The following is a 72,089-nucleotide window of genomic DNA, read 5'->3' as shown; positions in this document are numbered from 1 at the left end:
GTCCTCATGTTGCTTCTGCTTCCGTGTGGTGCTCCGTTGAACTTGAAGTACTTGATGGTGTGGCTTCGTGTATGACGTTCTTCTTGATCCAGGTTGCTAATGGGTAGCTCGCGGTAGGTTAGATTGGGCTAGGGGTCGATGGCTCGGTGGTCGATGCCCTCGTAGAGATCGGGCTAGTTAGGAAGTTGGAAACGGTTCCGGGGGTGTGTCGCGTGGAAAACGCTGTGCACAGTGGGTAACTCAGGTGGTAACTCGAGCTGGTAGCCGTCTACTCTTCGTCTCAAAGTGATCTTGTAGGGGGCCGGTAAATCTTGGTGTGAGCTTCCTTTTGACATGGAAATACTTAGTCCCTCCGAGAGGAGTGGTTTGTAGATACGCACGGTCTTTAACGAGGAAGTTCACTTCTTGACGATGGCGGTTGATATAGTTCTTCCTTCTTGACATGGCGGTCTTCAGATGTTCCCTAACCAGCTGAACGGTTCTTTCTTCCGTCTTCGGGTAGGCAAGTATATCACCGAATAACGATGACAACCAGCTTGTTCGAGTATTCCGTGAAGAGTTGCCCACAGGGTACACAGGGTATAGGTTGGGGTATCGGTGGTGGTCACGGTTGAGTATTGGTCAGGGTCTTCTCGACCTGGGCCCGAGCCCATGGCCATGATCTGACCATGTTATGGCTTGGTAGGGCTTGAGGGTTTCAAGGATTCTAGTATGTGGGTGAACGTTTAACATCTTATCCTTAAGCACAGTTTCTGAGATGCCAATTGTCCTATATCCTCATGGCTTCCGCGAGGAGGTCTAACAGAATCATACATGTCAACCATCCCCAAACTCATATCTATGCAAAACTCCATGGGCAGAATATACACGCTTCCAAGCTTGAATGAATCATTACAATCCAAGTGCTCGGCCTATCCTTCCAAGGTCCAAAATAGTGCATCTCTATCCTAAGGAAACACGTCGTATGCCACTCCAAGATCTTGTTTCCTTCCTATGAGTCAACCCCAACAGCCCATTAAGATCCATCAATCACTACACAATCCATTAATTCTGCCAACCCAAAGTTTATGGTGTTCCGCATGATCTTCTAATGTCCTATAATCCCCGAATACTTGAAAGGGCTATCTCTACTATAGTAAGTCCACCAATTCTCATTATCGTGATCTGATAAACTCCAATCTCATGCTTATATAGACCTCTAAATCAACTCCGGCAATTCCAATCTCCTAGTTTATTGTCCGCCAAGAAACATGGTATCATGACCCAGATCATCAGTCTAAATCCAATTTACTCCGAACCATGTAGACTTACTCAGCATCTTGATTCCACTAGGATCACCCATTTAATCCAAATCTCATGTCCTATGAGAATTCATACACATTTCCCCCAAGTCATTTTCGTAATGTCAGCAACATCCTATTGATATCATCAGATCAAGTCAAAATCGTATTCCTCCAAGAATCTCAGCTTGTGATCCTAATTGTCCTACAAAGTTCCATAATGCAATGCAAGCACATGTTCCTGTCGTTGATAATTCTAGGACCCAAGTATCCGGGGAATAATATAAGTGTGTACATGCAACCACTGATAGATGAGTTGAAAGAAGCTTGGGTGAACGGGATACGGACATACGACGCTGCTAGCAAAAAGAACTTCACAATGCATGTTTGGTACCAGTACTCACTTCATGACTTACCGGCGTATTCACTTTTCATGGGGTGGTCTGTGCATGGGAGGTTCCCATGCCCAAGGTGCAAGGCAAACATGAAGTGTCGTTTGTTGCAGCATGGTCACAAGTATTCTTGCTTCGATTTTCATAGACAAAATTTGCGTCCTGACCATCCATTCAGACAAGACAAGAAGAACTTCATGAAAGGTGAAGTCGTTGAACACTCGGCACCACCTGAGATGACGGGTGAACAAATTCGTGATCAACTAAATGCTCTCCAGCCTGATCCCAAATGTCCAGGGTATTTCTTGGGATATAACAAAGAACAGGCGTGGACTCATAAGCCATGCTTATGGGATCTCCCCTACTTCCACCAGCTCGAGCTTCCACATAATATTGATGTAATGCACACTGAAAATAATATCACCGAGGCCATTTTTGGCACATTGTTCAACATTGCTGAGAAGACGAAGGATAATACTAATGCTAGACTTGATGTAATGAAGCTATGTGATAGACCCGAACAAAACTTGCGACAACCCGAGGGCAAGAAAAACTGGAGGACGCCAAAGGCGAGGTTTGTTCTTACTAGGGAACAAAAGGAGGAGATACTCATGTGGTTCAAAACTTTGTTGTTCCCTGATGGGTATGCAGCGAACCTTATGAGGGCAGTGAATCTTGATAAATTGAAGCTCAACGGGATGAAGAGTCATGATTGGCACATATGGCTTGAGCAGTTAATGCCGGTGATGATTCGAGGCTATATCTCTGAGGATGATTGGGAAGTATTGGCAGAGCTTAGATATTTCTTTCGTGTTCTTTGTGCTAAAGAAGTATCTCCTACTGTGATAGATGAGATGGAAGAACGGGCCCCCGAGTTGCTCTGCAAGCTAGAGAAGATCTTTCCACCAGGATTCTTTAATCCGATGGAACATATGATTTTACACCTCCCTTCCGAGGCAAGAATGGGTGGCCCTGTGCAGAATCGTTGGTGCTATGGACTTGAGAGAATGCAGAAGACTCTTCGAGCTAAATGTAGAAATAAATGTAGAATTGAAGCCTCCATAGCCGAGGCATTCTTGGCGGAGGAGATTACAAACTTCACGACATCACACTATGCGGCCAATATTCCAAGCTTGCATAATGCAAAGTCTCGATACAATACTGGCGACCCTAAACATGAATCCAAGCTCAGCCTCTTCAAAGGGCAACTCGGACCTGTGGGTGCTTCTGGTTCAAAGAATTTGGATCCGAAAGAGTGGAAATCGCTTACGTTGTATATCCTCATCAACCTTCAAGAAGTGCGGCCGTACATTGAGTAAGTGTTGGTACATTATGTAAAATTTACTCACATGTTTCTCTCTTAACTCCGCTCATTTCTCATTGGGCAGTGAATTCATTGCCCAATTCTCGAATGGAGGGGTCGAGCATGATTCACTCGAAGAGTATGAGCTTCTTGCTGGTGAACGAGACGGCAATTAGGGTTTCATTTCTTGGTTCAGAGAAAAGGTAAGGTATACTTCTTGGAACACTTGAAGTTGGTATTACGTGCGACTAATACACCTATCCTTCCCTCTTAAACTTGTAGGGTACGCCAATATTGGACAAAGAGTTGAAACAAGTTGCTAATGGGTTTGACTATAAGGTCGGTAGATTTGATAAATACGACATCAATGGGTATCGCTTCCGCACACATGGGAACAAGGAACGTCGGGACGTTCTAAAGTCAAGAAACACGGGAGTGTCGGCTATTTGCAATGGAAGACTTGATGAAATATACGAACTGCATTACTTTGGGGCAAATCCTCCGAAAGTCGTTGTCTTCAAATGCCATTGGTTTGATCCGGAGAAGGTTAGGCAGAGGGATGATATTGGGCAAGTCGAAATTTGACAAGACAGCAAATTAGAATGTGAAGATGCCTATATTGTGGCTCAATAGGCAACACAAGTTTTTTATCTCAAGTACGCATGCCAAAAGAAGTACCTTAAGGGTTGGGATGTCGTGTACGATGTGCCGCCACATGGTAAACATCCTCCCCCCAGTGAAGAGGATTATCAACCTCACATCGACCCTGACACATATGATGGAGAATTCTTCCAAGAAGAACATGGGCCTAGAGTCCGTCTCAACATCCATCCACGCATGGAAGTACACATTGACAGTGAAGAAGAAGAAGTCGAAGAGGAAGAAGAAGAGGTTACGAACGTGGAAGACCTCTCAATGCTTGAACGGTTACGTCTAGGAATTGCCGATGAAGGTGACGATGACAGTCAACATGAGGACAACATCCTTGATGACACGTACGATAGTGATGAGGAGGCTAGAACTGACCTTGAAGAAGAGACGGATTGTGATCCAGATGATCCCGACTATTTTTAGTCGTAGTGTTGAACTGTAATGTTGATTTTGTACTAGTTGCTTTACCAAGAGCCAGATGATCTCAAACATGTTGTAATGTTGAATTTGTAATATTTTTGAACTTATGCTTATCTATTTGAAGTATAATGTAGTTTTTGTACTATAATTGCCTGGTAACTCTCATTGCGTATGTTTTTTGGACTTATGCTTATTTATTTGAACTATAATGTATTTGTACTACAATTGCATTGGTAATTCTCATTGCGACAATTGTTTGAACTTATGCTTATTTATTTAAACTATAATCTTGTATTTGTACTAATTGCTTTACTTTTTGTCATAGCAGGTGAGTGAAGCATGGTGGGCCCGCAAAGGAAAATGCCCGGGCTCCCCCTAGCGAGATCTTTGCTTAGCACTTTTATCGCCGATCCTTCGCCTTCCTCTCATCCTCAGGCTCATTGAGGAAGAGGAAAAGGACGGGGAAGAGGTGCACGTGGAGCAAATGCTAAGAGAAATCCGGTTCGGCCGGTGGAGGACGAGCCGGTGTCTCACTCCCCCGTCTCTGAGAGGGTGGAGGACGAGCCGATGTCTCACTCCCCCGTCTCTGAGAGGGTGGAGGACGAGCCGGTGTCTCACTCCCCCGTGTCTGAGAGGGTGGAGGAAGAGCGGTTGTCGTCGGAGGCCTCTGAAGAGGATGTCCCGACCTCTGACAAGGAGGCCTCGACCTCTGACAAGGAGCATGCTGGTTTCATCCAAGTTGAGGAGGGTCGGTCCATGTACCTACGTGGTTCCTCAAGGCTCCTGGAACGAGGGCTTCCTGTGGAGCAGAGGCCATGTATTCCTCCATGTGGAGAAACGTAACTAACTTTGGCTTCCCATTTTCTACCTTCAATGTATGCAACAATTGCTAATAACTTTGGCTTCTCATTATGTAGTGGTTGGATGAAAGCTGGAGCTAGCAGGGGAAAGTACCGACACGTGAACGGCGTCCTTGGGAACCTCATTAAGGAGCATTACCCTGGCATGGTTACTTTTCCTGGGGAGGGCAAAGTTCCGGAGCCAGCACGTACGTGGGACCACTAGAAAGCCTATGAGGATCTTGGTGTAGCCAACAACATCAAGTTTCACAACAAAGCCGAGCAGGTCTTTGCCGAACTTTGGGTAATCATTAAGTTTCCTTCACACACTGCATCTCTACTACTATAGTACATCAATTTTTGAACATGGACTACCCTCCACCGTCTTGTAGTAGCAAAACTGCTAGCCGTTGATATGCTGCACTCGAGAATTAAATATTCCACCCATGAGAAAACTTAGATTTAGATTTTACTTTATTTTTCTTAACAGAATGCTAGCAGACTATAATACTACAGTAGCAAAACTATCTAGAAAACTTAGATTTAATATTCCTGTGGCCACAAAGGCGAGGAGGCGCCCACCATGGACGGGCGGACAGCCTAGTTTATTTATAAATGTGTGTGTATACCACATGAGGAGCTGAGAGGGAGCAACGAGGCTGACAGTTCTCTGCTCTTTTTTCTTTTGTTTCTCCTGTCCAGTGATCCTCCTCCGCCTTCTCAACAGAAATTTTACTTCTTGGGCAGCCATTGCTCTGTTTGATCGAATCTTTGGAAGGCTCTGTTTGGTTCTTGGGGTGCTCTGCTCTCTCAAATTTATGCCCCCTCCCTCCTCCCCTTTCCCCCATCTCCCCTGGTTTTACTGGCTTCTGAGGAGTGGCCTGCGTTTTGATCTCTTCCCGGCAGGGTTAGATGGGACCTAACGTGTCCCATCTATCTTCTTGCTCCATTAGGAGCAGGAGCAACAGAGGCAATATTTTTGCCTGTTTTCAGGGATGCATCGTGCATTATCTTGTGATGTGATCCTGCAGATCGGCTTTGCACAAGGAAAAGATTCTCAATAGTGAAATTTATTAGAGTATGATGGTCTTTTTAACCTTTTGATTTCTGGGATGGAGCCATAGCAACGTCTGCAGTGTGAATCACATGAGAGAGAAAGAGAGAGAGAGGCAGGGAGGGAGGGATTTGTGTGGGAAAATGGGGCTTATCTGCAAATTGTCTCTGTCCAGTTGGCTCACAGCTTTTGTGGCTTCCCTGCTTTCCTTTCAAAGCACAAAAATACCCTGAAAGTTCAGACTTAAAGGTTTAGATTTATGCACAAAAATACCTTTCAAAGCACTATAAATAAACTAGCAGATTTTACTTTATTTAGATTTTATAAGAAACCTCAGACTTAAAGGTTTGAAAATTACTGCACCAAACTAATTTTCTCTATATTTGCAGGATTTCTATAGATGCGAGGATGGAAAGTTGGAGGAGGCACGAGCGGTTGTCAACGGACATTGCCCGAAGCTTGTGCATAATTTGATGCATGAGGCGCGCCCTTTAGCTGTCCGCAAATATATGGCAACTCAAGGCTATAAGAGTCTTGATAAGAAAGTCGGTAGGAGACTCCGTCTTGAGAAGGACAAGTACATGCAGGTAAAGCATATTCATGCTTGTTATTTCCTCAACAGGCTGGCACTCAATTTATTTTTGACATACATGAGATGCAATTGATCAATTAGGTTACTCCGAGATGGTGCGTCGATAAGGGGGAGTGTTGGGAGTGGATCGTGGACTATTGGTGTTCCAAAGAGTATAGGGCGAAAAACAAAGATTATAGAAATCGGCGAGCCGGAATGCTGGATCCACCACATCATCAAGGCAACTTGAACGTTATGGAGTTAGGTGAACGTTGGGTATATCTTACTTCCCATATAGATTTGTTCTTCATAAGCTTTTTCTTGTCATACATGTTGCCAATCCTTGTGATGAAATCTTAATCATGTTGCTTTGGTTGCAGGCGTCTCACCATAATGCTCCACTGCCCAACCTTTTCATCTCGTATGCTTTGGCCCATAAGGCACCATACAGAACAGCCACGCCTTATGATGAGAATGACACAGCATCTGCGTACTCCAGCAAGACCGCATATGATCGGATGGAGAAATTTAAGGGGTGGCAAAAGAGTTGAAAGGGCCTGAGTATGATGTGAAAACAGAGCCTCTTGACCACGCGTTGGTCATGATCTCTGGAGAAGGCAGGAAACATGGCAAGGAAGCAATTGCAGGAGGCATGTTCCCTAGTTCCTCCCGTAGCTCTCTCCCTGAATACAAAGCTCGGTTAGGTATCTCAAAATCTTCTACATGTAAATGCTCAACTCCAGCTATGGTTGAGATGGAGGTATTGTATACAAGTCCTTCTATATATGTTTGTTTCTTACTTACTGTTGGATTGAAGATGTGATTGCCATGCCATATTTTGCAGGCCCGAATGGCGGAGGAGAGGCGAGTGGCGGCAGAGGAGAGGGCGGAGGAGAGGCGGCTGGCTGATGAGAGGACGCAGCAAGCGGTGCAGCAGGCGGTGCAGCAGGAGGTGTTGGCACAAACTAGTCAATGCTTTGCAATGTTTGCGGTTCTTTCCTTAATTGCCAGACATACATGAACTCTTCTACTACCAGTACTTAATCTTCACTCAAACATAATTTGCAGGCTTATTGTACCCAGAATGGTATGCCCGTTATGCAGATGCCTCATCAATCAGGCCATGGATCTAATACTGGTGGATCTTCACATGCACGAGGCCCAAGCGACAACAACCTTGGTGGTTCTCCGAATGTTTGAGATAGAGTATGGTTGGTGGTTCTTTTGTCTATTTGGCATATTGATGATTTCAAGCACGTTATTTCTTCTTGTGCCAAAACGTGACAGACACCATTCAATCTTGTAGGTTGCCACCTGGATGCTCTTTGGACTACGACATGGACATGAAGGCATTTGTTGTTGTGCCAAATCTTACGTAGTGATGCCATCTTTGTACATTGTGTATTATATGTATGGGACTATATATATGCTGTGGAACTATATGCTATGGAACTTTGTTTTTGGACTATATGCTATGGAACTTTGTCCTGGGACTATATGCTATGGAACTTTGTTCATTGTTGCTTATATTTGCTATGGAACTGTGCTGGCCTGTTATGGTTCTGTGCTGTGAGGATTTTGGTATGGATCGAGGCAATTACTATATTGTGTATTAAACTGTTTAATTTATGATTATCAAACAAATAAGCTTTGCCGTCTAGGGACAGACGGCAAACCTGCCACATGTCGCTAGCCTGTGTTGCTGCTTTATTTTTGCCGTCTGGCCAACATGTCGGTTGACGGCAAAGAGGTGCCTATTTGCCGTCTGGGCCAGTCCCTACCAGACGGCAAAGTATGCATCTTTGCCCACTGGGCCACGAACACCAGACGGCAAAGTCTAGCCATTTTGCCCACTGGGCCAGAAACAACAGACGGCAAAGTATGCCTCTTTCCCGTCTGCTTGCAGTGACAGTTGACGGCAAAGTTAATAGACTTTTGCCGTCTGGCTGTACCGCCGATAGACGGCAAAACATTTGACGCCGTCCGTCAGTCCGGCCGTTCCGTCTGTTGCAATATTTTGCCGTCTGACTTTACCCGCTGACGACAAAAGGTATAGACTGACGGCAAAGTCTTTGCCGTCAACCAGAAAAAATAGCAGACGGCAAAGTATTCTTTGCCGATTTACCTTTGCCGTCTACTTCCTGACGGCAAACTCTTTGCCGTCTGGATTTACGTCTTTGCCGTCTGTTATCCACAGACGGCAAACTAGCAGTTTCCTGTAGTGTAACAAGGCATAGTAGAGGTCCAACATGTCGGTTACGTTGATGACAACATCGACACCAAGAGCGGGGGATGAAGAGGACCGTTTTCCTACTCACTATAGTTAGGCGGACCAAATGGCGAGGTTCTCATCCACCGGTGGTTGCCGATACAACAACGGTGAGGACATGATTGCTCTATTGGCGATGTATATCATGATCCTGCATATCTTACAACTTGATGGTCATAGGACCAGGTTGCATCATCCTAGGGTTCAAAGGTGTCACCATCTTCCGAGTCTTGGTTTCCTCGATCATCGAGAAGGCATTTTCCATCTTGTCGTGGTGTCGCCAAGCTTGTGTTCAGAAGGTGTGGGCGAATGTCTGGCAAGACGTCTTCTTCTTGGTTACCCATGAGGATTACAGAGAATCCAGTGGTCAGGGTCTTAAAGGTACTAGCGACCATTTGCAAAAGTTTTGAAGGGGAAGAGATCAACAAGGAAATTATACCTTAGTTTTCGAAAACCTGAGAAGAGAAGAGAAGTATAGATAGTTTTGAAAACTGGTAATAGTTTTGGAAATAGTTTTATCCCTAACTAACGACCATGCTACAGTTAGGATGGCTCTGATACCAGCTCTGTGGGGACCCCGACTCGTAAGTCATGATCACGGAATGCATGTGTACAGTGATCCCAGAGATCAATGCTCACTGAACACACAGAAGTTGTATAACAAGAGTCTTACATCCATACATATCATCTTACATAAATTATGACCATTATGTCAAGTCTTGAGTATAACTTCGCAGCGGAAATCTTCGTCGATAACTTGGACCCATGCCATCTGCCTTAACCCTACAGGCATTCTGACTCGGAAGTGTCCTAGTTCGCACGATCGTCAACAAGAACTCTTCCTCGTATTCTTGTTCTTTCATGCCTGGCCAATAAAATAACCAGTGGCAAGCCAATGAGTACTTTGAATGTACTCGCAAGCAACCCAAGAGTGATAATAGAATAAATATGCACGGCCCTACTTCTAAATTGGCAGTTTTGCAGAAAGCTAGTTTTTCTCATGCAAGTATGATCAACATTTTATCAAGGATATGAATGCGTCTGCAACAAGTATCAGGAGGTTCCAGACATCAACATCGGGATAGAGTTGTGAACAACTCATACTCAAGCTCATCGTGACTTCCTCACGAATCACGTCAACAGATTTACCAAACCGTGTTGTTTGTCAGAAACATATGGACATTGTCTAAGCAGCACCACCCAACTGTCCTTGACTGTGGACACGACTATTCGAATAGTGTTACACTCTGCAGAGGTTGCACACTTTACCCACAAGATCCGGGGAACTTCCGTTTCATCCACGACCCGCGGTACCTCAAGTACCCGAGGTAAGCACCCGATCACTATCTTTCCCTAGACAACACTAACATAGAGTCCACTCGATTGGTAGCAGCCCCGTGCCCAACAATTCACATCTCAAAATTTGTGGAGCCACGCTCAAATATTCATCACATACCACAAGCACGGGGTACCAACGGTGTGTCCGGTGCCCTGTAAAAACAGTCATGGCCGCCCTACCTGGCATGACCCCGTCCCGAGAGAGCGCAACAACGACTCTCCCGTCACTAGTAATGCGGGCTCCAAGCTAGTATCGGCCTAGGTAATAAATACTGCCCTTTCCCATATAAGGGTAGAGTGGTCACGCATGTTTGGTTGGGACGGTCGACAAATCTTAAATCTAATCCGTCTCTGTAAACAACACTTTTATCAAGCCTCGGTACACTACTTCTCCTCCAAGTAGTGACCTCGTTCATCATCATCTCCCAGAGGCATCAGTGGCACCCACTGGGGCTGTTTGCAAGTATGTCAAACCACACTTGTTTCTTTCCATGCATAACCCTGACCCACTTTGCGTAGCCATTTACTATAGCATATTTCTATAACCAACAAACACAACTCTAAACAAGGGTAGAGTCATGAACAATGCAAGTATCAATGGAGTATGCAACGGAGGCAAGCCTAGCAAGGTTGCCATTCAAGGTATATCATGCACTCAGTGAAGCAACGAAAATGCTATTAAGATGTAAAATGGTTCCTCATGGTCAAAGGGCTACTTGCCTGGTTCATCAGAGTCTTCAAATCTTCTAGTCCATCTCCGAGTATTTCGTCTACTTCGTCAACTAACGTCGGAAACAATCATAGTAAGCAACACAACTAGGCAGGAAGTAAAAGTTCTCTAAAAATATCAATTTGACTTTCTAGGACATATCTGGTTATATGAAAAATAACTAGACTGGTTTCATTGGAATTGGGTCAGTGGATATTTCTAGACATTTTGATATGATGGAATCAAGGGGTTTATGGATTTGCAAGAAGTGTACAAAAATATTTTTTTTTAAAATGAGCAAAGGCACCCATTTAATAAACCATGATTTTAGAAGCATCTAGGAGTTGGTTTCACTCGATTTGGAGTTCAAATGATTTTCCTATGAATTTGCAAAGTAGACAAATATGAAGAAATGGCTCATTATTTTGTGTGGTACAGAAAGTATTAAGAAAAATGTTCATAAGCTAAGTAATGAACTTAGAAGCATCTAGGACTTTGAATCATGGCATTTGGATCAAATCTGAGCCCTCTATGATTTTCTAAAGTTTATGACAGAAATGGAAAAGTAAGATTTCATAAACATTTATGAAGGAAATGTTTCTGAAAAAATGTGCAATTTGCACCCTGTGATAGATAATGAATTTACGAACTAGTAGAAATTTGAATGATCAAATTTGGTGGTAATATGAGTATTTGGGAGATTTTACAAGTTTCTGGAAAAAGAAAAGACAAAGGAAGGGCGGGGGTTTATACCTATACTGCGCATTGGGTGCGGCATAGCACCGCAGCGCGCTGGGCCGGCCCAGTGGCTCGGCCACGCGGATGACAGGGCGACGTCGAAGGCGTATTACCGGTGGTGTGCCTTCGAGCGAGGGAAGCGAATCCGACCGAAACCGTCTCCACTTAAATGGACGGGCCTGCCCGCTGGGTCGCGGACGTGCAGGGCCCAGCGCCAGGCCGTCTTCATCCTCCAGCGCGCGCTCGGGCAGCGGGGAGTAGCGGCTCCCGCGGCGATTGCCGGGAATACAGAGCGCCCCCGGCGACGTTCTGGCCACTGGCGTCACCAGCGCAGAGAGGCGCATCCAGCCATTGGTCACACGCATGCCGGGGAGGACCTGGTCAAGGAGAGCACCGTCCGTGGCGGACGTGGCCGACGGCGATGGTGTGCACGGCGCTCCGGCCGTCGGGAGGAGTAACCTGAGTGCGGGGGAGCTCCGCGGGGGCAGTAGAGTTGCAAAGTAACCCATAGGTTGGGAGGAAGGGGCCCGGACGGCGAGAATTTAGGCGGTGGTCGGCGGCTCGGCTCCGGACATGGACGAGGTTGGAGGACGCGAGGAGGGGAGTGGGTTAGTCCAGGGGATGTACGGGAGGGAGAGAGAGCCAAAGGAGTAGAGAGGGGGCTCGGGGGCGGCCTTAAGTAGCCGACCCGTGGCTCACCGTGGACGCGGTGCACGGGTGGCCGCGGCAACGACTCGGGCAGCCAAGAGAGAGGGCAAGGGGTTGTCTGTGGTGTTCGTGGGGGTGGAGTGGGTCGCTAGAGAGAGAGGAGAGGCGGCAGGGCTCTGGTGCTCGCGCGTGCGAGGCCATGCATTAGCCGAGCCGGGCGGCGTCGGGCACGCGCAGCTGGGTGAGAAGAGGAGGGGAGAGAAGGTCCCTGACACGGCTGTCGTGTTGCGGACGTTGAGGACCTCGACTGGCGCGAGGGGGAGGCTCGAGGTGGTCGGGGGACGCGGCATCAACGGTCGGGAGCGCGATGACGTGCTCCAGAGCGCATCTTTGGCCGGCGTCCGCGGCTTTTCGCGTGCACCAGCGTGTCCACTTGTGTCTGCAGCTGCATGGGGGAGTAAACAATGGGAAAGTGGCATTGGATGCCCTGGGAAGCCACTGGAGGAGCGGTGGGGTTGAGAGAGAGAGGGAAAACTGTTGTCTAGGGAAGAAAAATGGAGCTCTGCCCCCCTTAATCATTTCTCCTTGGGCAGCAAAGCATGCAGGAGGTAGAGGAGGAGCAGGTGAGGCCGTGGGAAAAAGTTCAGCTCATGGAGATTAGTGGAAATGGCCAAAACTTGCATTTTAAGTTTCTGCCAGAAGGTGTTTGATGTAGGTTTGGGCAAGCAAATGGACTTCCCTTGTCATGAGGCTTGACAGGGTGAAATGACACATATAATTACGGCCTTCCACCAATTTAGAGCTTATTTGGGCAAAGTTGCCAATGCAACTTTTGTAAACCCTATAAATTAGCATAAATGAACTTGTGTAGATGTAGTTGAGAAATTTACTTTCTCTTGATGCACCACTTGGTGTAGTGGCCTCATTTGGTCATGTGATCATGCTCACAAAAGTTGGGGGTCAAGGAAAGAAAGTTGGTAGTACAAAGTTGTTCAAATTTGATTGTTTTCAGAGAGGGTTTTGGGGCACTTTGATCAAGATAACATTCTCTCCAACTTGTGCCATTTGGTATAGATGAATAATTAGATCATTTGAGCATGTGCACCAAGTTTTAGAACATTTGGGCATGTTTGGCAATGTATAGTTGCTCAAACTTCAAAATGGACAGAAATGGTTTTGAGGGGATTTCATGGGGTTATACTATTCTCCATGACATGAGACTTGGCAAGATCATGAAATATGTCATATGTGACATGCTAGAATTTTCTTGGAATTTTTGGGCAATATTTCCTTTTTAATATTTCCAAAGCTTGAAATATCCTGAAAGGGTTTTTGAGGGATTTGACCAATAATTTGAACATGACCATGTGTTGATATATGGAAAATATATGTCCACTGAGTTTCCCTGATTTTTCTCAAATATGTTTGAAGCTCTAAAATAATTTTAACATACTAAAGACCATTTCTGGCCTTGAGAAAAAGCCTTTAAATAAAATAGGAAAATAACTTTTAAAATTATATTTTTGTGGTTTCTAGGTGTCCTATATCTAATAGGAGTCAAATATATTTTTGGAAAGATTTTTACTGCCCTTAATTAAGTACTTGTAGTGCAAATATCAATTCAGGGGTTTTTGGAAAACTAATTTCCAAAAAATACTATTTGGCAAAATTATTTTTGTAGAAATTATTTTTTTATGTTCTATACACATGGCAGGATCATTGGGCAAGGATTTGGATCAAGGAGAAGGAGTATAAGAGTTGGAGAATTTATTTGATTTTTAGAGCACTTGCAAACAGCAGTAAAAAATTCAATCAAAGCAAAAACAAAACACTCAAAAGTTTTTGTCAAACCACATTTTATCATGATTTATTAGCTTAAGTGTTGTGGCATGAAAATCTGGGTGTAACACTGAGGCATAGGAAATGAACTTTCATTCTCTTTCTATTTTCTGTCGTGGTCGGGTTTTGAGTCTTTACTCAACTTCACACCTTTCAACACAGGCAAGAACTCCTTCTTTGACTGTTCCATTTTGAACTACTTCAAAATCTTGTTAGGTATGTACTCATTGAAAAAACTTTATCAAGCGTCTTGTTCTATCTCTATAGATCTTGATTCTCATTATATAAGCAGCTTCATCGAGGTCTTTCTGTGAAAAAATCTTATTCAATTATCCTTTTATGCTATCCAGAAATTCTATATCATTTCAAATCTACAATATTTCATCCACATATAATATTAGAAATGCTATAGAGCTCCCACTCACTTTCTTGTAAATACAGGCTTCTCCAAAAGTTTGTATAAAACCAGATGCTTTGATCACACTATCAAAACGTTTATTCCTACTCCGAGATGCTTGCACCAGTCCATAAATGGATCGCTGGAGCATGCACACTTTGTTAGCATCCTTTGGATCAACAAAACCTTCTGGTTGCATCATATACAACTCTTCTTCCAGAAATCCATTCATGAATGCAGTTTGGACATCCATTTGCCAAATTTCATAATCATAAAATGCGGCAATTGCTAACATGATTCAGATGGACTTAAGCATCGCTACGGGTGAGAAGGTCTCATCATAGTCAACTCCTTGAACTTGTTGAAAACCTTTCGCAAAAAGTCAAGCTTTGTAGACAGTAATGTTACCGTCGGTGTCAATCTTCTTCTGCAAGATCCATTTATTCTCTATGGCTTGCCGATCATCGGGCAAGTCAACCAAAGTCCACAGTTTGTTCTCATACATGGATCCCATCTCAGATTTCATGGCCTCAAGCGATTTCGCGGAATCTGGGCTCATGATCGCTTCCTCATAGTTCGTAGGTTCGTCAAGGTCAAGTAACATGACTTCCAGAACAGGATTACGTACCACTCTGGTGCGGATCTTACTCTGGTTGACCTACGAGGTTTGGTAGTAACTTGATCAGAAGTTTCGTGATCATCATCATTAGCTTCCTCACTAATTAGTGTAGGAATCACTGGAACTGATTTATGTGATGAACTACTTTCCAATAAGGGAGCAGGTATAGTTACCTCATCAAGTTCTAGTTTCCTCCCACTCACTTCTTTCCAATAAGAGAGAAACTCCTTCTCTAGAAAGGATCCATTCTTAGCAACTAATATCTTGCCTTCGGATCTGTGATAGAAGGTGTACCCAACAGTCTCCTTTGGGTATCCTATGAAGACACATTTCTCCGATTTGGGTTCGAGCTTATCAAGTTGAAGATTTTTCACATAAGCATCACATTTCCAAACTTTAAGAAACGACAACTTGGGTTTCATGCCAAAGCACAGTTTATATGGTGTCGTCTCAACGGATTTAGATGGTGCCCTATTAATCATGAATGCAGCTGTCTCTAATGCATAACCTTAAAACAATAGTGGTAAATCGGTAAGAGACATCATAGATTGCACCATATCCAATAAAGTACAATTATGATGTTCGAACACACCATTACGCTATGGTGTTCCAGGTGGCGTGAGTTGTGTAACTATTCCACATTGTTTCAAATAAAGGCCAAACTCGTAACTCAAATATTCGCCTGCGCGATCAGATCGTAGAAACTTTATTTTCTTGTTATGATGATTCTCAACTTCACTCTGAAATTCTTTGAACTTTTCAAATGTTTCAGACTTGTGTTTCATTAAGTAAATATACTTATATCTGCTCAAATCATCTGTGAAGGTTAGAAAATAATGATACCCACCGCGAGCCTCAACACTCCTCGGACCACATACATCAGCATGCATTATTTCCAATAAGTCAGTTGCTCGCTCCATTGTTCCGGAGAACGGAGTCTTAGTCATCTTGCCCATGAGGCATGGTTCGCAAGCATCAAGTGATTCCAAAAGCACATGAGCATGGAGTTTCTTCATGCGCTTTACACCAATATGACCTAAACGACAGTGCCACAAATAAGTTGCACTATCATTATCAATTTTGCATCTTTTGGCATCAATATTATGAATATGTGTATCACTATGATCGAGATTTTATTCATGTATGGCCACAGAAGGTTTTATTCATGTAAACAGAATAACAATTATTCTTTGACTTAAATGAATAACCGTATTGCAATAAACATGATCCAATCATATTATGCTCAAGTCAAACACCAAATAACATTTATTTTAGGTTCAACACTAATCCCGAAGCTAAAGGGAGTGTGCGATGGTGATCTTATCAATCTTGGCATCACTTCCAACACACATCGTCACCTTGCCCTCAACTAGTCTTTGTTCATTTTGTAACTCCTGTTTCGAGTTACTAATCATAGCAACTGAACCAGTATCAAATACCCAGGGTCTAATATGAACACTAGTGAAGTACACATCAATAACATATATATCATATATCATTTTGTTTACTTTTGCCATCCTTCTTATCTGCCAAGTATTTGGGCCAGTTCTGCTTCTAGTGACCATTTTCTTTGCAGTAGAAGCACTTAGTTTCAGGCTTGGGTCTAGCTTTCGGCTTCTTCATGGGAGTGACAACTTGCTTGCCATTCTTCTTGAAATTCCCTTTCTTTCCCTTTCCCTTTTACTTGAAACTAGTAGTCTTGTCAACCATCAACATTTTATGCATTTCTTGATTTCTACCTTCGTTGATTTCAGCATCACGAAGAGCTCGGGAATCGTTTTCGTCATCCCTTGCATATTATAGTTCATCACGAAGTTCCAGTAACTTGGTGATAGTGACTAGAGAACTTTGTCAATCACTATCTTATCTGGAAGATTAACTCCCACTTGATTCAAGCAATTGTAGTACCCAGACAATCTGAGCACATGCTCACTGGTTGAGCTATTCTCCTCCATCTTGTAGGCAAAGTACTTGTCGGAGGTCTCATACCTCTCGACACGGGCATGAGTCTGAAATACTAATTTCAACTCTTGGAACATCATATATGCTCCATGGCGTTCAAAACGTAAAGCATGGTGCACTAAACTATCAAGTAGTCATCATATCGAGCTTGCCAAATGTTCATAACGTCTGTATCTGCTCCTGCAATAGGTCTGTCACTTAGCGATGCATTGTAACATCCCAAATTTTCAATTTGGAATGTTATACATAGGTCATCATATGCATATCATATTTTATTTGCATTTTGGATTTTGATCCTAGTAATTCTAAGCAACTCAAGGACCCACGGAGAGAGTTGGGGATTTCAATTATTTTCATATTTGAGTTTTCTCTCAAATATTGAAAAGGGGATCAATTTGGTTTTAATTATTTTCCCTCCGAAAATATTTCCAATATAAAAATAAATGAGAGGAGATAATATGACTTCTCCAAAATAAAAGAAATATTGGAGGAAAAATGTAAAAAATCAAATAAATAAATTTTATTGGATTTATTGCTATTTTATTTGAATTAGAAAAATATGCATTTTTTTAAAATTGCATTTTTAGGCCAAGAAAATGTTCACTTTGTTCTAAATAATTTATTTAGACAGTGAAAATTGTTTTTGGCACTTTTTGAATTTTTATATATATTTAAGGTTTTTTCCTTTTCGGCGGAATTTTTTTTAAAGAAGTTCCTAGACCGAACTGGGTCGAAGCCCAGCCGGCCCAGCCGCCGTCACCGCTTCCCCGCACCAGCATCATGCCCGAGCCGGACTCCGGCCGGAGTCCGGGACGCCCTCGCCGCCGCGGCTTGCCCCCTAGGCCAAGTCGGACCCCCCTCCGCTTTAAATGCCGCCCCTCCTCTCCTCGACCCGCCCCGCTGCCTCTACACTGCCACCGAGCCGCCGTCGCCGCCGGAGGCTGCTGCCCTCGCTGCCCCGCCTCACCGGCAGCTGCCGTCGTCGTTTTTTCGGTTTTAGGTAAAAACCGCCGGTTTTTCTTAAAACCCTAGATCGTTTTTTTAGATCGCCTCGTATTTTCTCGGTTTAGTTCCGTTTGCGAACATTTGTTCGTTCGTTCGTTTTAATGAGAGAATCCGCTCGTTCGTCTCTGTTAGCGGACATTCGTCCGATAGATTTTTCCTTTTCCATTATTTTCGGCCAGGGACCTATCCACGATTATTTTTATCAGAGATTAGCCCGTATCTTCATACGCTCGCAACTTTTTAACCGTTCATCCAAATCCAGTGAAACCAACGCCAAAATCTTCATCTCGAGACCCTCTTTCTGTTTAATCAACTTTAAAAAGGTTTTGACAATTTAAAATTTGGTTTCAAGCAGATTTAAATTCGAAGTTCATTTGACCGTAGTGTCAGTTTCGTAGCTCCGATTTGACCGATTCTTTTTGCAAATCGAATCTCTTCAGTTGAACTTTCAGATTGGATCTTCTTATTTGAGTCTTACCCTTGCATCTATGCTTGAGTGCTTATGTATGCTATTGTTTGTTTGCGATAGAATTTCCGGAGTGCGAAGCGCGCTACTACGAGTCTCTAGGGTTTGCGGATCGTCAGCAAGGGAAGTAACACATTGATCATACCCCTTTATTACCCAGTTTTTATACATTAGTTACAACCCTCAAACACTGCATGATTAGGTTGTGATTAACATGTGGGTTTTGGGAAGTAGTTGATGAGGTAGAACCTATTGCCCTTTTATTATCAAACCCTTGGGAGTTACTCCTACGTTATGCTTATATTGCCATGCGATGCTCGTAGACGTGGATTGGGTTTGAGTGTATCCATGACAGAGGTGAGATGTTAATCAATGGTTAACTTAATGTGGCTACTTAAATACACATCTGGGTGGATTGGTTGCGGGCACCTGGAGAATCCAGTGTTGTCCTAGGATATCCCGGAGTACCCGTGTGATCATCCTATGGTTCGACACCCAGGCTCAAAGGGATCATAAGATTATTAATGCTAGAAACGTCCGTGTGCAGCCACAAGCTATATTGGGCTCTAGCATAGTTGAGTATGTTGCATGACCTCTTTCAGTGGTAGGCTCGCAGATGTAGGGGATGTAGGTTGGTACTATCTACCTAGAGTAAAGAGTTAATGCTTCTCAAAGACTGTGTCTCGGTCATCCGTTTCTCAAATACCATGTAGTGCGAGAAATCCAACAGAGGAGATCGAGTCTTGTGGGGAAAAGTGCACAAACCTCTGCAGAGTGTACAAACTAATCATGGTTAGCCGTGTCCCCCGGTTATGGACATCTTGAGTATCTGGTTCTTGGATTATCATGTTGATCTCATCACTTTAATTAATTTGTTGGGTTATTAATACTGCTTAATTGGGATTGAGTTGGAGGAATCTTCTCAATGTTTAACAACTACCATGATAGTTAAACAAAATATATTCCTTTGTTATAGGGAAAATTGGCTTTTCGCAAAACATTATAACCATAGAGCCTCCACTAGCCATATATGCATGTAGTGATAGCATTTACTCTGTTCATTGTTCTACTGTGTTACATTTCCAGCATATTGCATGTGCCGACCCGTTTCGGGCTACAACATATCATGTTGCAGACTTTTCAGACGAAGAGTAAGGTGTGCTAGGTCGTTGTCGTGCACTCAGCTATGCCATTGGAGTTATGGACTCACCTTATCTTCCAAGCCTTCCGCTGTTATCTTTTTAGATGGCCTTTAAACCATATTTATTGTAATAAGTTCTCTTTTGAGATATTCGATGTAATAATTGTGTGATTGAACTCTGTTATAAATCCTTCAAGTACTGTGTGTGTCAGCATTACCGATCCAGGGATGACACTTATGCACAGAGATTTGACCGTCTGAGGTCGGATCGCTACAAGATGGTATCAGAGCACACGCTGATTGTAGGACACGACCACTAAGATGAGTCATAGGTCTCTCTTCTCTACTCATTTCTGACTCCTCTCCAATTTCTACTCAATAGGATGGCGGACTCAAGGAACAAGTTTGCACAACCGGACGAAGACACACCCTTTGGACGACACTTGAAGGAAGTCACTAGGTACCTGAACATCGGAATACCAAGCTTCACCGGGACCTACACTGCCACTTTACCAGAAGAGGAGCGTTGGATGATTCGAGTTCAAGTTCCAGGAAGGACATTCACGCCAGTCACTGAGCCCATAGAGTTTTCCTTTGACGCACCAACCTGGAGTCTAGGAAAGAGCATGGCAGCCCACATCGCCATGGGACGCATCGGCGAAGTTTATCACAAAGAGCTTAAGGACACTAGCTACCAGATATGTGGGCACCGAGATGAGAAATGGGAGATGATCAGCACCAGGAGGGACAGGTCCATTGCAGCTTTCATCCAGGAGTTAAACCAGCACATTCGTCTCCAGGAGAACTAGATGTGCGCAAGCATGATAGAACTGAAGAAGGTGATGACCAGGAACATGGAGCTTGAAGAGGAACTCAAGTCTACACGCGACGGATACGAGGAGGAAATTGCAATACTAGTGGAGAAGAATGACGACCTGACAAGGAAGCTAGGAGTATTCATGGGAGACCCCGCGCCAGGAGGAGATGATGACCATCCCGATGACATCCGTTTGGAAGACTACATCATCATCGACGACACCGACTCCGACCCCGACAGTAGTGATGATGATTATGAAGACGAAGCTGGAGCGGATATCATGGAGTCTTCCATCGATCAAAATTTCTAGTAGACCACCATATTATCAGTAGTATTCCCCCATGTATATAGTAGTAGTCTGAGCACTGTAACGATAGTTAGATCGATTGTATGCCCTTGCTTGAATTGATTTGGTGTGATATGAATGTGTTTGTCTCATGTGCATATGGGTAGTGCTTTCTCACTATACCTCATCCTATTCTAATCTCTCCCCTCTAAACCCATCAGATGCCTCCGAGAAGTGACCCCGGATTCGTCTTCCCACCGGAGCTCACACAGTTGATCCAACAGCAGAATGCCTTGATGCAGCTACTAGTCCAGAACCAAGGCAACAACAACAAAGACAACAATAACAACCCAGCGCCACCACCTCCAGTTGAGAACTTAGCCCGTTTTCTGAGGTTGCAACCGCCGGTATTTTCCAGTAGCACCGAGCCAATAGTTGCTGATGACTGGCTACGCAGGATTGGAAGGGAGTTGACCACCGCAGGTTGCACATATGCTGAGAAGGTGCGTTTTGCCGCACATCAATTGGATGGACCCGCAGCCTCATGGTGGGAAAATTACACAACCACTTTCCCTATAGCCAATGTCACTTGGGAGCAGTTTCAGCAAGCATTCCGCACTGCCCATGTCTCAACTAGAGCTATGAGCATGAAGAAGCATGAGTTTCGCAACTTACGCCAGGGAACCGTACTATGGCGCAGTACGTGGATGAGTTTAGCAAGTTATCCCGCTATGCCCTAGATGATGTGGCCACAGATGCCACGAAGCAGGAGAAGTTTATGGAAGGGCTGAATGATGAGATGAGTATGTAGTTAATGGTGGCAACATTTAACAACTACCAGGAGTTGGTAGATAAGGCTCTTATGATTGAAGGGAAGCAGCAGCAGATTGAGAGCCGCAAAAGGAAGTATGGACAAGGGAAGTACAATTGAGGAGCTCAGCAGAAGCCTCGTTTTACCCTGAACTCGGGAGGATATACTCATAACCATGGAAACGGGAACGGAGCATGCAACCATCAGAACCGCTCTAACCCAGCCACGCCCGCCAAGAAGGATCTAAGTCACATTTCAAGTGCGGGAAGACTGGACATTACGCCACCGAGTGTTCTAAAGCAAAGAATGGTAAAGACAATGGAAACGCTGGGAAGAAGCCCAACCCTTTCAACGGGGACAAGTGAACTATGTTAACGTGGAGGAGGTTGAAGAGCAGCCAGATGCAGTTATCGGTAAGTTTTTGGTTAAGTCATTTACCGCTCTCGTTCTTTTTGATACTTGTGCATCGCATTCATACATTTCAAGGGGATTTGTGGACAAGTTTAAGTTACCCACCTTAGCCCTTAGGTCACCCATGCTAGTGAGCTCACCAGGAGCAGAGTATACGGCCAGCCGATGGTGCGATCGGATACCCTTAACCATTGGTAGCCATGTTTTCCCCCCAGACCTAATTATTTTGGAGTCACAAGGATTGGATGTGATACTAGGAATGGATTGGCTGTCGATGTATGGAGGAAACATCGATTGCGCCAGTAAGTCAATTTTGCTCACTACTCCGGAGGGAAAAAGGATCAAGTATGTGTCTAGGCATGCGCCGAGGAGGACCCAAGTAAATTCCCTCTCATGAGTTGTTCAGGAGGAAGTGCCTGTAGTGAAGGATTACCCGGATGTGTTTCCAAAGGAGCTACCAGGCATGCCACCGGATCGAGACATTGAGTTTTTGATAGAGCTGTTGCCAGGCACCGGACCGATATCGAAGAGACCATACCGGATGCCCGGAAATGATCTGGAGGAGATTAAGAAGCAGATTAAGGAGTTATTGGAGAAAGGTTACGTTCGGCGAAGTTCATCACCGTGGGGAGCCCCAGTGCTCTTGGTTGAGAAGAAGGATGGATCCTTGAGAATGGTTGTTGATTATCGTGCATTGAACAAAGTGACGATCAAGAACAAGTACCCACTGCCGATGATCAATGATTTGTTTAATCAATTGCAAGGAGCTAAAGTATTTTCCAAGATCGATCTGCGATCAGGATACCACCAGTTGAAGATTCGAGAACAGGATATACCTAAGACAGCTTTCACCACAAGGTACAGGTTATATGAGTATACGGTTATGTCATTTGGATTAACTAATGCCCCAACCTACTTCATGAGTATGATGAATAAGGTGTTCATGGAGTTCTTGGATAAGTTTGTTGTGGTGTTATTGATGATATTTTGGTATACTCGAACAATGAAGAGGAACACAAGGAGCATTTGCGTTTAGTTCTCGAGAAGCTCAGGGAACATCAGTTGTATGCCAAGTTCAGCAAATATGAGTTTTGGTTGAAGGAAGTAGGATTTCTTGGACATGTTATATTAGGAGAAGGTATAGCCGTGGATCCTACCAAGGTTAAGTCAATTACTGATTGGCTATCACCCACCTCAGTTGGGGAGATCCGCAGTTTTCTTGGACTCGTGGGATATTATCGAAGATTCATTGAGAATTTTTCCAAGATTGCGAAGCCTATGATGGAGTTGTTGAAGAAGGACACCAAGTTCAAATGGACAGATGAATGTGAGGCAAGTTTTTAGGAGTTGAAGAAACGTTTGGTTACAGCCCCAGTGCTGATTCTGCCGGATATACGCAAAGATTTCCAAGTGTATTGCAACACTTCCCGCTTAGGACTTGGAGGTGTACTTATGCAGGACGGTAGAGTTGTTTCATATGCCTCACATCAGCTTCGACCGCATGAGTTGAATTATGCCACGCATGATTTGGAGTTAGCAACTGTAGTGCATGTGCTCAAGACCTGGAGACATTTTCTTATTGGAAATCGTTGTGATGTGTACACGGATCATAAGAGTTTGAAGTACATTTTCACATAGAAGGAGCTAAATCTCAGGCAGAGGAAATGGTTTGAGCTAATAAAGGATTATGATATGAAGTTGCACTATCATCCAGGCAAGGCCAATGTCGTCGCAGACGCTTTGAGCCGGAAGATTTATGCCAATACCCTCATAAGCGGAGGATTACCAAAGGAGTTGGCCAAAGATCTCAGGGAGCTTCGTTTGGAGATAGTCCCCAGAGGTTAGGTGCAGCATTGGGAGTTCAGTCAACATTATTGGGAAAGATTCGAGAAGCTTAGAAGGATGATAAGAAACTTGCTGAGATAAAGGAGAGGATGAGTAAAGGAAAAGCCAAAGGTTTTCGTGAAGATGAGCACGACACCTTGTGGTTTGAGGACCGTGTTTATGTACCCAATAATGCAGAGATCAGGAAGTTGATACTTCAGGAAGCTCATGACTCGCCATACTCGATACACCCCGGAAACACCAAGATCTATTTGGATTTGAAGGAGCGTTTCTGGTGGACTGGTATGAAGAAGGATATTTGTCACAGCCCCAGATCAGCCCTTGTCTGACTTTGCTTGTTCCTCTTGCATCATGTTTAAATTTTGCTTAAACTTGAAATAGGGGTGATCAATCCCTAGCACCCAAAAGAACTCAACTAGGTTCAACTTAAAAACATTTTCAATGAACCCAAATGCCCTTTAGAAAAGTTCATGATTTTTGATAAAGGTAAAAACCTCTGCCAAAAATGATAAACATATTTCTAGGTCATTTTTGGATTTTTGAATTAACTCATATTGTATTTGAATTGGGGCATTTAAATCCTATAAATATTTTAAATGCTCTAATAATTCTCAAACTAGTTGAGGGCTGTTGGAAATATTTTCAAAAGTGCCCACAATTTTTATCAGGATTTTACAAAATGAGTTAGTATTTTTACTAATTCAAAACAGATCAAAATAAATAGAAATCAGAAACAATTAAAGAAAAGAGAGAGAAAGGAGTATTACCTGGCGCTTACCTGGACTGGGCCGGCCCACCTGGCCCATGCCAGTCACCACCTACCTTTGCCAGTAGGCAGAGGAGGGGGACAGCGCACCGCCGCCGAGCACGCGCCCGCGCCACCTCCTGCTTCCCCGGCCCCTCCTGGCGATGCCACGACGACGCCCCGAAGCTCCTCGCTCCTCTCCCTCACTCTCTGCTCTCTCCCTCGCCCTCTGCTCCCTCTCCCGAGCACACCCGAGCGGAGCTCGTCGATGCCGCTCGCCGTAGCCATGGCCACCGGCCACCCCTCGCCCCGCCGATGAGTCCACGAGCTCCGCCTCGACGCCTTGGAGCTCCCCCTCAATGCGAGCATCGTCGGACGCCCTGTCACCTCGCCATCGACCCATCGTCTCCGCGCACGGCCGTGCATCGCCGCCGCCAAATTCCGACGCCGTCCGTGCCTCCCCGAGCTCGCCGAGAACCTCTTCGTGACCGCGGTGAGCCCCCGGTCATTTCCCCCTAACCCTGTCCCCGTTTGGTTGCCGTAGCACCATTCCCCACGAGCACCGAAGCTCGCCGCCGCCATTGCCAACGAGCTCCGTGCTCCTGAGCTCGGCCGCTCGCCCGAGCATCACCAGTGTGCTCGCCGCGCTCCTGTGAACCTGAAGCACCCACGGGTTCGCTCTGCCGTGCCCCGTAGCGCCATCTCCGCCGTTGCCCGAGCTCCGGCCGCCGCCCAAGTGGTCGCCACCGTAGTTCCCGACCTCCCCTCGCCCAGCCGCCTGCTCCGTTGGATGCGGTGCACGTCCAGCAGCCCGTAGGGCCAAACCCCGAGCCCAATGGTCGCCGGAGGGCGTTTCCCGAGCCCCTCCGCCGCGTCTGTCGCCGCCGGCGCGTTTGACCTTTTGACCAGGGGTTTGACTTCCCCTAGGTCACTGACATGTGGGCCCAGGCCTTAACTAATCTAGATTAGGTTTAGTTTAATTCTAATTAACTCTGCTAGTTAACCTTGTCACTGACGTGTGGACCCCACTGTCAGGTTTGACTTGGCCAGCCCTTTGACCTGCTGACGTCATGCTTACACATTGCTGGCGCAGTAAATAGTTTCTGTATTTAAAATAATTCAGGAATTCCAGAAAATAGTATAAACTTCTAAAATTCATAGAAAATCAACCGTAGCTCATAATGAAATATTTTATATATGAAAAATTATCAGAAAAATCCAATCTATCCATTTATGCTACTTTCATGCATGAAAAACCAACCTATACCTGCTGTATAACTGAAAACATTCAAATGGCATTTTAAATGCTCAAACTAGAGTTTGCATTTGAACCTTCGGTTCAAATGGGCTCCCTTGCACTTGTTGCTAGCTACATTAGCTCAATTCACAGCATATTGCCATGTCACATTCATGCATCATATTGTTGCATTGCATTGATTGTGTTTCCTCTCTGTTGCCGGTGTTGTCCCCTCTCGGTAGACGTTGTTCCGGCGTTGTGATCGTTGACACTAATGAAGACTCAATGCTATCTTCAGAAGTGCCAGGCAAGCATAACCCCCTTGTTCATTCCGATACAATCCCACTCTCTCGCTCCTGCTCTCTTTACTACATTAGGACAACAACGATTCAACTATTACTTGTTGCGGTAGTTGAACCCCTTATCCTCTGCATGACCTGTCATTGCCACAGTAAATAGATGAAACCCACTAGCATGAGTAGGAGTTGTTTGAGCCCTGATGTGCCTACTCATTCATGCTTGTTTGTCATGCCTGCTACTGCTTAGAGTTGAGTTGGGTCTGATTCATCGGGGATGAGTTGGAATGGTGATGAATATGTCCTACTGTGTGCGAGCTAAGTGTGTGAACATGTTTTGGTAAAGGTAGCGGTGAGAGGCCATGTAGGAGTACATGGTGGGTTGTCTCATTGCAGCCGTCCTCAGGAACTGAGTTCTGTGTTTGTGATCCATGATACAGTTACTACCACGCATTGGGCCCGAAACCAATGGACCCTCTTGGCTTCTTAATCACCCTTGTCCTCTGTCCAGGAGTTGCAAGTAGTTTCTGGTGTTTGTAGTATGCTGGAGGCCGTGGGCAGCGCTGACCGGAGGGGTGGGCTGTGATGCGGTAGGCACGTGGCCGGGCATGCCGGGCGCCCGTTTGGTGTCTCGGAACCCTGCACACATCGTTCGGGGCCGTATGTGGAAACCTCGGCCGGACTCCCTGCGGATGGAACCTGAATAGGCGATAAACCTAGACTAGAGACTTGAGTGTTTAGGTAGGCTGTGGCCGACTCCCTCGCCAGGCTTCCGCTTGAAGGTTGCCGAGGTACACGACGTGTACATGGTGGTAAGTGGTGAGAGCGTGTGTGACGAAGTACACCCCTGCAGGGTTAACATCATCTATTCGAATAGCCGTGTCCGCGGAAATGGACTTCTGGGTTGCCTATAACAGTTCATAGACAAGTGAAAGTGGATACTCTAAAATGCGCAAGATAAGCGTGAGTGCTATGGATGGCGTTCCCGTAGGGAGACGGGAGCGGATCCATAGTGGAGTATTGATATGATGAATATGTGGACTCGTGTGCGCCACCTCAAAAGAGTTACTTGCAGTCGTAGTTTAGGATAGCCACCGAGTCAAAGCTGGCTTGCTGCAGTTAAACTCCACCACCCCTTTTGTTGATACCGATGCATATGTAGATAGTTCTGATGTAAGTCTTGCTGGGTACATTTGTACTCACGTTTGCCTATTTTATGTTTTGCAGAGAGACATCAGTCTCGCTAGTAGTTCCGTGTGGACTTCGACGTTTAGCTTGATACCTCAGCTACGATCTTGTGCCCTCGGCAGGATCTAGTAAATAGTCAGGCTTCTCAGCCTTTTTCATTTGTAGATGTCTGTACTCAGACATGTTGAGCTTCCGCATGTGCTTTGACTTGTATGCTCTGAATGTTGGGTCATGAGACCCATGTTTGTAATATCTGGCTCTTCGGGGCCTAATGAATAAATACTCTGAGTCGTAGAGTCTTGTTGTGATGCCATGTTGTATCTGCACATATCGAGCATATTGTGTGTATGATTGAAATGCTTGGTATGTGTGGGATCCGACAATCTAGTTGTCTATCCTTAGCAGCCTCTCTTATGGGGAAATGTAGTCTAGTGCCTCCTTGAGCCATAGTAGTCCGCTACAGCCCGGTTCACCGGAGTCCTGCTAGCCCAGCACTACTGCTCTGGACACTTGACTGGCCGGCATGTGTTTCATATCGTTCCTGTGTCTGTCCCTTAGGGGAAATGTCACGCAGTGACATCCGGAGTCCTGCCTAGCCTGCTACAGCCCGGGTTCCCGGAGTCCTGTTAGCCCAGTGCTACAGCCCGGATTCGCACGCTGCTGACCGACACGTTCGATGTTGATTCATGTATGCCTGTCCCCATACGTTAGTGCCGCTTTGGGTTCACGACTAGCCATGTCGGCCCGGGTTCTCTGTCATATGGATGCTAGCGACATTATCATATACGTGAGCCAAAAGGTGCAAACGGTCCCGGGCCATGGTAAGGCGACACCCGTGGGAATACCGTGCGTGAGGCCGCAAAGTGATATGAGGTGTTACAGGCTAGATCGGTGTGACTTAGAATTGGGGTCCCGACAATATTGCCGAGTATGTAGCCTTATGTGATGTATGTCAGAGAGTGAAGGCAGAACATCAGAAGCCAGCAGGATTACTGCAGCCTATGCCGATACCTGAATGGAAGTGGGATAAGCTTGGCATGGATTTCATCACCGGATTGCCCTGGACCCGATCGGGATATGATTCTATCTGGGTAGTAGTGGATTGTTTGACAAAAGTGGCTCACTTTATGTAACGCCCATGATGCGTCTATGTCTCCCACGTGTGGAGGCACGACTTAGAGGCATAACCGCATTATAGGTATTGTCGCAAGCAGGGTCATCTTCACACAATCCCATGTAATGAACAAGAATGGGATAACGAGAGTTGGCTTACAATCGCCAGTTCACACAATACATAAATTAATCCATACATCATCCAAAATCCACACATAGACCGACTACGGCCAAATCCAAATGAAAATAAGATAACCCCAAATGCTAGATCCCCGATCGTCCCAACTGGGCTCCACTACTGATCATCAGGAAACGAAACATAGTAACGACCACGTTCCTCGTCGAACTCCCACTTGAGCTCGGTTGCGACATCTACACTGGTATCCTCGGCACCTGCAACTGTTTTGGTAGAATCTGTGAGTCATGAGGACACAACAATCTCACACCTACGAGATCAAGACTATTTAAGCTTATAGGAAAAGATGGGGTAATGAGGTGGAGCTGCCGCAAGCACTAAGCATATATGGTGGCTAACATACGCAAAAGAGAGCAAGAAGAGAAGCAACGCAACGGTCGCAAAGCTAGAAATGATCAAGAAGTGATCCTGAAACTACTTACGTTCATGCATAACTCCAACCGTGTTCACTTCCCAGACTCCGCCGAAAAGAGACCATCACGGCTACACACACGGTTGATGTATTTCAATTAAATTCAAGTGTCAAGTTCTGTACAACCGGACATTAACAAATTCCCATCTACCTCATAACCGCGGGCACGACTTTCGAAAGATAATACCCTGCAGGGGTGTCCCAACTTAGCCCATTATAAGCTCTCACGGTCAACGAAGGATAAACCTTCTCCCGGGAAGACCTGATCAGTCTCGGAATCCCGGTTTACAAGACATTTCGACAATGGTAAAACAAGACCAGCAAAGCCGCCCGAATGTGCCGACAAATCCCGATAGGAGCTGCACATATCTCGTTCTCAGGGCACACCGGATGAGCAGTCCGTACAACTAAAACCAGGCCTCAAGTTTCCCTGAGGTGGCGCTGCAAAGGGCTCTAGTTTGGACCAGCACTCAGAGGAACACTGGCCCGGGGGTTTAAATAAAGATGACCCTCGGGCTCACAAAAATCCAAGGTAAAAAGGCTTAGGTAGGCAAATGTAAATCCAAGGTTGGGCCTTGCTGGAGGAGTTTTATTCAAGGCGAACTGTCAAGGGGGTCCCATAAATCACCCAACCGCGTAAGGAACGCAAAATCAAGGAACATAATACCGGTATGACGGAAACTAGGGCGGCAAGAGTGGAACAAAACACCAGGCATAAGGCCGAGCCTTCCACCCTTTACCAAATATATATATATATATGCATTAATGAAATAAGAGATATTGTGATATTCCAAAATATCCATGTTCCAACATGGAACCAACTTCAACTTCACCTGCAACTATCAACGCTATAAGAAGGGCTGAGCAAAAGCGGTAACCTAGCCAAACTACGGTTTGCTAGGAAAGGATGGTTAGAGGCTTGACATGGCAATATGGGAGGCATGATATAGCAAGTGGTAGGTAACGCAGCATAGTAATAGAGCGAACAACTAGGAAAGCAAAGATAGAAGTGATTTCGAGGGTATGGTCATCTTGCCTGCAAGGTTCTCAGAGTTGTCGAAAGCTTGATCCTCGTAAGCGTACTCAACAGGTTCCTCATTCACGAACTCGTCTCCTGGCTCTACTCACAGCAAGAACACAAGAAATGGCACGACAATCAATCATGGTTCAATGCACAAGCAACATGATGCAATACATGCATGGTATGCGAGATGTGATATGCGATGCATATGCGTGCTCCGGAAGAAAAAGGATGAACAAGGCATGAACTTGGCAAAACAAGTATGCCACTGGAAAGATGAGATGATTTCGGTCAAAATCGATATAAAGATCACCGGAAATGGATGCACGGTTTGCAAATGGCAAGCAAAACAAGAATGACACGATTCTGCGATTAACAGCATGATAGCACTTAGAATACATCAAGTAACTATGCTACGGCACTCCAACATAGCAACAAAGCATATGTAAGTGATCTACAAGAGATGCTTGACAAAATATGAACAGTGAGCTACGGCTAGATCACACAATAACAGGCTCAAACAAGCATGGCAAAAGTGCAAAAGATATCAGCTTCACAGACTTGGTGAAAATACTGAACATGGCTGAAACAGCATCAGGTAGCCATGTTCAGAGCAAGAAATCAACATGCAGCAGGAACTTATCATAACAAAACAAGGCATGGCATGAATCTACTAAATGCATACAACAAAAGTACCTTCATGATCATGAGCCAAAAAGGCACAGAAGAGATGATGGCACCCATGTAAACATAGCAAGTTTCGTTAACAGGTTTCAGACTTAGCAGAAAACAGAGCATGGCATTAACAGAATTATGAAGGCATCTTTGTGAGCTCTATTCACTCATCACAAAGCAATGAATGAGAAACCAAGCATACCTACAGCAAGAAGGCATGTTCATGAAGCTATCCATGGCAAGAGCAAGTTCATAGCATGTATGGACCAAGTACAAAAACCTTGGCGAAATTGAATATCATGTTAACATTCTGCCAGGAACATTTTATAGCATAAGTAGATCAATATTGAGACATGCTAGGTCACTCCATAATTTCAAAAAGGGGCATGGATGGATAGAGCATAACCATATGTACAAAACATCCTTACTGAACATACTCAAAAGAAGCATGGATCTCACTGTAGACATATGATACATGGCATCAAAATAACAGCAGTAAAAGACAGCAAAATCCTAAGTCCCTGAAAACATAAACATCACGAAGCCTAGTTTGCATGCTTGTGCTAGTCACCACATAGATCAAAAAAATACATGGCATACACTTCTGTAAAGATGGCATGACATAGATCAAAACACCTGTAGAGCTCATGCCCATAAGATGCACACATCAAATGCAACAAAAATAACAAAACATCAAGTTCTGATAAGTAACAGCAGTAAACATCATATAGCACTCTTGCACCCGAGATTTGGGCATCAAGATGAACTCCAACGAGCATGGCACAATAGAACAAAATGAAGAGCATCTCGTGATGAACATTTCGATATATGATGCATGCAAAACAGAGCAGTATGCAATGAGATATGCCATGATGAACAAAGAAACATAATATGAGCAAAACGGGCACGCAAACCGAGGCAGCGGCGGCTCGCCGGAGTTGGAGCGCGCGGCTGCCGGAGAGGAACTCGGGGAGGTCGCTGGGGTCGGGGAAGAGCGGATCCGGCGAGGGGGAGACCCGGCGGCGGGGACGGGCCCGTGGGGTCGCCGGCGGAGTAGCGGGGCGTTGGGCGGCGGAGACGCGGGCCGGTGCGAAGGACGCGGCGGCGGTGGTCGCGGGCATGCAGGAGCAGAGGCGGGGCGCGGGCGTGGAGGAGACGCGGGCCGCAAGGGCCGGCGATGGGCTCGGCGGGCTGGCGTGGCGCGGGAGGCGGGGCGCCATGTGGCGGCTTGTGAGTGGTGCGGAGGCGGCGGAGACTTCGTCCGGCGCAGACCAGACGCGTCCGGCGGCGTAGAGGGAGCGAGCTATGGTTTCGTCTGTGCGAAAAATCCGGGGGGAATCACCTATTTATAGCTAGAGGGAGCTAGGAGACTCGAAATGGAGTGCGGTTTTCGCCCACACGATCGAGATCGAATGACCGAGAGCATGGAGGGGGCTTAGATGGGTTATTGGGCTGTTTGGAGGGGTGTTTTGCTGCAACACACAAATGGCCTTTGCGGTTACCCGGTTAACCGTTGGAGCATCGAACGACCTCCAAATGGAACGAAACATGACAGGTGGTCTACCGGTGGTGTACCAAGGCCACTTGGCAAGACTCGGTCCATTCTGAGAATGTTTAACACCCGCTCACGAAAAGAGACAAGAGGGGTGCGCCGGTGCGTGTGGGGGTGTCGGATTGCAAAACGGACAATGGGGAAAATGCTCGGATGCATGAGACGAACACGTATGCAAATGAGATGCACATGATGACATGATATGAAATGCATGACATGAAAAAAATGCAAAACGAAAGTCAAAACCCGACCATGAAGGGAATATCATAACACATAGCCGAAAATGGCAAGAGTTGGAGTTACAAATATGGAAAGTTACATCCGGGGTGTTACCACACTCCACCACTACGAGAGGATCTCGTCCTGAGATCTAGGACTGAAAGAACTCCGGATATTGGGAACGGAGGTGGTCCTCGCGCTCCCAGGTGGCTTCTCGGTCGGAATGGTGTGACCACTTCACTTTCAGGAATTTGATTGACTTGTTGCGAGTCTTGTGCTCAGTTTCTTCAAGAATAGCAACGGGATGCTCATGATAAGACAGATCTTCTTGGAGGTCAATCTCTTCGAAGTTGATGGTGCGCTCAGGAGTCTTGAAGCACTTGCGAAGCTGTGACATGTGGAACACATCGTGCACGTTCGCGAAGTTGGAGGGAAGCTCAAGTTGATAGGCGAGGTCGCCTCTTTTGCCAATGATCTTGAAAGGACCCACGTATCTAGGGGCAAGCTTCCCTTTGATACCGAAGCGACGAGTGCCTTTCATTGGAGAGACGCTGTTGAGGATATAACCATTAGAGTCACCCGCCCAGGAGGGGCCGGGTTACGTCATAATGATCATTACGTGAAGCCCAGTACCAAGCTTGAGGATGGCCGATTAATAATGGGCTTAAGACCCGGAGGCGGCTTAAGGCCCGTAGTGATGAACCGCCGTTGTAACAAGACTTGTAGTGTAAGGCAAGAGTAGTTAAGAGTCTGAGCCGGATGTTGTTATAAGCCGGCCGGGACTCTGAGAGCCGCGGGGCGTCAACCTCTCTATATAAAGGGATGACCCGGCGGCGGCTCAGAGAGAGAGACAACAGATCGAGAGCTGGGAATAGCGATTAAGCTCCCTGGTCATCGAAACCCTAAAGCAATACCACCTCAACTGGACGTAGGCTTTTACCTTCACCGTAAGGGGCCGAACCAGTATAACCCTCGCGTTCCTTGTCCCGTTTAACCCCTTTAAGCTTCCTAGCACGAGGACATCTGCCGTGACAATTCCACGACAGTTGGCGCCCATCGTGGGTCCAGCGCATGATGGATTTGAGTTCTTGAAGGGCAGCTTCGAAGGGCTCAAGGGACACGCTGTGGGCCGGATGACCAAGAGTCGTCGCGGCAAGCTCTACATCGATGATGCAAACTGGGGCCCCGACGCCGGCTCAATTGAGTACGGGTACCGGGTCCCCTTCGGCAGAATTCATGTCTTTATTGGCAAGATTGGTGAGCGGGCCCTGAGCCAGACCTCTGCACCGATCTCATCGAGACGGCTCAACGTGCACTACCTGCCCGGACTTTGCCTGCCTGGAAGCGTGCTTTCGTGGGATGCGTCCATGGAGAGCTCTCCGAAGGATCTGGATCTGGTGATGAGACGGCCGCCCGCTCTGATGGTGAGTCGTCCACGGATGAATCAAGCTCATTGTATCAACTTCAAGATGGCAGGCTCAGGGGTTGTTCCGATGGCGACAGTATTCCGGACCCCTTCAAGATGGCTGGTGCACAACCTGTTCAAAACCCCACCGCCGGGGCAGGAAGCCCTGTGCCCTCACCGGCTCAGGTGCTGATGGATCTCATAGACAAGTTGACGGTCCTGTTAACCGCTACGGTCGCCCCGGCGGATCAAGCTCAGCATGACGCGGAGGTGGCACAGTTAAAGCTTGATCTAGCAAAGCCCAAGGAGGATCTAGCGGCGGAAGGGATCATTATGGCTGCGGAGAGGGCGGCTCTCGACGCTCAAACTCAGCTGATTCAAGCGCAGTCTTTCCGGCTCACGATGGATCAGAACGCGTCCAATGAGGTCATGAGAAGGAGGCATCAAAAAGCCCAATCTCGACTCCCTCCGGTTTACGATCCTCGAAACCTCTTCAACACGCCTGGGGCAGGGCCCAGTAACCCGCCAGAGATCACGACGCCCGGAGCTGGAACGCCAATCCAGCCCCAAGTGATGGGGCCTCCACGGGTGAACACTACCCCGCCTCAGTACGTGCCAATACCACCGGGTCATTATGCCAACCCGTTGGAAAACATGGTCGCCGCGGCGGCGTGACTGGCGGCTCTCCCAATCGATGGCGACTCTCCAACAGCGGTTGAAACCCGCCGGGTCAGAGAACTCCTTCAGACGGCTCTGGCACAGCAGGAGGCGTATTCCTATAGCCGGGACAGGATTCATTCAACCCCTCGTCCAGGCCGGAGCCCGAGTTATAGAAGACACATGGTCTCAGCCACCGGCTCATGCAACGTCCGACACCATGACTTGCCTCCTGGCCACGGCCCGTCTTATAACGGAGCCTTTCACGCGGTAGACCAAGACAGAGCACGGCAAGAGGCGGAGCAGGCGCCTCAGTTGACGGCTTACCAGCCACCCCCGGCTTATCCGACGGCTTCTATTGATGCGGGTATACCTGCAAGGTCTGGAGGTGTCCCTTGTCTGGTGCCGGCTCTCCGCAATGAATGTCTGCCCAAGGATTTCAAGGGGCCTAGGAAGGTGCCTAATTACACGGCTGATTTACAACCCGGAGCCTGGATCGAGAGTTACGAGATGGCCATGGAGTTGCTGGAGGTTAGTGAAGCAGCAATGGCCAAGTACTTCACCATGATGTTGGATGGAACTGCCCGCACTTGGTTGAAGGGACTGCCCCCAAACTCTATCGGGTCCTGGGCTGAACTGAAAGCCCGGTTCATCCAAAACTTCAAAGATACTTGTAGGCAGTCTATGTCAATTGTGGATTTGACTAACTGTTCGCAGTAGGAGGGTGAGTCTACAACCCATTGGGTTCGCCGGGTCAAAGAGATAATACATTCATCTGATAAGATGGATGCCGGCTCTGCAGTCTTAATGTTAGAGCAGAATTGTCGCTTTGCGCCCCTGAAGATGAAGCTCGGGCGGCTCAAGCGCGATTGCAACGATATGGGTACACTGATGGCGGCTCTGGTTAAGTACGCCGACTTTGATAGTACCAAGGATCCCGCGTCAGATGATGAAAGGACAGGGAAGGGAAAACGGAATGGCAAGGGCCCCCAGCATAACCCGGCGAACCAGGGGGTAACAAGCGTAAGGCTAATGGCAGTATGGAGTTTGTGGCCAACACCAGTTCACAGGGTAACAACCACCGGCGCAAGGGGAGACCACCTCCCCACGCCGGCGGGTCAGGCCCGACGCTTGAGCAGTTGTTGAATGAGCCTTGTCCAAGGCATGGCTCCAGGGAAAAACTGGCCACTCATCTGTGGAAGGACTGCGCAATCATGAAGGCCTTAAAAAATTCCAATACTTTCAATGGCAATAATGGCCCGGGCGGCAGCTCAGGTGCCGGCAGCTTTCATGGCCCGAGCGGCGGCTCAAATTCCAATTCTCAGAATGTTCAAGGGGGCTTTAATCAACAGTCCGGCCAGGGTCATCAGCAGCAGCAGCAAGGGGGATACCAGACCAATCCAAAGCAGCTCAATGGTGGACAGTATCATGTGTTTACCACCGGTCTGTGCAAGCGAGATCAGAAGCTTCACAAAAGGGCTGTGAATGCTGTTGAGCCAGCGGTTCCACGCTATTTAAGATGGTCTGAGCAGCCTATTGTATGGAGTAGGGAAGATCACCCTCCCCGGGTTGATAATCCAGGTCACCTGGCCCTGGTGGTGGCTCCTCAGGTGGGGGGATATAAATTCACTAAGGTGCTCATGGACAGAGGCAGCAGTATCAACATCCTCTATTATGAGACCTTCCGTCGTATGGGGTTGATTGATAAGAACCTCAGCCAGTCCAATACTGTTTTCCATGGTGTGGTGCCTGGTAAGTCGGCATATCCAGTTGGAAGTAGCCTTTGGAGATGAGTACAACTACAGGGCGGAAAAATTAACCTTCGAGGTGGTTAAGATAAGAAGTCCGTATCATGCTATATTTGGGCGGCCGGCTTACGCCAAGTTCATGGCACGGCCGTGTTACGTGTATTTGCAGCTCAAGATGCCGGGTCACAATGGGACCATTACGGTTCATGGCAGCCGAAAGATAGCCTTGGAGTGTGAGGAAGGTGACGCGGCTTATGCAGAATCTGTTTGTGCAGCAGAGGAGTTGAAGTTTTATAAGGATAATGTTGACCCGGCAGATATGACATCTTTGAAAAAGCCGACCACGGAGCATGAGCCGGCAATGAAATTTAAGTCAGCTGATGAGACTAAACTTGTTGACTTCGTTCCAAGTGACTCATCTCATCAGTTTAGCATCAGTGCCAATCTGGATCCGAAATAGGAAGGCGCGCTCATCGAGTTCATCCGTGAGAACAAGGACATTTTTGCATGGAAACCTTCTGACATTCCAGGTGTACCTAGAGAACTCGCTGAGCACACTCTCAATATTGATCCAAAATTTAAGCCGGTCAGGCAATTCCTTCGGCGGTTTAATGAGGAGAGATGGAAAGTCATTGGTGAGGAGGTGGCCCGGCTCTTGGTGGCCGGGTTTATTGTAGAAGTTTTTCATCCAGAATGGTTAGCTAACCCGGTACTCGTGCTCAAAAAGAACGGCACCTGGCGGATGTGTGTGGACTACACGGACTTAAACAAGGCTTGTCCGGCTGATCCTTTTGCTCTCCCCCGTATTGATCAAATCATTGATGCTACGACGGGTTGTGAGCGCTTAAGTTTTTTGGATGCTTATTCTGGATACCATCAGATTAAAATGGCAGTTAAGGACTAGGAGAAGACGGCGTTCATCACTCCCTTTGGAGCCTTCTGTTATGTGTCTATGCCTTTTGGACTCAAGAGTGCACAGGCGACTTATCAGCGTTGTGTGCAGAATTGTCTTCATAACCAGATTGAGTGCAATGTTCATGCCTATGTGGATGATATTGTGGTTAAGTCCAGGGAGAAGGAGAACCTGGTAGATGATCTTAGAGAAACCTTTGATAATCTCCGGGTTTACAAGATGATGCTTAACCCGGCCAAGTGTGTATTTGGTGTTCCCGCAGGGAAGCTCTTGGGTTTCCTGGTTTCTAACAGAGTCATTGAAGCTAACCCGGAAAAGATCAAGGCAATCACCTCTCTGGCTAAGCCGGCGTGCATCAACGGCGTCCAGCGTCTGGCAGGCCGCATTGCTGCTTTGAGCCTGTTTATAAGCCGTTTGGGTGAAAAGGCCATGCCACTGTACCAGTTGATGAAGAAAACAAATGACTTTGTCTGGAATGATGCTGCTAATGCTACTTTTGAGGATTTGAAGAGACAGCTGGCTGAGCCCCCAGTTCTTGCTGCTCCGGTTGACAAGGAGCCCTTATTACTGTATGTAGCTGCTAACACACGAGCCGTCAGTGTGGCTGTGGTGGTGGAGCGCAAGGAAGAGGGTAAGGAGTATCCGGTTCAGCGGCTGGTTTACTACGTAAGTGAAGTGCTCATTGAGTCCAAACAGCGGTATCCACATTGGCAGAAGCTTGTTTATGGTGTGTTCATGGCAAGCCGGAAGCTTAAGCATTATTTCCAGGGTCACCCCATCACTGTGGTTAGTTCTGCTCCCCTTGGAGATATCATCCAAAACAGAGAAGCCACAGAAAGAGTGGCTAAGTGGGCTATAGAGCTTGGGCCTCATGGTCTGAAATACATGCCACGCACTGCTGTCAAATCTCAAGCATTGGTGGATTTCATCAACGATTGGACAGAGCTGCAGGTGCCTGAGGAGAAGCCGGATAATGCATATTGGACTATTCACTTCGACGGGTCTAGGCAATTGGAGGGCTCAGGGGCTGGAGTTGTATTAACTTCCCCTAGAGGTGACAAGTTTCGTTATGTGCTACGGTTGATGTTTCCCTGTACTAACAATGCGGCTGAGTACGAGGCCTTGCTCCATGGTCTTCGGATGGCTAAGGAGATGAGCTTGAGCCGGGTAAGGTGTTTTGGCGACTCAGATTTAGTGGCTCAACAAGTGTCGGGCAAGTGGGATTCCAAGGACCCTCTCATGGCGGCTTATCGCCGTGAAGTTGATGCCATTGCTGGACACTTTCAGGGTTACCAAGTAGAGCATATCGATCGCAGGAAGAACGAGGCGGCTGATGCTTTAAGCCGGCTGGGCTCTCAGCGAAAGCCGGTGCCGCCTAATACTTTCTTGGACATCTTGCATAACCCTTCTGTTAAGTTGCCTACAGAGGAAGACTTGGCTGTCCCTGACCCGGGGGCACAGTTGGTGGCGGCTCTCCACGTTACCCCAGACTCGCTTGGAAGCTGTTGTTGTAGGAGAACTCGGCATATGGAAGACAATCTTCCCACTTCATGCGAAAGGAAATGACACAAGCCCTGAGCATATCTTCAAGGAGTTGATTGACTCTCTCAACTTGGCCAGTAGTTTGAGGATGGAAAGCTGTGCTGAAGCGAATGTTGGTGCCCATGGCCTTCTGGAAGGAGTCCCAGAACTTAGAAGTGAAGATGCTTCCACGATCTGAAGAAATCAATTGTGTAATGCCGTGCAAGGAGACAATCCTGGAGGTGTATAGCTCTGCCAACTGAGCTGCTGTGATAGATTCTTTGATTGGAAGGAAATGGGCCAGTTTAGTAAGCTTGTCGATGACAACGAAGATAGCATCGTTTCCGCGCTTGGACTTGGGAAATCCAGTCATGAAGTCCATTTCGATATGATCAAACTTCCATTCTGGAATAGCAAGAGGTTGGAGGAGACCAGCTGGTCGTTGGTGTTCGGCTTTCACCCTTCGACAGACATCACATTCATTCACGAATTGAGCGATTTCTCGCTTCATTCGAGTCCACCAATACGACTGCTTGAGGTCATGGTACATCTTCGTACTTCCAGGATGAATGGAAAGAACAGAATTGTGTGCCTCGTTCATAATGACTTTCCTCAGATCACCTTTAGGAACCACAATCCGGTCCTCGAAGAATAAAGTGTCTTGGTCATCAATGCGATAGCACTTGTATTTGGAAAGACCCTTGTCAATACCACGTTTCACCTTCTTCACCATGGTATCCAGGAGTTGTGCCTCACGAATTTGATCTTCCAAAGTAGGAGAGACTAGGAGGTTGGCAAGAAAGCCTTGAGGAACAACTTGGAGATTCAGTTTGCGGAAAGCTTCCCAAAGATCCGGTTGAAATGGCTTGAGAATTAAGTTGTTGCAATAAGCCTTCCTGCTCAAAGCATCTGCAATGACGTTGGCTTTGCCTGGAGTATATTCAATACTCGGATTGTACTCTTGAATCATTTCGACCCATCGAGTTTGTCTGAGGTTGAGGTTGGGCTGAGTGAAGATGTACTTGAGACTCTTGTGATCGGTGAATATGTCCACTTTTCTTCCCAACAAGAGATGTCTCCATGTTATTAATGCATGAACAACTGCCGCCAACTCAAGATCGTGAGTGGGGTAGTTCTTTTCGTTGGGCTTCAACTGACGAGAGGTATAGGCCACAACTTTCTTCTCTTGCATTAACACAGCACCGAGACCTTGAAGAGAAGCATCACAGAAAACTTCGAATGGCTTGGATTCGTCAGGAGGAGTTAAGACAGGAGCTGTGACGAGTTTCTCTTTGAGAGTGTTGAAAGCAATGTCACACTCAGGAGTCCAGACATACTTCACATGCTTCTGGAGGAGGTTGGAAAGAGGCTTTGCAATCTTAGAGAAATTCTCAACGAATCTTCGGCAATAGCTTGCAAGACCAAGGAAACTGCGGAGCTGCTTGACATTCCGAGGAGGTTCCCAATTCACAATTGCAGACACCTTCTCGGGATTAACAGAGATGCCCATGGCAGAGATGATATGACCAAGGTAAAGAATTTCATCAAGCCAAAACTCACATTTGGAAAACTTCGCATAGAATTGATACTCTCTGAGCTTGTCGAGCACCAATCGCAAATGTTTGGCATGATCCTTCTTATTCTTGGAGAAGACCAAGATATCATCGAGATACACCAGGACGAATTCATTGGTATAGGGGTTGAAGATGAAATTCATCATTCGAGAGAATGTTGGAGGAGCATTGACCAGGCCGAAAGACATGACAGTATATTCATAAGAACCAAAGCTTGTTCTGAATGCTGTCTTGGGAATATCCTCTTCACGAATGCGAATCTGATGATAACCCATACGAAGGTCAAGCTTGGAGAAAACTTTAGCACATTTAAGTTGCTCGAATAGCTCATTGATGTTGGGAAGTGGATACTTGTTCTTGATTGTCTTCTTGTTCAATGGACGGTAGTCGACACAAAGTCGGTCCGTGCCATCCTTCTTGTGGACAAAAAGAACACCACAACCGCATGGAGATGAACTCGGTCTGATCAGACCCAGACGCTCTTGTTCATCGAGCTATTTCTTCAATTCTTTCAGCTCCTTGGGTCCAAACTTGTAAGGACGCTTACAAACGGGTTCAGTGCCAGGCTCAAGATCGATAACGAACTCGACTGGGCGGTGAGGAGGCATACCCGGAAGCTCTTCTGGAAAGACATCTTGGTACTCACAAATGACTGGAATCTGAGAGATTGCGTCTAGCTCGCCCTTCTCATTGAGAGAAAATAACCGAATGGTCACATCACGAGCGGCATAGATGATCACATCCTCAGAAGAATGCGTCAATTGAATTTCCCTGGCAGCACAATCAAGTTGAGCCTTGTGCTTAGAAAGCCAGTCCATCCCGAGAATTAGATCAATATCCGAGTCACCAAGAACAATTGGAGAAGACAGAAATTTATAGTCGCCCATCTTGATAACGGAATCCCGAACGAATACTCGAGAAGTCATTTGCCGAGCCGGGGAAACAATAGACAATGGACTCGACAATACTTGAGTAACCAAATCATGCATAGCCACAAAAGGTCTTGAAATGAAAGAATGCGATGCACCAGTATCAAATAAGACTTTTGCAGGAATATCATTAACTGAGAGATTACCCATTATCACATCAGTGGATTCCTCCGCTTGAGCTGCATTCATCATGTTCACCTTTGCAGACTTGGGATTATGCTTGACCACTGCATTGCTGGAAGATCTCACAAGAGGAGGCGGAAGGCGCCTTTGGTTGAAGCACTTGTTAGCATAGTGACCTTTCTGCTGACACTTGTTGCAAGTCACCTCTGAGAGTGGACGATGATAAGGAGCATTCGACTTTGGAGCTTGATTCTGAGACTTGTTCTGATAGCCAGGGTTGGGTGGGTGGGAAGATCCATGGCCACCTTTGTTCTTCTGCTGGAAAGGCTGACGAAACGGAGGAGGAGGAGGCAACCAGAACTTCTGTTGCTTAGCAGCCACTAGTGAGGAAGAAGAAGACTGAACTGCGTCCCTGACTCTCTTCTTAGAAGCCTCACACTTGAGCTGAGCAGCCTCTTGCTTCAGTGCCATATTGTAGAAATCATCATACTTGGTCGGCTCAAAAAGCACGAGAGGTAATTGCAGATCTTCTCTGAGACCACCTCTGAATTGATAGATCATACTCTTTTCATCAGGAACGTCGTGCTTAGCGAAGCGAGCGAGTTTCTGAAACTGGGTATTGTATTGATACACAGACATGCTGCCTTGATTGAGATTGCAGAACTCCTCACGCTTGCTCTCAACAATACTTTGTGGAATGTGGTGAGCTTTGAAGTCTCGCCGGAAATCATCCCAGGTAATCACACGACCTCCTCTGGAATCTTTGTATTGTTGATACCACTCGGCAGCTTGATCATTGAGTTGAAAAGAAGCGAACTTGACAAAGTCCTGAGGCCTGACATTGCTACATTCAAAATGCTTGTTGATGTCCACGAGCCAATCATCGGCGTCTGTGGCCTCGGCACAGTAGCTGAAAGACTTCGGCTGATTTGCGAGGAACTGGCTGAGGGTAGCAAAGTGAGGCTGATTGTTGCCTTGGCCTTGATTTCCTTGGTTGCCTTGCCCTTGGGTGCGCTCTTGCAAGAGTTGCAAAATCATCTGAGCATTGGCGTTGGTGGCTGCCATGATAGCTTGCCATGCCTCCGGAGGCAGAGGTGGTGGCGGAGGGTTCGCCTAACTCCCATCATTGCGTTCCGGATTCTGACGCGTTGGCGGAGCTATCCTGAAGAGGGTGACATCCGTTAGCATCTTGATAGACAGATAGACAAGTTGAATCAACGGATAGAAATTGCAACATATAGTCTTCACAATAAACATTCGAACGAGGATTAACGAATGAATTCCATAGTAAATCATCACACTTCCATTAAGGTGAGAAGCCACTTGATAAGAGATTGATGAATGAATTAGCAAGGTACGACTCGAACAAATAAGTGGTAAGGATTACCTAATCACAAACCAAATATCTGCGGGAAGAAATGCTAAGAGCTACTTGAATCCCACCTATAAACTCCCGAAACTTTCTGGTTCTGCAATCTGGTGTTGGGGATACAGGGGACACAAAATATATCACCCAAACTAGCAATCCCTAGATCCAGCTATATCCATCCGTCAACACATAACCAAGAAACCTTCGGAAATCGTGTACCTCAACCTTCGAAAAGCATCCGTTATACGAGTTATGGCAATACTCCCGAACTCCCGCCCCAGTACTGGGTGGCGTCGAGGTGATCTCACCAACAACTGCATAAAAGAGATTTTCAATGTCGGCGAAACTCAGGTATTCCAGAACTGCAACGATAAAATTGTGACGGCAACACCTCGGAGCTCAACTCCCCGGGACACTGCCACAACCCCTAAATGTGAGGAGGCACCAAGAACAATGTTCTCGTCACAAAACCATCGGAACGATTCTAAGATACCCGCATGATCCTAAATTTTTTTAGTGAAATTTGAGGAGAGAAGAGTCAAAACTTCTACGTCAGGAGGCCTCACCAGAGCGGCGAAGGGACTGAGGAGTAAAAAGAATCCTACTCTCCGATATATATAATCCTAAGACTCAAAACATTTTTGTTCTAGACTCAACAACGCCAGCTATTCGATCGAGCAGGGGGCTCCTAAGTCGGGGATGGCTCTGATTACTAACTTGTAACGCCCACGATGCGGCTATATCTCCCACGTGTCGAGGCATGACTTAGAGGCATAACCGCATTGTAGGTATTGTCGCAAGAAGGGTCATCTTCACACAATCCCATGTAATGAACAAGAATGGGATAAAGAGAGTTGGCTTACAATCGCCACTCCACACAATACATAAATTAATCAATACATAATCCAAAATCCACACATAGACCGACTACGGTCAAATCCAAATGAAAATAAGATAACCCCAAATGCTAGATCCCCGATCGTCCCAACTGGGCTCCACTACTGATCATCAGGAAATGAAACATAGTAACGACCACGTTCCTCGTCGAACTCCCACTTGAACTCGGTTGCGACATCTAAAGGAAATATGCCCTAGAGGCAATAATAAAGTTATTATTTATTTCCTTATATCATGATAAATGTTTATTATTCATGCTAGAATTGTATTAACCGGAAACATAATACTTGTGTGAATACATAGACAAACAGAGTGTCACTAGTATGCCTATACTTGACTAGCTCGTTGATCAAAGATGGTTATGTTTCCTAGCCATAGACATGAGTTGTCATTTGATTAACGGGATCACATCATTAGGAGAATGATGTGATTGACTTGGCCCATTCCGTTAGCTTAGCACTCGATCGTTTAGTATGTTGCTATTGCTTTCTTCATGACTTATACATGTTCCTATGACTATGAGATTATGCATCTCCCGTTTACCGGAGGAACACTTTGTGTGCTACCAAACGTCACAACATAACTGGGTGATTATAAAGGTGCTCTACAGGTGTCTCCAAAGGTATTTGTTGGGTTGGCGTATTTCGAGATTAGGATTTGTCACTCTGATTGTCGGAGAGGTATCTCTGGGCCCACTCAGTAATAGACATCACTATAAGCCTTGCAAGCATTGTGACTAATGAGTTAGTTGCAGGATGATGTATTACGAAACGAGTAAAGAGACTTACCGGTAACGTGATTGAACAAGGTATCGAGATACCGACGATCGAATCTCGGGCAAGTAACATACCGATGACAAAGGGAATAACGTATGTTGTTATGCGGTCTGACCGATAAAGATCTTCGTAGAATTTGTGGGAACCAATATGAGCATCCAGGTTCCGCTATTGGTTATTGACCGGAGAGGTGTCTCGGTCATGTCTACATAGTTCTCGAACCCGTAGGGTCCGCACGCTTAACGTTACGATGACAGTTATATTATGAGTTTATATGTTTTGATGTACCAAAGGTTGTTCAGAGTACCGGATGTGATCACAGACATCACGAGGAGTCTCGAAATGGTAGAGACATAAATATTGATATATTGGAAGCCTATGTTTGGATATCGGAAGTGTTCCAGGTGAAATCGGGATTTTTCCGGAGTACCGGGAGGTTACCGGAACCCCCCGGCAACTTAATGGGCCTTAGTGGGCCTAGGTGGAAGAGAGGAGAGGAGGCCAGGGAAGGGCCGCACGCCCCTCCCCCCAGTCCGAATAGGACAAGGAGAGGGGGGCGCCCCCCCCCCCTTTCCTTCCTCCCCTCCACCTCTTCCCCCTCTCTCTCCTAGTCCAACATGGAAAAGGGGGGGAGTCCTACTCCCGGTAGGAGTAGGACTCCTCCTGGCGCGCCTCTCCCCTTGGCCGGCCGAACCCCCCCTTGCTCCTTTATATACGGGGGCAGGGGGCACCTCTATACACACAATTGATCATTGATCTCTTAGCCGTGTGCTGTGCCCCCCTCCACCATATTACACCTCGATAATATCGTAGCGGTGCTTAGGCGAAGCCCTGCATCGGTAGAACATCATCATTGTCACCACGCCGTCGTGCTGACGAAACTCTCCCTCAACACTCGGCTGGATCGGAGTTCGAGGGACGTCATCGAGCTGAACGTGTGCTGAACTCGGAGGTGCCGTGCGTTTGGTACTTGATCGGTCGGATCGTGAAGACATACGACTACATCAACCGTGTTGTGTTAAACGCTTCCGCTTTCGGTCTACGAGGGTACGTGGACAACACTCTCCCCTCTTGTTGCTATACATCACGATGATCTTGCGTGTGCGTAGGAATTTTTTTGAAATTACTACATTCCCCAACAGTGGCATCCGAGCCTGGTTTTATGCGTTGATGTTATATGCACGAGTAGAACACAAGTGAGTTGTGGGCGATATAAGTCATACTGCTTACCAGCATGTCATATTTTGGTTCAGCGGTATTGTGAGATGAAGCGGCCCGGACCGACATTACGCGTACGCTTACGCGAGACTGGTTTCACCGTTGCGAGCACTCGTTGCTTAAAGGTGACTGGCGGGTGTCTGTCTCTCTCACTTTAGTTGAACCGACTGTGGCTACGCCCGGTCCTTGCGAAGGTTAAAACAGCACCAACTTGACAAACTATCGTTGTGGTTTTGATGTGTAGGTAAGAACGGTTCTTGCTAAGCCCGTAGCAGCCACGTAAAACTTGCAACAACAAAGTAGATGACGTCTAACTTGTTTTTGCAGGGCATGTTGTGATGTGATATGGTCAAGACATGATGCTGAATTTTATTGTATGAGATGATCATGTTTTGTAACCGAGTTATCGGCAACTGGCAGGAGCCATATGGTTGTTGCTTTATTGTATGCAATGCAATCGCCATGTAATTGTTTTACTCTATCACTAAGCGGTAGCGATAGTCGTAGAAGCAATAGTTGGCGAGACGACAACGATGCTACGATGGAGATCAAGGTGTCGCACCGGTGACGATGGTGATCATGACGGTGCTTCGGAGATGGAGATCACAAGCACAAGATGATGATGGCCATATCATATCACTTATATTGATTGCATGTGATGTTTATCTTTTATGCATCTTATCTTGCTTTGATTGACGGTAGCATTATAAGATGATCTCTCACTAAATTTCAAGATAAAAGTGTTCTCCCTGAGTATGCACTGTTGCCAAAGTTCATCGTGCCCAGACACCACGTGATGATCGGGTGTGATAAGCTCTACGTGCATCTACAACAGGTGCAAGCCAGTTTTGCACACGCAGAATACTCAGGTTAAACTTGACGAGCCTAGCATATGCAGATATGGCCTCGGAACACTGAGACCGAAAGGTCGATCGTGAATCATATAGTAGATATGATCAACATAGTGATGTTCACCACTGAAAACTACTCCATTTCACGTGATGATCGGTTATGGTTTAGTTGATTTGGATCACGTAATCACTTAGATGATTAGAGGGATGTCTATCTAAGTGGGAGTTCTTAAGTAATATGATTAATAGAACTTAAATTTATCATGAACTTAGTACCTGATAGTATCTTGCTTGTCTATGTTAATTGTAGATAGATGGCCCGTGCTGTTGTTCCGTTGAATTTTAATGCGTTCCTTGAGAAAGCAAAGTTGAAAGATGCTGGTAGCAATTATACGGACTGGGTCCGTAACATGAGGATTATCCTCATTGCTGCACAGAAGAATTACGTCCTGGAAGCACCGCTGGGTGCCAGGCCTGCTGCAAGAGCAACACCAGAGGTTATGAACGTCTGGCAGAGCAAAGCTGATGACTACTCGATAGTTCAGCGTGCCATGCTTTACGGCTTAGAACCTGGTCTTCAATGACGTTTTGAACGTCATGGAGCATATGAGATGTTCCAGGAGTTGAAGTTAATATTTCAAGCAAATGCCCGGATTGAGAGATATGAAGTCTCCAATAAGCTCTACAGCTGCAAGATGGAAGAGAATAGTTCTGTCAGTGAGCATATACTCAAAATGTCTGGGTATAACAATCACTTGATTCAACTGGGAGTTAATCTTCTGGATGATAGCGTCATTGACAGAATTCTTCAATCACTGCCACCAAGCTACAAGAGCTTCGTGATGAACTATAACATGCAAGGGACGAATAAGACAATTCCCGAGCTCTTCGCAATGCTAAAGGCAGCGGAGGTAGAAATCAAAAAGGAGCATCAAGTGTTGATGGTCAATAAGACCACTAGTTTCAAGAAAAAGGGCAAAGGGAAGAAGAAGGGGAACTTCAAGAAGAACAGCAAGCAAGTTGCTGTTCAGGAGAAGAAACCCAAATCTGGACCTAAGCCTGAAACTGAGTGCTTCTACTGCAAGCAGACTGGTCGCTGGAAGCAGAACTGCCCCAAGTATTTGGCGGATAAGAAGGATGGCAAGGTGAACAAAGGTATATGTGATATACATGTTATTGATGTGTACCTTACCAGAGCTCGCAGTAGCACCTGGGTATTTGATACTGGTTCTGTTGCTAATATTTGCAACTCGAAACAGGGACTATGGATTAAGCGAACACTGGCCAAGGACGAGGTGATGATGCGCGTGGGAAACGGTTCAAAGTCGATGTGATCGCCGTCGGCACGCTACCTCTACATCTACCTTCGGGATTAGTATTATACCTAAATAATTATTATTTGGTGCCAGCATTAAGCATGAACATTATATCTAGATCTTCTTTGATGCGAGACGGTTATTCATTTAAATCAGAGAATAATGGTTGTTCTATTTATATGAGTAATATCTTTTATGGTCATGCACCCTTGAAGAGTGGTCTATTTTTAATGAATCTTGGTAGTAGTGACACACATATTCATAATGTCGAAGCCAAAAGATGCAGAGTTGATAATGATAGTGCAACTTATTTGTGGCACTGCCGTTTAGGTCATATCAGTGTAAAGCGCATGAAGAAACTCCATAATGATGGACTTTTGGAATCACTTTATTATGAATCACTTGGTACTTGCGAACCGTGTCTCATGGGCAAGATGACTAAAACACCGTTCTCCAGAACTATGGAGAGAGCAACTAATTTGTTGGAAATCATACATACAGATGTATGTGGTCCGATGAATATTGAGGCTCGTGGCGGATATCGTTATTTTCTCACCTTCACAGATGATTTGAGCAGATATGGGTATATCTACTTAATGAATCATAAGTCTGAAACATTTGAAAAGTTCAAAGAATTTCAGAGCGAAGTTGAAAATCATCATAACAAGAAAATAAAGTTTCTACGATCAGATCGTGGAGGAGAATATTTGAGTTACGAGTTTGGCCTACATTTGAAACAATGCGGAATAGTTTCACAACTCACGCCACCCGGAACACCAGAACGTAATGGTGTGTCCGAACGTCGTAATCGTACTTTACTAGATATGGTGCGATCTATGATGTCTCTTACTGATTTACCGCTATCGTTTTGGGGTTATGCTTTAGAGACGGCTGCATTCACTCTAAATAGGGCACCATCGAAATCCGTTGAGACGACGCCTTATGAACTATGGTTTGGCAAGAAACCATAGTTGTCGTTTCTTAAAGTTTGGGGTTGCGATGCTTATGTGAAGAAACTTCAACCTGATAAGCTCGAACCTAAATCGGAGAAATGTGTCTTCATAGGATACCCAAAGGAGACTGTTGGGTACACCTTCTATCACAGATCCGAAGGCAAGACATTCGTTGCTAATAATGGATCCTTTCTAGAGAAGGAGTTTCTCTCGAAAGAAGTGAGTGGGAGGAAAGTAGAACTTGATGAGGTAACTGTACCTGCTCCCTTATTGGAAAGTAGATCATCACAGAAACCAGTTTCTGCGACACCTACGCCAATTAGTGGGGAAGTTAATGATAATGATCATGAAACTTCAGATCAGGTTATTACTGAACCTCATAGGTCAACCAGATTAAGATGCGCACCAGAGTGGTACGGTAATCCTGTTCTGGAGGTTATGTTACTAGACCATGACGAACCTACGAACTATGAAGAAGCGATGGTGAGCCCAGATTCGGCAAAATGGCTTGAAGCCATGAAATCCGAGATGGGATCCATGTATGAGAACAAAGTATGGACTTTGGTTGACTTGCCTGATGATCGGCAAGCCATTGAAAATAAATGGATCTTCAAGAAGAAGACTGACGCTGACGGTAATGTTACTGTCTATAAAGCTCGACTTGTTGCGAAAGGTTTTCGACAAGTTCAAGGGATTGACTACTGAAAGCTGAATAAAACTGTTGCTTATTGATGATTTGGTGCAGCATACAAGAGTATATAAGAGGGTACAAACCGACTTGGGGTAGGGGTACAAAACTGACTTGGACTAGAAGTCGTATACCATAATGACTACTCTAATATCCCCCCGCAATATCAACGGCAGGCTCGACGACGTTGAGACTGAAACAGATATCTTGAAACAGTTTAGTAGGCAGTGCCTTGGTGAAAATGTCAGCAAACTGAGCCGTAGAGGGAACATGAAGCACCCGAACCTGACCAAGAGCAACCTTTTCACGAACAAAATGAATATCAATCTCAATATGCTTTGTGTGTCGGTGTTGCTTTGGAAGAGCTGACGGAGGGAGTGCCAGATGTTGGCAGCGGTGGCGCCGTCGTGATCGAGCGTGTTGACGATCTCGGTGGTGATGCGGGTGTAGAACCACTGGACGATCGCGAGATCGTCTTTCAACCATTGCGGATCGTCGGGGCGGGGAAGACAGTTGGCGGCGACATGCGAGCGCAGGTTGCAGCGGCCGAGGTGGAGATCGAAGAGATGTCTCCAATGGTAGTAGTTGTGGGCGGCGAGATCAAGAACTATGGGGATGTAGGGGCTGACGTCGGAGATTGTGTCAGCAAGAGATATTGGTGCGGCGAGGATGGGTGCAGGGTAGTTTTGTGGAGCTATGGTGAGGGCCGAGAGAGAAGCGGCCGCGGCGTTGGCAGCCTTGGCGATGAGTGCGGCCCGGCGCTCGAAGTAGCCGGGCGGCGGTGGCGGCGGTGGCGTTGGCGGAGCCATACCCTAAACCCTGGGACCGGTATCTGATACCATGAAAGCTGAATAAAACTGTTGCTTATTGATGATTTGGTGCGGCATACAAGAGTATATAAGAGGGTACAAACCGACTTGGGGTAGGGGTACAAAACTGACTTGGACTAGAAGTCGTATACCATAATGACTACTCTAACAACTACGATGAGACTTTCTCACCCGTAGCGATGCTCAAGTCTGTCCGAATCATGTTAGCAATTGTCGCATTTTATGATTATGAAATTTGGCAAATGGATGTCAAAACTGCATTCCTGAATGGATTTCTGGAAGAAGAGTTGTATATGATGCAACCGGAAGGTTTTGTCGATCCAAAGGGAGCTAACAAAGTGTGCAAGCTCCAGCGATCCATTTATGGACTGGTGCAAGCCTATCGGAGTTGGAATAAACGCTTTGATAGTGTGATCAAAGCATTTGGTTTTATACAGACTTTTGGAGAAGCCTGTATTTACAAGAAAGTGAGTGGGAGCTCAGTAGCATTTCTGATATTATATGTGGATGACATATTGCTAATTGGAAATGATATAGAATTTCTGGATAGCATAAAGGGATACTTGAATAAGAGTTTTTCAATGAAAGACCTCGGTGAAGCTGCATATATATTGGGCATCAAGATCTATAGAGATAGATCAAGACGCTTAATTGGACTTTCACAAAACACATACCTTGACAAAGTTTTGAAAAAGTTCAAAATGGATCAAGCAAAGAAAGGGTTCTTGCCTGTATTACAAGGTGTGAGATTGAGTAAGACTCAATGCCCGACCACTGCAGAAGATAGAGAGAAGATGAAAGATGTTCCCTATGCTTCAGCCATATGCTCTATCATGTATGCAATGCTGTGTACCAGACCTGATGTGTGCCTTGCTATAAGTTTAGCAGGGAGGTACCAAAGTAATCCAGGAGTGGATCACTGGACAGCGGTCAAGAACATCCTAAAATACATGAAAAGGACTAAGGATATGTTTCTCGTTTATGGAGGTGACAAAGAGCTCATCGTAAATGGTTACGTTGATGCAAGCTTTGACACTGATCCGGACGATTCTAAATCACAAACCGGATAAGTGTTTACATTGAACGGTGGAGCTGTCAGTTGGTGCAGTTCTAAGCAAAGTGTCGTGGCGGGATCTACGTGTGAAGCGGAGTACATAGCTGCTTCGAAAGCAGCAAATGAAGGAGTCTGGATGAAGGAGTTCATATCCGATCTAGGTGGCATACCTAGTGCATCGGGTCCAATGAAAATCTTTTGTGACAATACTGGTGCAATTGCCTTAGCAAAGGAATCCATATTTCACAAAAGAACCAAGCACATCAAAAGACACTTCAATTCCATCCGGGATTTAGTCCAGGTGGGAGACATAGAAATTTGCAAGATACATACGGATCTGAATGTTGCAGACCCGTTGACTAAGCCTCTTCCACGAGCAAAACATGATCAGCACCAAGACTCCATGGGTGTAAGAATCATTACTATGTACTCTAGATTATTGACTCTAGTGCAAGTAGGAGACTGAGGGAAATATGCCCTAGAGGCAATAATAAAGTTATTATTTATTTCCTTATATCATGATAAATGTTTATTATTCATGCTAGAATTGTATTAACCGGAAACATAATACTTGTGTGAATACATAGACAAACAGAGTGTCACTAGTATGCCTCTACTTGACTAGCTCGTTGATCAAAGATGGTTATGTTTCCTAGCCATAGACATGAGTTGTCATTTGATTAATGGGATCACATCATTAGGAGAATGATGTGATTGACTTGACCCATTCCGTTAGCTTAGCACTCGATCGTTTAGTATGTTGCTATTGCTTTCTTCATGACTTATACATGTTCCTATGACTATGAGATTATGCAACTCCCGTTTACCGGAGGAACACTTTGTGTGCTACCAAACATCACAACGTAACTGGGTGATTATAAAGGTGCTCTACAGGTGTCTCCAAAGGTATTTGTTGGGTTGGTGTATTTCGAGATTAGGATTTGTCACTCCGATTGTCGGAGAGGTATCTCTGGGCCCACTCAGTAATACACATCACTATAATCCTTGCAAGCATTGTGACTAATGAGTTAGTTGCGGGATGATGTATTACGGAACGAGTAAAGAGACTTGCCCGTAACGAGATTGAACTAGGTATCGAGATACCGACGATCGAATCTCGGGCAAGTAACATACCGATGACAAAGGGAATAACGTATGTTGTTATGCGGTCTGACCGATAAAGGTCTTCGTAGAATATGTGGGAACCAATATGAGCATCCAGGTTCCGCTATTGGTTATTGACCGGAGAGGTGTCTCGGTCATGTCTACATAGTTGTCGAACCCGTAGGGTCCGCACGCTTAACGTTACGATGATAGTTATATTATGAGTTTATATGTTTTGATGTACCGAAGGTTGTTCGGAGTCCCGGATGTGATCACGGACATAACGAGGAGTCTCGAAATGGTAGAGACATAAATATTGATATATTGGAAGCCTATGTTTGGATATCGGAAGTGTTCCGGGTGAAATCGGGATTTTTCCGGAGTACCGGGAGGTTACCGGAACCCCCCGGCAACTTAATGGGCCTTAGTGGGCCTAGGTGGAAGAGAGGAGAGGAGGCCAGGGCAGGGCCGCACGCCCCTCCCCCCCAGTACGAATAGGACAAGGAGAGGGGGGCGGCGCCCCCCCCCTTTCCTTCCTCCCCTCCACCTCTTCCTCCTCTCTCTCCTAGTCCAACATGGAAAAGGGGGGAGTCCTACTCCCGGTAGGAGTAGGACTCCTCCTGGCGCGCCTCTCCCATTGGCCGGCCGAACCCCCCTTGGTCCTTTATATACGAGGGCAGGGGGCACCTCTATACACACAATTGATCATTGATCTCTTAGCCCTGTGCGGTGCCCCCTCCACCATATTACACCTCGATAATATCGTAGCGGTGCTTAGGCGAAGCCCTGCGTCGGTAGAACATCATCATTGTCACCACGCTGTCGTGCTGACGAAACTCTCCCTCAACACTCGGCTGGATCGGAGTTCGAGGGACGTCATCGAGCTGAATGTGTGCTGAACTCAGAGGTGCCGTGCGTTCGACACTTGATCGGTCGGATCGTGAAGACATACGACTATATGAACCGCGTTGTGTTAAATGCTTCCGCTTTCGGTCTACGAGGGTACGTGGACAACACTCTCCCCTCTCGTTGCTATACATCACGATGATCTTGCGTGTGCGTATGAATTTGTTTGAAATTACTACGTTCCCCAACAACATCTGCACTGGTATCCTCGGCACCTGCAACTGTTTTGGTACAATCTGTGAGTCACGAGGACTCAGCAATCTCACACCCGCAAGATCAAGACTATTTAAGCTTATAGGAAAAGATGGGGTAATGAGGAGGAGCTGCTGCAAGCACTAAGCATATATGGTGGCTAATATACGCAAAAGAGAGCGAGAAGAGAAGCAACGCAACGGTCGCGAAGCTAGAAATGATCAAGAAGTGATCCTGAAACTACTTACGTTCATGCATAACTCCAACCGTGTTCACTTCCCGAACTCCGCCGAAAAGAGACCATCACGGCTACACACACGGTTGATGTATTTCAATTAAAGTCAAGTGTCAAGTTCTCTACAATCGGACATTAACAAATTCCCATCTGCCTCATAACCGCGGGCACGACTTTCGAAAGATAATACCCTGCAGGGGTATCCCAACTTAGCCCATTATAAGCTCTCACGGTCAACGAAGGATAAACCTTCTCCCGGGAAGACCCGATCAGTCTCGGAATCCCGGTTTACAAGACATTTCGACAATGGTAAAACAAGACCAGCAAAGCCGCCCGAATGTGCCGACAAATCCCGATAGGAGCTGCACATATCTCGTTCTCAGGGCACACCGGATGAGCAGTCCGTACAACTAAAACCAGGCCTCAAGTTTCCCCGAGGTGGCGCTGCAAAGGGCTCTAGTTTGGACCAGCACTTAGAGGAACACTAGCCCGGGGGTTTAAATAAAGATGACCCTCGGGCTCGCGAAAACCCAAGGGAAAAAGGCTTAGGTAGGCAAATGTAAAACCAAGGTTGGGCCTTGCTGGAGGAGTTTTAGTCAAGGCGAACTGTCAAGGGGGTCCCATAAATCACCCAACCGCGTAAGGAACGCAAAATGAAGGAACATAATACCGGTATGACGGAAACTAGGGCGGCAAGAGTGGAACAAAACACCAGGCATAAGGCCGAGCCCTCCACCCTTTACCAAATATATAGATGCATTAATGAAATAAGAGATATTGTGATATTCCAAAATATCCATGTTCCAACATGGAACCAACTTCAACTTCACCTGCAACTATCAAGGCTATAAGAAGGGCTGAGCAAAAGCGGTAACTTAGCCAAACCACAGTTTGCTAGGAAAGGATGGTTAGAGGCTTGACATGGCAATATGGGAGGCATGATATAGCAAGTGGTAGGTAGCGCAGCATAGCAATAGAGCGAACAACTAGCAAAGCAAAGATAGAAGTGATTTCGAGGGTATGGTCATCTTGCCTGCAAGGTTCTCAGAGTTGTCGAAAGCTTGATCCTCGTAAGCGTACTCAACAGGTTCCTCTTTCACGAACTCGTCTCCCGGCTCTACTCATATCAAGAACACAAGAAATGGCACCACAATCAATCACGGTGCAATGCACAAGCAACATGATGCAATACATACATGGTATGCGAGATGTGATATGTGATGCATATGCGTGCTACGGAAGAAAAAGGATGAACAAGGCATCAATGTGGCAAAACAAGTATGCCACTGGAAATATGAGATGATTTCGGTCGAAATCGATATAAAGATCACCGGAAACGGATGCACGGTTTGCAAATGGCAAGCAAAACAAGAATGACATGATTCTGCGATTAACAACATGATAGCACTTAGAATACATCACGTAACTATGCTATGGCACCCCAACATAGTAACAAAGCATATGGCAGTGATCTACAAGAGATGCTTGACAAAAGATGAAAACTGAGCTACGGCTAGATCACACAATAACAGGCTCAAACAAGCATGGCAAAAGTGCAAAAGATATCAGCTTCACAGACTTTGTGAAAATACTGATCATGAGCCATACAACAAAAGTCCCTTACTGATCATGAGCCAAAAAGACACAGAAGTTATGATGGCACCCATGTAAACATAGCAAGTTTCGTTAACAGGTTTCAGACTTGGCAGAAAACAGAGCATGACATTAACAGAATTACGAAGGCATCTTTGTCAGATCGATTCACTCATCACAAAGCAATGCATGACAAAACAAGCATACCTACAGCAAGAAGGCATGTTCATCAAGCTGTCCATGGCAAGATCAAGTTCATAGCATGTATGGACCAACTACAACAACCTTGGCAAAATTGAATATCATGTTAACATTCTGCCAGGAACATTTTATAGCAAAAGTAGATCAAGATTGAGACATGCTAGGGCACTCCATAATTGCAAACAGGGGCATGGATGGATAGAGCATAACCATATGTACAAAACATCCTTACTGAACATACTCAAAAGAAGCATGGATCTCACTGTAGACATATGATACATGGCATCAAAATAACAGCAGTAAAAGATAGCAAAATCCTAAGTCCCTGAAAACAGAAACATCACGAAGCCTAGATTGCATGCTTGTGCTAGTCACCACATAGATCACAAAAATACATGGCATACACCTCTGTAAAGATGGCATGGCATAGATCAAAACACCTGTAGAGCTCATGCCCATAAGATGCACACATCAAATGCAACAAAAATAACAAAACATCAAGTTCTGATAAGTAACAGCAGTAAACATCATATAGCACTCTTGCACCAGATATTTGGGCATCAAGATAAACACAAATGAGCATGGCACAATGGATAAAAATGAAGAGCATCTCGTGATGAACATTTCGATATATCATGCACGCAAAACGGAGTTGTATGCAATGAGATATGCCATGATGAATAGAGCAACATAATATGAGCAAAACGGGACTTGGCAGAAAACAAGGGGGGAAGAAGTCAACCTCGATCTAAGGTTTCGTGGGCACGCGAACCGAGGCAGCAGCGGCTCGCCGCAGTTGGAGCGCGCGGCGGCCGGAGAGGAACTCAGGGAGGTCGCCGGGGTCGGGGAAGAGCGGATCCGGCGAGGGGGAGACCCGGCGGCGAGGGCGTCGGGCGGCGGGGACGGGCCCGCGGGGCCGCCGGCGGAGGAGCGGAGCGTCGGGCGGCGGAGACGCGGGCCGGCGCGAAGGACGCGGCGGCGGCGGTCGCGGGCGTGGAGGAGCAGAGGCGGGGCGCGGGCGTGGAGGAGACGCAGGCCGCGGGGGCCGGCGATTGGCTCGGCGGGCTGGCGCGGCGCGGGCGGCGGGGCGCCACGTGGCGGCTCGTGAGTGGTGCGGAGGCGGCGGCGACTTCGTCCGGCCCGGACCGGATGCGTCCGGCGGCGGAGAGGGAGCGGGCTAAGGTTTCGTCTGCGCGAAAAATCCGGGGGAATCACCTATTTATAGCTAGAGGGAGCTAGGAGACTCCAAATGGAGTGCGGTTTTCGCCCACACGATCGTGATCGAACGACTGAGAGCATGGAGGGGGCTTAGATGGGTTATTGGGCTGTTTGGAGGGGTGTTTGGCTGCAACACACAAAAGGCCTTTGCGGTTACCCGGTTAACCGTTGGAGCATCAAACGACCTCCAAATGGAACGAAACTTGACAGGTGGTCTACCGGTGGTGTACCAAGGTCACTTGGCAAGACTCGGTCCATTCCGTGAACGTTTAACACCCGCTCACGAAAAGATACAAGAGGGGTGCGCCGGTGCGTGTGGGGGTGTCGGATTGCAAAACGGACAACAAGGAAAATGCTCGGATGCATGAGACGAACACGTATGCAAATGAGATGCACATGATGACATGATATGAAATGCATGACATGAACAAAATGTAAAACAAAAGACAAAACCCGACCACAAAGGGAATATCATAACACATAGCCAAAAATGGCAAGAGTTGGAGTTACAAATATGGAAAGTTACATCCGGGGTGTTTGACCAAAGTGGCTCACTTTATCCCAGTGAAAACCACCTATACGAGTGCGAAGTTGGCCAAGATATATATGACCAAGATCGTATGTCGGCATGGAGTTCCGAGGACCATCGTATCAGATAGAGGAATACAGTTTACCTCGAAGTTTTGGAATCAGTTGCACCAGACTTTGGGTACAGGGCTAGATTTTAGTACGGCCTTTCATCCGCAGACAGATGGGCAGATAGAGAGAGTCAATCAGATTCTGGAGGGCATGTTGAGAGCTTGTGCACTAGATTATGGATCTAGTTGGGATGACAATTTGCCTTACGCGGAGTTCTCATACAACAACAGCTACTAGGCCAGTTTGAAGATGGCACCTTTCGAAGCTTTGTACGGAAGGAGGTGCAGGACACCGTTGATGTGGGATGAAGTTGGAGACCGCCAGTTGTTTGGATCAGATTTGATCAAAGAGTCCGAAGAGAAGGTTAAGTTGATTCGGGATAGACCGAAGGTAGCTCATTCCAGGCAGAAGAGTTACGCAGATTCAAAACGCAAGGAGGTAGTCTATGAAATTGGAGACAGAGCATATCTTTGAATGTCACCTGTGCAAGGAGTTAAACATTTTGGAGTTAAGGGGAAGTTAGCCCCGAGATTTGTAGGACCATACCGAGTTTTGGAACGTATGGGAGAAGTGACCTACAAGTTGGAGTTACCCGAAGAACTGTCAGGAGTTCACGATGTGTTTTACGTTTCTCAGTTGAAGAAGTGCCATGCTGAGATGGCCGATATACCTCTGAGAGATACAACGCCCTTGGAAGCAATTCAGTTGGATAGTGATCTAACCTATGAGGAGAAACCTGTCAAGATTCTCGAGTTTGCTAGCCGAGTTACATGCAGCAAGGTTACCAAGTTTTGCAAAGTTCAGTGGAGCCACCATACCGAGGATGAAGCCACCTGGAAACGAGAGGAAGATCTACGGAAAGACCACCCACACCTATTTTCTAGCCAACCGAATCTCGAGGGCGAGATTCACCTTAAGGGGGGTAGGTTTGTAACATCCCAAATTTTCAATTTGGAATGTTATACATAGGTCATCATATGCATATCATATTTTATTTGCATTTTGGATTTTGATCCTAGAAATTCTAAGCAACTCAAGGACCTACAGAGAGAGTTGGGGATTTCAATTATTTTCATATTTGAGTTTTCTCTCAAATATTGAAAAGGGGATCAATTTGGTTTTAATTATTTTCCCTCTGAAAATATTTCCAATATAAAAATAAATGAGAGAAGATAATATGACTTCTCCAAAATAAAAGAAATATTGGAGGAAAAATGTTAAAAATCAAATAAATAATTTTATTGGATTTTATTGCTATTTTATTTGAATTAGAAAAGATGCATTTTTTTAAAATTGCATTTTTAGGCCAAGAAAATGTTCACTTTGTACTAAATATTTTATTTAGACGGTGAAAATTGTTTCTGGCATTTTTAGAATTTTTTAAATATTTTTCTAGGATTTTTTTCCTTTTCGGCGGAATTGTTTTTTTTAAGTTCCTGGACCGAACTGGGCCGATGCCGAGCCGGCCCAGCCGCCGTCACCGCCTCCCCGCCCCGGCAACGCGGCCGAGCCGGACTCCGACAGGAGTCCGGGACGCCCCCACCGCTGCGGCTTGCCCCCTGGCCAAGTCGGACCCCCTCCCCTTTAAATGCCGCGCCGCCGCCCCCTTCTCTCCTCGACCCGCCCCACCGCCTCTGCACCACCACCGAGTCGCCGCCGCCACACTTGCCACCGCAGGCTGCTACCGCCGCCGCCCGCGCTGCCGCACGCCGTCGCGCCTTGCCGAGCCGCCTCGCCGAAAGTCGCCGCCGTGGTTTTTTGTAGCGACCAGACCTCAAATGGTCTGTGTTGCTGTGCACCAGTGTCATCCCTGAATCAGTAATGCTGACACGCACAGTACAAATGGAGGATTTATAACAGAGTAGCAATCACACACTTATTACATCGAATATCTCCAAAGAGATTAAGTATGATAAATATGGCTTAAGGCCATCTAAATACGATAACAGCGGAAGACTTGGAAGATAAGTGAGTCCATCAACTCCAGCGGCATCACTGAGTATAAGACCACGACCTAAGGCACCTTACTCGTCGTTTGAGAAGTCTGCAACATGAAACGTTGCAGCCCGAAAACGGGTCAGCACATAGAATATGCTGGCAATGTAACACATAGAGAATAATGAACAATAATAAGGCTATACTACATGCATATATGGCTGGTGGAAAGCTCTATGGTTAAAGTTTTTGCGAAAAGCCAATTTTTCCCTACTTCAAAGGAATAAATTTTATTTAACTATCATGGTGGTTGTGAAACATTGAGATGGTTGACAGCATCTCAATCCCAATTAAGAATCATCATTAACCCAACAAAATTAATTAAAAGTAACATGGTGATGAGATTCAAATGATAATCCAGGTACTAGATACTCAAATTGTCCATAACCGGGGACACGGCTAACCATGATTAGTTTGTACACTCTGCAGAGGTTTGCGCACTTTTCCCCACAAGACTCGATCGCCTCCGCTTGATTCTCGCACTGCATGATGTTTGAGAAACGGATGACCGAGACACAGTCTTTCAGGAACAATCACTCTTTACTCCGGGTGGACCGGTACACCTACTTTCCCCTACATCTGCTAGCCCACCTCTTCAAGAGATCATGTAACCTACTCAACTATGCTAGAGCCCATAATAGCTTGTGGCTGCACACGGAAGTTTCTAGCATGAATAATCTTATGATCCCTTTGAGCCTGGGTGGCGGTCCTTATACAAACAGACAACACTGGATTCTCCAGGTGCCTCAATCCACCCAGATGTGAGTTTTAGTTGCCACCTTAGGTAAACCATTATTAACAATCTCACATCTGTCATGAATATCTCTCAAACCCAATCCACGTCTACGAGCATAGCATGGCAATATAATAGCAACGTAGAAGTAACTCCCAAGGGTTTGATAAGAAAACAGGTAATAGGTACTACCTCAACTACTTCCCAATACCCACAATTTAATTAGATCCTAATCATGCAATTGTTTGAGGAATAGATCTAATGCAATAAAACTGGGTATGGAAGGTATGATCAAAGTGTTACTTGCCTTGCTGATGATCCGCGAAACCTAGCGATTCGAAGTAACAAGCGGCACACTCCGGGTACTCTATCGCAAACAAACAAGCAAACAATCAGTACTCATCTAATGCACAGGTAAAACTCGAATGAAAAATCCAACCAGAAAGTTCAACTTAAGAACTCCGGTTTGCAAAAAGAATCAACTTGAACGAAGCAACGAAAGTCAAACGGCGAAAGAAACGAGCTTCGTTTACTAATCTGGATCTAGATCAAATTTTATAGTAGCAAAAACTTGTTTGAGTGGGTTAAACGGAAAGAGAATTTCGAGACGAAACTCTAGGCGCTTGAATCGCCTGATTCCGATAAACGAGCGAACAGTTAAACAGAAACGAAGATTCGATCAGAAATCGAGATCTGAGATAATCGCGGAAAAATCCGACGAAAAAGAAAAACGGACGAACGGTTAAAGAACGGACGTTCGTTAACAGAGAGAATCCGACGAACGCGTTCGTTAGAACGAACGAGTCGGTGAACGCTCACAAAATAACAAAATCGAAGAAAAAACCGATCTAGGGTTTTTTTTAACACGAACGGTTTTTTTTAACAAAACCGGCAAACTGCATCGGAAGATACCTCGCGGGACGGGGCTCCGGCAGGGTTGGCGGGCTCCGGCGGGGTCCGGCGAGGGCGGCGAGGGCGGCGGGGTGCGGCGGGGTGCGGCGCGGCTGCGCGGCGGCGGGCGGCGAGCGAGGCGGCGGCGGCGCGGCGCTGCAGCGACGGCGGCGGCGGCGTGCTGCGAGTGCGGGGCGGCGCGGGATGAGAGGGAGGGGGCGGCAGCGGGGCTATTTATGGAGGCGGGTGGAGGAGGGGCAAGGCGGCGGCGGCGGTGTCCGAGCCAGACACGGCGACGGCGGCGGCTTACGTGTGGAGGAGAACGTGGGGTGGGCCGGCGGCTCGGCTGGGCCTCGGCCCGGTCGGGCGCGGCGCAATTTTTTTTTAAAACGTTCCGCCGAAAAATTCGTAGAAAAATAAATAAAAATCCAAAAAAGATAAAACAACTTTTCCCCGTCTAGTTAGAATATTTAGAACAGGGTGAACATTTTTTTTTGACCCAAAATAATTTTTTTTAAAACATGCTATATTTTTAATGCAAATAAAATCCGAATAAAATCCAATAAATGATTTTAGCACTTTTCCTCCAATATTTCAATTGTTTTGGAGAAGTCATATTTTCTCCTCTCGTTTATTTTTAAATGAAATATTTTTCCGGAGAGAAAATAATTAAAACCAAAATCCTTGTTTTATGATTTGATGGAAATCAAATATGAAAATTCGAGAAAATCCCCAACTCTCTCCGAGGGTCCTTGAGTTGCTTAGGATTTATCGAGGATTCGTCAAATGCAATAAAATATGATATGCAACGATGATCTATGTATAACATACCAAATTGAAAATTTGGGATGTTACAAACCTACCCCCCTTAAGATGAATCTCGCCCTCGAGATTCGGGTTGGCTAGAAAACAGGTGGGAGTGGTCCTTCCGTAGATCTTCCTCTCGCTCCCAGGTGGCTTCATCTTCCGTGTGGTGACTCCACTGGACTTTGCAAAACTTGATAACCTTACTGCGGGTAACTCGGCTGGCATACTCAAGAATCTTAACTGGTTTCTCCTCATAGGTCAAATCACTTTCCAGCTGAATTGCTTCCAGTGGCACAGTATCTCTCAGTGGTATCTCAGCCATCTCTGCGTGGCACTTCTTCAACTGGGAAACGTGAAATACATCATGAACTCCAGACAATCCTTCGGGCAATTCCAGCTTGTAGGCAACCTCTCCCATACGTTCCACAACTCTGTATGGTCCGATAAAACGGGGCGCTAACTTTCCCTTAACTCCAAAGCGCTTCACTCCTCGAAGTGGTGATACTCGAAGATAAACTCGGTCTCCGACTTCGTGAACTGTCTCCTTTCGTTTAGAATCAGCATAACTCTTCTGCCTGGACTGGGCTACCTTGAGCCTATCGCGAATCAACCTTACTTTCTGTTCAGACTCCTTAATCAAATCTGGTCCAAACAACTGACGGTCTCCAACTTCGTCCCATAACAACGGTGTTCTACACCTCCTTCCGTACAAGGCTTCGAAAGGGGCCATCTTCAAACTGGTCTGATAACTGTTGTTATAAGAAAACTCCGCATATGGCAAATTGTCGTCCCAACTAGATCCATAATCTAGTGCACAAGCTCTCAACATGTCCTCCAAAATCTGGTTGACTCTCTCGGTCTGTCCATCTGTCTGTGGGTGAAAAGCTGTACTAAATTCTAGCCTGGTTCCCAATGTTTCATGTAACTGCTTCCAAAACTTCGAGGTAAATTGGGTTCCTCTGTCTGATACAATGGTCCTCGGAACTCCATGCAAACATACGATCCTGGTCATGTATATCTTTGCCAACTTAGCACTGGTGTAAGTGGTCTTCACTGGAATGAAATGAGCCACTTTCGTCAAACGGTCGACTACAACCCATATTGAGTCATAGCCTGAACGAGTCCTGGGTAATCCTGTGATAAAATCCATGCCTATTTTATCCCACTTCCATTCGGGTATCGGCAATGGTTGTAGCAATCCTGCTGGCTTCTGATGCTCTGCCTTCACTCTCTGACATACATCACAAACTGCTACATATTCTGCAATATCCTTCTTCATTCCGGTCCACCAGAAAGTATTCTTCAGATCCAAATACATCTTGGTATTCCCTGGGTGAATCGAGTACGGTGAATCATGGGCTTCTTGCAAAATCAACTTCCTGATCTCCGGATCATTTGGCACATATACGCGGTCCTCAAACCATAAGGTATCGTGCTCATCCTCACGAAATCCCTTGGCTTTTCCTTTGCTCATCTTCTCCTTTATCTCTTCAATCTCCTTGTCTGTCTTCTGAGCTTCTCTGATCCTTTCCATCAAGGTAGACTGAATCTCCAATGTCGCTAAATAGCCTCTTGGGACTATCTCCAAACATAGCTCGCGAAGGTCCTCGGCTAACTCCTGAGGTAACTCTCCTGTCATGAGGGTGTTGACATGACTCTTGCGGCTCAACGCGTCTGCTACTACGTTAGCCTTTCCTGGGTGATAATGCAATCTCATATCATAATCCTTAATGAGCTCCAACCATCTCCTCTGTCTGAGATTTAACTCCTTCTGCGTGAAAATATACTTCAAACTCTTGTGATCCGTGTACACCTCACAATGGTTTCCGATGAGAAAATGTCTCCATGTCTTCAATGCATGCACCACGGCTGCTAACTCCAAATCATGCGTAGCATAATTCTTCTCATGGGGTTTAAGTTGTCGTGAAGCATATGACACAACTCTTCCTTCCTGCATAAGCACTGCTCCAAGTCCTCGACGAGAAGCGTCGCAATAAACTTCATAATCCTTGCGTTGATCTGGCAGAATCAACACTGGTGATGTAACCAATCGTTTCTTCAACTCTTGGAAACTAGCTTCACATTCCTCAGTCCAATTGAATTTGGTGTCCTTCTTCAATAGCTCAGTCATGGGCTTAGCAATCTTCGAGAAATTCTCGATGAATCTCCGGTAGTATCCTGCAAGTCCAAGAAAACTCCGGATTTCTCCAACTGTCGTGGGTGATTCCCAACTTGTCACTGTGTCAACCTTGGCAGGGTCTACTGCTATTCCTTCTCCAGAAATAACATGTCCAAGGAATCCAACTTCCTTCAGCCAAAATTCACACTTGCTGAACTTGGCGTATAACTGATGTTCTCTGAGCTTCTCAAGTACCAATCGCAAATGCTCCTCATGCTCTTCCTCATTCTTGGAAAAGACTAAAATATCATCAATGAACACCACGACGAACTTATCCAAAAACTCCATAAACACTTTGTTCATCAGGTTCATGAAATAGGCAGGTGCGTTAGTCAGACCAAATGACATAACGGTATACTCATACAATCCATATCTGGTGGTAAAAGCCGTCTTAGGTATATCCTGCTCTCGAATCTTTAACTGATGGTATCCTGATCGTAGATCGATCTTGGAAAATACTTTAGCTCCTTGTAGGCGGTCAAACAAATCATTGATCATCGGCAGTGGGTACTTGTTTTTGATGGTCACTTCATTCAATCCACGGTAATCAACAACCATCCTCAGCGATCCATCTTTCTTCTCCACTAGAAGTACTGGTGATCCCCAAGGTGACGAACTTGGGCGAATATAGCCTTTATCCAGTAACTCCTTGATCTGCTTCTTAATTTCCTCCAAATCTTTTGCGGGCATCCTGTACGGTCTCTTAGATATTGGCCCTGTGCCTGGCAAAAGTTCAATCAAGAACTCAATGTCTCTATCTGGTGGCATGCCTGGCAACTCTTCTGGAAATACATCCGGATAATCCTTCACCACTGGTACTTCCTCCTGTACAACTCCTGATAAGGAATTTACTTGAGTCCTCTTCGGCATATGCCGGGATACATACTTGATCCTTTTTCCTTCCGGGGTGGTAAGCAAAATCGTCTTGCTGGCACAATCGATGTTTCCTCCATACAACGATAGCCAATCCATTCCCAAAATCACATCCAAACCTTGCGACTCCAAAACTATGAGGTCTGAGGGGAAAACATGCCTACCAATGGCCAATGGTATCTGAAAACATCCTTGGCTTGCCATATACTCTGCTCCTGGCGAGGTTACTAACATAGGGGTTTTGAGAACTTGGGTGGACAGCTTAAACTTATTCACAAATCCCCTTGATATGTATGAATGCGATGCACCAGTATCGAAAAGAACGGTTGCAGTAAATGACTTAACCAAAAACTTACCTATTACTGCATCAGGCTGAGCTTCAACCTCCTCCACGCTCACGTGGTTCACATGTCCTTTGTTGAACGGGTTCGGCTTCTTCCCAGAGCTTCCATTGCCATTTCCATTTTGGGCTTCAGGACAATCAGTTGCATAATGTCCAGTCTTCTGGCACTTGAAACAAGTAACATGACTTAGATCCCTCTTGGCTGGGGTAGATGGGTTGGTGCGGTTCTGTCCGTTGCTTCCTCCATTCCCATTACCATTCTTGGAGCCATTATGGTTGTGCGAACTACCTCCTCCATGGGTATGCTGAAACTGTCCTCCCGGTTTCGGGGCAAATCGTGGCTTCTGCTGAGCTCCAGAATTGTACTTCCCTTGTCCATACTTCCTCTTACGGTTTTCAATCTGCTGTTGCTTCCCTTCAATCATGAGAGCTCTATCTACCAGCTCCTGGTAGTTGTTGAAGGTTGCTACCATCAACTGCATACTCAGTTCATCATTCAGTCCTTCCAAAAATTTCTCCTGCTTGGCAGCATCTGTAGCAACGTCATCTGGTGCATAACGTGCTAACTTACTGAAATCCTCCACATACTGGCCTACGGTGCGTCCTCCTTGGCGTAGGTTGCGAAACTCGCGCTTCTTCATAGCCATAGCTCCTGCTGAAACATGAGCTGTACGGAAAGCTTGCTGAAACTGGTCCCATGTGACAGTGTCAATAGGGTGCGTGGCTGTATAATTCTCCCACCATGATGCTGCGGGTCCATCAAGCTGATGTGCGGCAAAACGCACTCTTTCCGCATCTGTGCATCCTGCAGTGGTCAACTCCCTTCCAACTTTGCGGAGCCAATCATCTGCAACAATCGGCTCGGTGCTACTGGAAAACACCGGCGGGTTTAGCCTCAAGAAACGGGCTAAGTGATCAACAGGTGGTGGTGGCGGTGGGTTGTTGTTGTTGTTGTTGCCTTGGTTCTGCACTAACACTTGCATCAGGGCATTCTGTTGCTGAATCAACTGGGTGATCTCCGGTGGGAAAACAAATCCGGTGTCGCGTCTCGGAGGCATCTGATGGGTTAGAAAAGATGAGAGTTAAGAATAGAATGAGGTCTAGAGAGAAAACACTACCCATATGCTCATGAGACAAATACAATCAATATCACTCAATCAATTCAAACAAGGCATAACAATCGATCTAACTAGCGTTACAAAGTGCTTGAACTATACTATTAAATGGGGAAAAACTACTACTGATATGGTGGTCTACTAGAAATTCTGATCCGTTGAAGACTCCATGATGTCTGCTCCAGCTTCGTCAACAAGGTCATCTTCACTTGGTTCCGAGTCAGTGTCGTCGATGATGATGTAGTTATCCGGACAAGTGCATTCGTCATCCTTTGCTTTTGGCACTGGATTTCCCATGAATACTCCAATCTTCTTCTCCAGGTCGTCATTCTTCCCTACTAGTGCGATGATTTCCTCCATATAATCCTCGCGTGTAGCCTTGAGTTCTTCCTCCAGCTCCTTGATCTTGGTTAATGCCTTCTTCAGTTCTTCCTTGTCCGTGCACATCTGGTTCTCCTGGCGACGAATGTGTTGGTTTTGCTCCTGGATGAAAGCTGCAATTGATCCATCCTTCTTGGTTCTGATCATCTCCCATTGCGCGTCTCGGCGTCCACAAATCTGATAAATTGTATCCTTAAGCTCCTGGTGGTAGACTTCTCCAATGCGTCCCATAGCGATGTGTGCGGCCATGCTCTTCCCTAAACTCCAGGTTGGTGCTTCGAAAACCAATCTTATGGGTTCAGTAACTGGCACAAACGTCCTTCCTGGAATGTGAACTTGAATCTTCCAGCTCTCCTCTTCGGGTAATGTGGCGTTGTAGGTTCCGGTGATGCTTGGTATTCCTATGTTCAAATACTTGGTGACTTCCTTCAAGTGTCGACCAAAAGGCGTGTCTTCATCTGGTTGCATGAACTTGCTCCTTGCATCCGCCATTCCTAAAAGAGTAGAAAAGGAGAGGGGTCAGAAATGAGAAGAGAGAAGTGTTCTAGGGCTTAAGCTTAGTGGTCGTGTCCTACAGTCAGCGTGTGCTCTGATACCACCTTTGTAGCGACCAGACCTCAAATGGTCTGTGCTGCTGTGCACCAGTGTCATCCCTGGATCAGTAATGCTGACACGCACAGTACAAATGGAGGATTTATAACAGAGTAGCAATCACACACTTATTACATCGAATATCTCCAAAGAGATTAAGTATGATAAATATGGCTTAAGGCCATCTAAAACGATAACAGCGGAAGACTTGGAAGATAAGTGAGTCCATCAACTCCAGCGGCATCACTGAGTATAAGACCACGACCTAAGGCACCTTACTCGTCGTCTGAAAAGTCTGCAACATGAAACGTTGCAGCCCGAAAACGGGTCAGCACATAGAATATGCTGGCAATGTAACACATAGAGAATAATGAACAATAATAATGCTATACTACATGCATGTATGGCTGGTGGAAAGCTCTATGGTTAAGTTTTAGCGAAAAGCCAATTTTTCCCTACTTCAAAAGAATAAATTTTATTTAACTATCATGGTGGTTGTGAAACATTGAGATGGTTGACAGCATCTCAATCCCAATTAAGAATCATCATTAACCCAACAAAATTAATTAAAAGTAACATGGTGATGAGATTCAAATGATAATCCAGGTACTAGATACTCAAATTGTCCATAACCGGGGACACGGCTAACCATGATTAGTTTGTACACTCTGTAGAGGTTTGCGCACTTTTCCCCACAAGACTCGATCGCCTCCGCTTGATTCTCGCACTGCATGATGTTTGAGAAACGGATGACCGAGACACAGTCTTTCAGAAACAATCACTCTTTACTCCGGGTGGACCGGTACACCTACTTTCCCCTACATCTGCTAGCCCACCTCTTCAAGAGATCATGTAACCTACTCAACTATGCTAGAGCCCATAATAGCTTGTGGCTGCACACGGAAGTTTCTAGCATGAATAATCTTATGATCCCTTTGAGCCTGGGTGGCGGTCCTTATACAAACAGACAACACTGGATTCTCCAGGTGCCTCAATCCACCCAGATGTGAGTTTTAGTTGCCACCTTAGGTAAACCATTATTAACAATCTCACATCTGTCATGAATATCTCTCTAACCCAATCCACGTCTATGAGCATAGCATGGCAATATAATAGCAACGTAGAAGTAACTCCCAAGGGTTTGATAAGAAAACAGGTAATAGGTACTACCTCAACTACTTCCCAATACCCACAATTTAAATAGATCCTAATCATGCAATTGTTTGAGGAATTAGATCTAATGCAATAAAACTGGGTATGGAAGGTATGATCAAAGTGTTACTTGCCTTGCTGATGATCCGCGAAACTTAGCGATTCGAAGTAACAAGCGGCACACTCCGGGTACTCTATCGCAAACAAACAAGCAGACAATCAGTACTCAACTAATGCACAGGTAAAACTCGAATGAAAGATCCAACCAGAGAGTTCAACTTAAGAACTCCGGTTTGCAAAAAGAATCAACTCGAACGAAGCAACGAAAATCAAACGGCGTAAGAAACAAACTTCGTTTACTAATCTGGATCTAGATCAAATTTTACAGTAGAAAAAACCTGTTTGAGTAGGTTAAACGGAAATAGAATTTCGAGACGAAACTCTAGGCGCTTGAATCGCCTGATTCCGATAAACGAGCGAAAAGTTAAACAGAAACGAAGATTCGATCAGAAATCGAGATCTGAGATAATTGCGGAAAAATCCGACGAAAAAGAAAAACGGACGAACGGTTAAAGAACGGACGTTCGTTAACAGCGAAAATCCGACGAACGCGTTCGTTAAAACGAACGAGTCGGTGAACGTCCACAAAATAACAAAACCGAAGAAATAAACCGATCTAGGGTTTTTTTTAACACGATCGGTTTTTTTTTAACAAAACCGGCAAACGGCATCGGAAGATACTCGTCGGGACGGGGCTCCGGCGGGGTCGGCGGGCTCAAGCGGGGGTCCGGCGAGGGGCGGCGGGGTGCGGCGGGGTGCGGCGGGGCGCGGCCCGGCTGCGCGGCGGCGGGCGGCGAGCGAGGCGGCGGCGGCGGCGGGGTGAGAGGGAGGGAGCGGCGGCGGGGCTATTTATGGAGGGGGAGGGGTGCTTGGAGGAGGGGCAAAGGCGGCGGCGGCGGTGTCCGAGCCGGACACGGCGACGGCGGCGGCGTACGCGGGGTGGGCCGGCGGCTCGGCTGGGCCTCGGCCCGGTCGGGCGCGGCGCAATTTTTTTTAAACTTTCCGCCGAAAAATTCGTAGAAAAATAAATAAATATCCAAAAAAGATAAAACAACTTTTCCCCGTCTAGTTAGGATATTTAGAACAGGGTGAACATTTTTTTTGACCCAAAATAATTTTTTTTAAAACATGCTAAATTTTTAATGCAATTTAAATTGCAAATAAAATCCGAATAAAATCCAATAAATGATTTTAGCACTTTTCCTCCAATATTTCAATTGTTTTGGAGAAGTCATATTTTCTTCTCTCGTTTATTTTTAAATGAAATATTTTTCCGGAGAGAAAATAATTAAAACCAAAATCCTCGTTTTATTATTTGATGGAAATCAAATATGAAAATTCGAGAAAATCCCCAATTCTCTCCGAGGGTCCTTTATTTGCTTAGGATTTATCGAGGATTCGTCAAATGCAATAAAATATGATATGCAACGATGATCTATGTATAACATACCAAATTGAAAATTTGGGATGTTACATTTTTTTCGGTTTTAGGAAAAAACCGCCGGTTTTTCTTAAAACCATAGATCGGTTTTTTTAGATCGCCTCCTATTTTCTCGGTTTAGTTCCGTCTGCGAACGTTCGTTCGTTTTAACAAACGAATTTGCCCATTCGTCTCTGTTAGCGGACGTTCGTCCGATAGATTTTTCTTTTTCCGTTTTTTTCGGCCAGGGACCTATCTGCGATTATTTTTATCGCAGATTAGCCCCTCATCTTCATACCCTCGCAACTTTTTAACCATTCGTCCAAATCCAGTGAAACCAACGCCAAAATCTTCGTCTCGAGCCCCTCTTTCTATTTAGTCAACTTGGACAAGGGTTTGACAATTTAAAATTTTGTTTTAAGCAGATTTGTATTCGAAGTTCTTTTGACCGTAGTTTCAGTTCCGTAGCTCCGATTTGACCGATTCTTTTTGCAAATGGAATCTCTTCAGTTCAACTTTTAGATTGGATCTTCTTATTTGAGTCTTACCGTTGCATCTATGCTTGAGTGCTTATGTATGCTATTGTTTGTTTGCGATAGAATTTCCGGAGTGCGAAGCGTGCTACTACGAGTCTCTAGGATTTGCGGATCGTCAGCAAGGCAAGTAACACATTGATCATACCCCTTTATTACCGAGTTTTTATGCATTAGTTACAACCCTCAAACACTGCATGATTAGTTTGTAATTAACATGTGGTTCTTGGGAAGTAGTTGATGAGGTAGAACCTATTGCCCTTTTATTATCAAACCCTTGGGAGTTACTCCTACGTTATGCTTATATTGCCATGCTATGCTCGTAGATGTGGATTGGGTTTGAGTGTATCCATGATAGATGTGAGATGTTAATTAATGGTTAACTTAAGGTGGCTACTTAAATACACATCTCGGTGGATTGGTTGCGGGCACCTGGAGAATCCAGTGTTGTCCTAGGATATCCCGGAGTACCCGTGTGATCATCCTATGGTTCGCCACCCAGGCTCAAAGGGATCATAAGATTATTCATGCTAGAAACTTTTGTGTGCAGCCACAAGCTATTATGGGCTCTAGCATAGTTGAGTAAGTTGCATGACCTCTTTCAGTGGTAGGCTAGCAGATGTAGGGGATGTAGGTTGGTACTGTCTACCCAGAGTAAAGAGTTAATACTTCTGAAAGACTGTGTCTCGGTCATCCGTTTCTCAAACACCATGTAGTGTGAGAAATCCAGCGGAGGAGATCGAGTCTTGTGGGGAGAAGTGCGCAAACCTCTGCAAAGTGTACAAACTAATCATGGTTAGCCGTGTCCCCGGTTATGGACATCTTGAGTATCTGGTTCTTAGATTATCATGTTGATCTCATCACTCTAATTAATTTGTTGGTTATTAATACTGCTTAATTGGGATTGAGTTGGAGGAACCTTCTCAATGTTTAACAACTACCATGATAGTTAAACAAAATATATTCCTTTGTTGTAGGGAAAAATTGGCTTTTCGCAAAACATTATAACCATAGAGCCTCCACCAGCCATATATGCATGTAGTGATAGCATTTACTCTGTTCATTGCTCTACTGTGTTACATTGCCAGCATATTCCATGTGCTGACACGTTTTGGGCTGCAACATATCATGTTGCAGACTTTTCAGACGAAGAGTAAGGTGCGCTAGGTCGTTGTCGTGCACTCAGCTATGCCGTTTGAGTTGATGGACTCACCTTATCTTCCAAGCCTTCCACTATTATCTTTTTAGATGGCCTTAAGCCATATTTATTGTAATAAGTTCTCTTTTGAGACATTCGATGTAATAAGTGTGTGATTGAACTCTATTATAAATCCTTCAAGTACTGTGTGTGTCAGCATTACCGATCCAGGGATGACACTTATGCACAGAGATTTGACAGTCTGAGCTCGGATCGCTACATGCATAAGGGACCTAATTCTTCTGTGCAGCAACGAGGATAATCCTCAGATCACGGACCTAGTCCGTATCATTGCTACTATAATCTTGCAACTTAGTTTTCTCTAGGAACATATAAATAAAACGGGGAAGCTATACGCGAGCTATTGATCTACAACATAGATATGCAAATACTACCAGGACTAAGTTCATGATAAATTAAAGTTCAATTAATCATATTACTAA

The sequence above is a fragment of the Triticum aestivum genome, chromosome 4D (genome assembly GCF_018294505.1).
Source record: "Triticum aestivum cultivar Chinese Spring chromosome 4D, IWGSC CS RefSeq v2.1, whole genome shotgun sequence".
Taxonomy (NCBI): Eukaryota; Viridiplantae; Streptophyta; class Magnoliopsida; order Poales; family Poaceae; genus Triticum; species Triticum aestivum.
Note: the sequence above shows the minus strand (reverse complement) of the source record.